The sequence below is a fragment of the Medicago sativa genome, chromosome 6 (genome assembly GCF_051527215.1).
Source record: "Medicago sativa cultivar Bolivia chromosome 6, Bolivia_mono, whole genome shotgun sequence".
Taxonomy (NCBI): Eukaryota; Viridiplantae; Streptophyta; class Magnoliopsida; order Fabales; family Fabaceae; genus Medicago; species Medicago sativa.
Genome location: NC_140754.1, coordinates 71,381,608 through 71,442,555, shown reverse-complemented (window position 1 = coordinate 71,442,555; position 60,948 = coordinate 71,381,608). Strand labels below are relative to the sequence as shown.

General features: G+C 36.0%; 2 protein-coding genes, 1 long non-coding RNA gene and 1 pseudogene across 4 annotated transcripts; 2 read left to right on the top strand and 2 right to left on the bottom strand.

Annotated features, from left to right (window-relative positions):
• Positions 1–1,956: 1,956 nt before the first annotated feature.
• On the bottom strand, positions 1,957–8,131 carry LOC146916635 (uncharacterized). Its single transcript, XR_015013994.1, has 3 exons — positions 7,825–8,131; positions 3,021–3,099; positions 1,957–2,154 (listed from the first exon to the last, which is right to left on the bottom strand). It is a non-coding gene; the product is annotated as an uncharacterized LOC146916635 (long non-coding RNA).
• Positions 8,132–10,476: 2,345 nt separating this feature from the next.
• Positions 10,477–11,215, top strand: LOC146916634 (uncharacterized; annotated as a pseudogene). Its single transcript, XR_015015180.1, has 2 exons — positions 10,477–10,655; positions 10,731–11,215. The product of XR_015015180.1 is annotated as an uncharacterized LOC146916634 (transcript).
• An 8,037-nt stretch (positions 11,216–19,252) lies between these two features.
• Positions 19,253–21,801, top strand: LOC146916633 (uncharacterized). Its single transcript, XM_085721686.1, has 2 exons — positions 19,253–20,590; positions 20,701–21,801. Exons 1-2 carry the CDS (start codon positions 19,253–19,255, stop codon positions 21,799–21,801), a joined length of 2,439 nt encoding a protein of 812 aa, XP_085577812.1.
• A 30,678-nt stretch (positions 21,802–52,479) lies between these two features.
• LOC146916632 (uncharacterized) lies at positions 52,480–53,690 on the bottom strand. Its single transcript, XM_085717072.1, has one exon. The coding sequence runs from the start codon at positions 53,688–53,690 to the stop codon at positions 52,512–52,514; it is 1,179 nt and encodes a 392-aa protein (XP_085573198.1). The 3' UTR covers positions 52,480–52,511.
• Positions 53,691–60,948: the final 7,258 nt, after the last annotated feature.

Genomic DNA, 60,948 nt, shown 5'->3' with positions numbered 1-60,948 from the left:
TTAATTTACTTATTTTAAGTAAGATTTTTTTATATATAGTGAATTTTAGGCAATTTTATTTTATTACTTTATGATTAATCAATTTGTTTAATTTCAACGAGTGTTTGATTTCTAAAAAATCAATGAAGAGTAGTCCAAAAACGCTTTTCTCTCAAAATTTGTAATATGCACAAATCCAAAAGAATAGGTCCATATTTATAGCAAACAAAAATTATAGTTAAGGCTAGCTTCAAATGAAAAAAAAAAAAAATTCATGTGAAAAAATTCATACAAACCTTCTGAAAATAACCATAATTTACATCGTAAATGAATAACAAATTGAATTACACCGTAAACAATATCAATATGCACTTATTGATAAAGGAAAAAGTCCTCAATGTTCATTAAGTAAAGTCCATACTATGCATCACTTTTCTAGTGAATGTTCTAGTGTATAATTTGACGTTATATAGAGTCAAGCTCCAACTTAACATGCAATGCTTCTCTATCAGAAAGAGAAATTGGATTGATCCATGGGATCCAGTTCCAAATATGAAGTTTTAGAAAATGGGAAAATAAAAATTTCTTTTGAAAGTTTTAGCAGACTTCTTATGCTTTGAGAAGTGAAGATGCTGTTAAAAACATTGCTTCAAATATAGGAATGCATGAAGAGTGTGCATTTGTTATAATACAGAAAGGTGTAGAGGTCCTGAACATTATGCCAAGCTACTAATCAAATTAATGTCTAAAAAATACATGCATCGAATACCAATGATGCATCTTTGTAAATCAGAAAATCGTTTATATTATTTATTTATCATGTAAATACCATTTACAGCCGTGCAATTTCGAAAGTATGGATACTAAACATATAAGACTCTGCGAGTATAAGACTAAATTGATCCTACGTGAAGGTGAGAAAAACACAAGAAAAGGGGGGTTCAATGTGTTGGCTTTTTCTAGTTCTTTTCCTAAGTGTTTATACTGGTCAGAGTCTCATGGGTTTAGAATTTGATTCAGAGTCTGAGTGCAACGGATAAAATAGAAAACAGAGATGAGAGAGAGAGAGAGAGAGAGAGAGAGAGAGAGAGAGAGAGAGAGAGAGAGAGAGAGAGAGAGAGAGAGAGAGAGAGAGAGAGAGAGAGAGAGAGAGAGAGAGAGAGAGAGAGAGAGAGAGAGAGAGAGGAAACAAGCAATTTATACTGGTTCCTCCCATAACACAAGAGCAATTCAGACCCCTTGCACTTCCAAGGGATTTCACTATAATCTCACTAGATTACAATTGCTCAAGGACTCTTCCAAGAGACATCCAAAAGCTCAAGCACATTTGCAAGAAATTTCCAAATGCTCAGGGTCACTATCAAGAGACTTTTAGGCTGTGTTTGGTTAGACATAGAAAGTGTAAGGAAAGAAGCAAAAAGGAAAGATAGTAAAAGGAAAGAGAGAGAGTAGAAAGAGAGATGATTGTTTTAGTTGTTTGGAATGAGAGAAAGTGAAAGGAAAGAAAGGGTAAAACTTTCTCTTCCCTTGCATGGTTCAATAGAAAGTTGAAAGGAAAGAAAAGTATATATTTATGAAATGACAAAAATATCCTCAAGTAAAAATTTAATTGTTATAAAGAATAAAATTAGAAAAGAAAATAGAGTAAGCTGGAACTTTGAACATAGAAGAATACTTATTAAAAAATAGTAAATTTATTAATGATTCATTTAACAAATAAATATCCACTTAAGCATTATTTTATGTTTAGTTTTTATTAAAGTTACGTAAGCTTATTATTACCTCAAAAAAAGTTACCTGAGATTTTTGAAGTTCTAATGTAACATTAGTTACTTTTATATTGAAATCTACTCATATAATGATCCTCTCTCAAAGAGAACCAAATGCTGATGCAAAAAAAAAAAAAAAAAAAACTGCAAATGATGGATGGAGTAATATTGAAGCAACTTCATTCTACTATAAATAGAGGTTGAGTCGCTGTCCAATGACATTACACTTCCTAGTGCAAATTCAACATAAGTTCAAAACCAAAGTTCTTTGACTAAACTACCACAAAGCTGCATATTTGTAGACAATGAACTTCTCTACATTTGTGTTGATAACACCAATCCTCAATATCCTTTAGTACTTTGTCATGGATCTACAATCATAGCCACTACCCAAGATTCAAAGCCCCTGCATGACACAATACATATGTATGAGCAAGTTATTTGTAATAATCTTCAGCACCAACTACTAAAAAGAACAAAAATAATAATGATCAATGTGAATGTATTTTTTTTTGAAATGGCGAATTTATTAATACACTCCACCTGAACAAGATGAAACTGGTAGAGGATTGGACTGATACCAATTGAAAAATACATTAAGAGGTCAAAAACAAGTCTGGCATAACACAGCCAAACCGAAAGGCACACCACATAAAACACTTGTAGTTGATGTTATCACCTAATACAATAAAAACTCCAAAAACAAAGCCTGTAGACAGAAAAAAAAAAAAAACACATAGCAGCCAGGTCCTAAAAGAACCCAAAACGCAGGAAACAAAACACCTGCTGCAGACAAGCTGCAAACAGCACCTAGCAGCTGTAGCCGCAACAACACCAAACCATCCCACATAGCTACTGTCAACTCCCCATTTTCAAGACTTTTTATCTCATAAGACACTCCCTCTGATTCCAGCACCATTCGTAATAAAGACACGAAGGCATCGGGAGGAAGAGCTAACAGACATAGTAGCCACAAAAGCCAAAAAGTCAGCCCTCCTAATACACCACATAACAAACTATTAAGACAAAAACCTCCACTTCCTCCACGCAAGCAGCTACACTAGTAACAGAAGCATAAAATGCCTCTTCACACACAATTAAGACCATATGAAAGATCAATTATTAGCAATTCAAATAGTAAGTTTATGAAATAAGTATTAGTTGCCAATTTTTTTTAGATCAATACTAGTTGTCAATTGATCATACATTCCACCATAATAGTAGCTCAATTAGCAAGCAAATGGCTTTCTTCAATTAGCAGAGATAACATACCATATTTATCATAGAGATGTACCCTTTGGAGTGCATACAACATTGAACCAAAGTGTGTAGAAACACATTGATATAATCACTGCAATTACAGAGCATATGATTGCATATATGAGGATAGTGTAATACCATAATTAGATAAATAAATAAATAAAAACAACTTAGGCTATTTATACATACCTCCAGCACCTCTGAGACACCAACATCTACCAATTTATCAGCATATAACATCATTAGTGCAGAACCAAAATGGGTAGCAGACTTCCAAGCATACTCAAAAGAAGCATAGTAGCAGGGCCACTAGTTACCATACATATTTAGCCATATATAACTAATAATTACTTTTTAGCTACTAGTCATATATTCTGATTTCCCAAAAAATTAGTGGTGATAGAGCATCGTAAACTACTAGGCCAGATGATGCCATAAATATATACAACACCAAAAAAAGAGAGCACATCCACAACCAATGCTCAATCACATTCCTTTAAAGCAACAGTCATGCACACATACATCCCAAAAAAGTCATCCATGATAGATAGATAAATATATATAATAGTACCCAAAAAAAAAGATCAGTACCACTGCTCTTAATCAATCAAACCAGCATCATTCATCATTTTATAGAGAGCTTCGGCTCTCATATGAAGAGGTACCCCAAAAATCTTACGTTTTTTGTGCTCATTATCACACAAATGATCATAAAACTTCATGCGATATTGATCAAACACTCTCAATTCATCTAAAAGTTCCCAGACATCAGATTCAGAATAATGACGAGGTCGAGTTTGTTGCATGACAGTAAGTTGTTTTTCAGCAATTTCAACTTGTTTCTCAATGACCGCAACTTGTCTTTCGGCAATTTCAACCTGACGCTCTGCAACTTGATGTATCTCTTTAGAAACTGCATTGCCCTCTTTCAAAGCTTCAGCTATGGTCATGATACCTTCATTCATGTGCTCATATTGATCTTCAACTAACTCAGCCATAGTTCTCTTTCGTTTCTTACCCTTTGAAGTATGTGTGCCAGCTGATGAATTTGTAGTACCATTTTGTGGACTAACATTCTCAAAGTTGGGGTTTGAAAATTGATGCTCATCAAACATACAAACATTTGACCCGTAGATTTCATCATCATCATAATCATTATTAAGGTCAATATTCTCCTTTTCCAATTGTTTTCGCCGTTCTTTGGCTGTCTTCGTTTGTTTTCCTGCTGCCCTATCAATTGCAAATAACTCTTCCAGGATGTCATAATTCTTAATTGGATGTTTTTTCCATTTTGCTGCATGTGGTTTTACCTACACAAAAATAATTGCACACATTAATTCATTTTAGTATTTAAATCAACATAAACAAATATTCAAGGAAAAGGTAAAAGTGATAATTACCCTAATCAAATCAGCCCAGACTTCATCCTCTGCCTGAAATTTCCGAGTGTTTGAGTTCCATGAAAATCCACTTAAGCCATGAAACATATCATGAGCTTCACCAAAATGTGCTTTCAAAGTTTTCAGTCTATTCTTTATATGATTCTTCGTGATATTCGGATCAATCACAGATTTTAAGACTTCAACCACATTATTGTATCCTTCTGCTGTCCAACCACCATCAAGCCTATTACCCTTATGATCCTCTTCACGCAAAGCATTCAACAACACTTGATCCATTTCATCATTCCATTGCAGAATATCTCTACCGGGGTTATCAGACTGTGATGCGGTACCTTTTCCCTTAGACATTGCAGTAGCCTACATACAAATTTTAAAAATAGTGACACAATATATATATATATATATATATATATATATATATATATATATATATTTGAAATTGATGTATGCACTGTCATCTAAAAGTTAGCATATGATAAATTAATTCACAACAATAATAACGTGAACAAACTATTAGAAATTACTAGCACACAACACTTAACTGTACATATGTTTACTGAAACATAATGGTGTTAACATGATTGTACAAAATGTAGAACCAAATATAACATAAGCTACACATACGCACTACAAATGCAGTCATACTATACAAAATCACGATATACTAGGAATGCGTTGTATTAATGATGTTATCATATTTCATAGACATTCCACATTCCGATAGCAACATTGTCTCTTATTAAAGTTCCTTGTCTATAGTCCTCATCACGTTGATGTGGGTGAGGTCTTTTGTTCTCATGTTGTGGTAGCTCACGATCTACTTCGGCAATTAAGGCTTCGTCAACATCAACACCCATTAGGAAGTTATGCAGTATACAACAAGCAAGTACAATGTCAGACATCACTTCAAACGAGTAAAACGGTTCTGCGCCACCAGATAAAATTGGAAATCTTTTCTTTAATACCCCAAAACATCTCTCTATAACATTTCTAAGTGAAGAATGACGGTGGTTGAACAACTCTTTCATATTTTGTGGGCCACGAGTAGAGTATTCCTTCAAGTGATAACGAACACCTCTATATGGTGTAATCACTCCCTTTTTTAGCATAAATCCCGCATCCCCAAGATAATATTTTCCTACAAAGGTTGTAATATACATTATAACTCTACTTGTTTACGAAGCTAACTAAAAATTGAAAGTTTTATTAGTCAAGGAAAAATAATATACTACTAACCTTCGGGAATTCTTAGTGAATCTTCCCTGCTTAAAGCATCTTTCAAAATTCTAGAGTCAGATGCCGTGCCTTCCCACCCCGTTAAAACATATGTAAATTTCATGTCGAAATTACATGCAGCCAAAACATTTTGTGTAGTATAGTCTTTTCTTCCACGAAATCGAGGGGCATCTGCTCTTGGGACTTTAACTCGAATATGTGTCCCATCTATAGCTCCAATACAATCCTTTTAATTATATAAGTTATTGTATTAGTGATTATTTAAATTAATCATAAATTTTAATACATTGAAAATGATATAATGGGATCAGTACCTTAAAAAAAGGATAGTATCTGCTATTGTGTAGTATTTGCGGAGGTACATCCCTACCAGAAGGTTGGACAAGAAATTCATCTTCTAATGAGATGATGGCTCGTAAAACATTGTGAAAGTGACGGCTGACAGTTTCACCGGAACGGTGGAAAAAGAATGACACAGTACGATTTTTCACATTATGACCAATGATGTGTAGAAATTTAGCAACTTGCTCTTCAACTGTAGATCGTATTGTATCCTTCACAATACCAGTTCCTCTCAATTTATGACACAACAACATAAATGCCTCAGGTCCCATTCGTATGATGTCTCGACATTTTTCAGTTTGTGCTAATTGTCTCATTAAATCAATACGCCTACGCTCCCTCTCATGACTTCCATCAGTAATAGGATTACGAGTCCAACGTGACATTATGTTAAGCATGTGTAATGCATGGACAATATAACACAATAGGACTACAGAATAAAGACGTTGCTGCCTTTCTAATCGATGTCGAAAATGACTTAAATTTAGCATGCCAAGATTAGTCGAAGGTTTTATTTTAGAATGTACTTCTTTTATACCATTAGATTCATCACCAGAGTGGAATCCATGTCACAGAGTGGAATGTTAACCTTCAATCAATGTAGCTTTGTTCAGACCCATATCAGAATATAAAATCACTTGATGAAACAAATAATTTGACATTAGAAACTCCCTATAAATAATTGCCTCACAAATCAAAAGATTTGGTGAGCTTAGAATTTAATTTGTAATATTTTGTAACAAACAATCATAAGTAGTGCAATTAATATTCCCAATAAAGAGGAAAAAAAAAAAGAATAAGGACACTGTTAATAGAATACTATAATTTCAAGTATGTTAATGGATAAATATTCCAAAAAATACTAAACGCTAACCCGTTTATGCTAATACAAAACAAAAATCCTCATTAAAAAACAAACAAACCATAATAATAACATAAATATGGAAACAAATCTTAAGAGATAGTCCAAGATAGTCTAAGATAAGAACTAATCCTATGAGATAGTTTACGGTTCTCTAAGATATAACAAGATATTTTAATATCTTATAACGCATTATCTTAAACTAAAGCTCACTAAGCTCTCAGCAGGATCCCTTTGAAAGAGAAAAGTAACCAAATAATATAGTTTGATGCTGAAGATTGTCAGGGCCAGGTACATTTGGAACAACAATTAAGACCAAATTGAAACTACAAAAAAAGCCAAGGCCAGACAAGAAATGTGAAAAAGAAAAGTGCCAAGCTGCAATTGAAACAAAACCAGTGAAAAAACTGACAAAAAACTGCAACAGAGAATGGTGCCAAACAGCTACCAAGATAAAACCGCAGCCAAGCCACAACTAAGATAAAACCGGTGTCAAACCCCAAATGAGACGATACCAGTATCAAACATCAACTGAATAATTTGTGTTATACTTTGATATTAAAATTAGAAATAAATTTTATCAAAACATTTGAGGTAAATGGGTGATAAGGACAGTAAATGGAAGAAATACAGATAACTCAGTGAAATATGTGAGCTCTTCACAAGCAGAATTGGCTCCAATAATTTGAATGTACTCACATAAAAAGTCAAACAAATAGATACCTAAATCATATTTCTTTTGAAACCCAAAACAAACAAATTATTTTTTCTCACTTCATCCAAAAAGCATTTCAAAGTATAATAAAATGAGGGGAGAAAACATAGAAGAAATAAGATTTCATCAAAACAAAATCAATTTCATGCATAGAAGATAATGAAAACAAACACACATAATTCAAAATCAGCTTTTTCAATGAATAAAGGAATACCGAAATGGAAGGGGAAAACACAAATGAAAGAGTTAGAAGAGTACCTTACAAAGCAAAGAGTTTACTGATTGATAGCAAAAGAAAATGGATCCGATTTGGTTTCAAGTAGATGGCAGAGAAACGAAAACAGTGAACCCTTGTATTGTCTCATGAGAGAAGAAGAAGCTGAAGTGCGGGTCTTTGTATTAAGGGCACTTTTGTGTTAAGGGCACTTTTGTCTTTTCAACGAAAATTTGGGTCTTTCTTTCCCGCTTCCGTTCAGTTGAGCGCGGAAAGTTTTTTTGGGTGGGCCCCATCCAAATCTTTCTTTCCTTAACCTTTCTATAGTTGTTCCAAACCATGGAAACTCAATCCTTCCATCATCTTTCCCTCCCTTCACTATCTTTCCTTCTTCTCTCCCTGGAACCAAACATAATGCTCAATCCCTACTGAAAGATACTTCCACTGCTAAGTGACAACTCCAAGAGACTTCCAATCCTAAAGAACAACTCCAAGAGACTTTTAATTCTTAAGCACGCAAACAAGAGACTTTCAATGCTCAATCACAACTAAAGTAGACTTCTGATGCTCAAGCTTCACAAGCAAGAGACTTCTTTTGTTTACAAATAAACAAATTTGCTCTTACACTTGATAAACAATTAGTAGTGTAAACTTAACAATGTTGAACATACTCTCAAGACTTTAGGATTTATAAGATACAAACTTTAATAAGAAATTCCAAAGTGTTTCTACGTTATTTGATATTGACAGAGTAATGAGATAGTAAAATAGCAGGTTCTTGTTAATTTTCTTCAGGTCTTCAGCACCTTATATAGGCAAGGATTTGAGAGACGTTGGAGAAGAGTGACAAGGCGTTAAAAGTTGTTGACAAGCTTCAAATCAAGGATGTTGGGCCATTGTCTGATATGGATAATTCTGTTTAATAGTCATTTGAAAATCCTTTGCTGAAACTGAAAGTATCTGTTCATTCTCTTTGTCCTTGAAGTTCTTTGTCTGTTTCTACAAGTGGTCAGAATAATACAAAACTATACTCATATCCTTGATAGAGACAGCTACAGAAGATGAGAAAACTGACGTGGAGTCTGGGTCCCTCAGGATCTGCTGAGTCTGAGGGTCTTCCAGGTCTGATGGGGTCTTCTGAATCTGATGAGGTCTTTTGAGTCTGATGATCTTCACAAAGTCTGATGAGGTTAATCTTCAACTTTTGAGACGCGTCCTTTTCTTCAAATCCAAGATGTTGAATTCTGGTAGACTTTTCTTTAGATCTTCTACCATATAGTCCTTTAAGCGTAGTGATTTTGATGCTCTTATACATGTTCAATATACTGATGGAATAAAAATTATCATATCCAATTGTTCTTCAATACTTTGTTATCATCACAACTTTAGAAGAATTGTACAAACCAATTTTGTTCCATCAATCTCCCCTATTTTGATGATAACAAACACACTTATTTGAAACAATTGTTGTTAATTTAATTAATAGGTAGACTTTAAGGTCTGAGGATCGTAATTAAACTCCCACTGGGTCTGACAATTTCAGGGTCTGAGGTTTGCAAGCTCTCCTCCTGAGGCTGTGATATTTCATTAAGGTGAAGTTTACAAGCTCCCCTTAAGTCCTATCTGATAGTTCCTAAGGTGAGGTTTTTATGCTCCCCCTAAGTCCAATCCCGATTAATTAAATTCATTTTTAATCATAATTAAACGCATCAGAGAACATAAATATGAACATATCAGAGCTTGTAAGCTTAATATTTGGAGATGCACATTATTTTAGGAATTTCTTTGAGTCATTATGCATGTGTTTTCTCATCTTGTAAGATGGTATCAGGTTGTTATGTTATCATTTTGGAAGTGGTGTTAAGTTGTTGACTTAGTAAGAGGTTTGTAATAGGTGCTTTGTGTTCTTTGTTGTTGCTGCTATATGTAAATTTAAATCTTCTTGTATCTTTTTTTTCCTGCACTTCTTGTGCCTGGGTTTGATTATCACTATAATATGTTGTTATTATGGTCATGATTCATAATACGTTGGTGGCTTGGTATTCTTTTATTGCTTTAGGACAAGGCTTACTCTTTGAAATAAATTGTTGAAGTTATGATTGCATTTTCTATATTGAGTTTCTAGACTGAAACTAATTTTAGACAAAAATAACTTAACCAAATAAGACAATGTAAACCCAAAATAAGTTGGGTAAAGATAAAGTTGCTGAGACAGAAATAAATTAACCAAATATCACATAACTTTATGTTATTCTAGTTTTCTCTAATGTATTCTAGAAATATCTAGAAATGTGCATCATATTTCAACAACTCTCGTAATAAGGTCTCTAGTATAACTTTTTTTGACAAAAGCTCCGTAGTATAACTGTGAGTTGCATATTCTATTAGAGTTTACTGGAGATCATAACCGTTTATCAAAATGATAATTTACATGTGAGCTACCTCTCTTTGTAACCTAAAATTGTATACTCCTAAATTTTTAAATGTTAACTCAATAGTTGGACAATCTTGGTTCTTGATAATGACTATTATGTCTATAAAACTATTTCTCCTTAGTTGACCCCTCAGTGGGTCAATAGGTTTTGATGACCTATTATCATCACAATAAGCCAAATTTTATATATATATATATATATATATATATATATATATATATATATATATATTTATAATTAATACATACTATCTAATCATCTTTTTTATATCTTGTTTGATTATCACTATAAATAGAGGCTGGTTGTATTCACATTTAACTGCAATATGCTCTTAGTAGAACAAAGAATGAAAACCAAGCCTTTTATCTTTGTGTTCTTTTCTTGTGCGCTAATTCTTGTCAATGTTGTGGGAATTGAATCATCCAGATATGGGAAACAATGTATGTATATAAATTAAACACAAAACTTCCTTCTTCATTTGTTATATCTAATAAAAAGTATATGTTGATTTGTAGTAGATTCAACGGAAGAAATCAATACAAAAATTGGGATACAGAATTGGAAATGGACCGCTTGGCAAAGCTGGCCGGGAGGATTAAAAAGGATTGGTAAAGAAGGCCAAAAAGGTGAACCGGGCTCAGGTGGATCAAGCTCAGGAGAAAATGGCGGTGAAGGAGTTGCGCAAGGAGGAGGTGGACAAAATCAGGGTGGAAAAGACAAAGAAAGTGCGACTGATGGAGGAAGAAGAGGAGAAAATAATAAAAAGGATTATGGAGGTTGGGACCATGATTTTATGTTATATTAGTTTTTCAACTCACTACATTAAAATGTTAATGAAAATGTTTGAGCTATTTTTTTTAAATGGAAAATAAATATATATCAAAATATAGAGTGCAAGGGTTTCTATAACTCATTATACAAGACATCAAGAACCAAAGTTAAAAGTTACTAGCTTATCATTGATAGCTAAAATAAATACAAGGCGTATGTTTACTATTAACTTTGTGTTTGTTTACCTAAGTGATAAAGTTTACGTTGAAAAAATGTCCTTCAATATAATTAGTCCTTCAATACATTGAGAGACACATTTTAAAATGCTTACCTAAGTGATAAAGTTTACGTTGAAAAAGGACATTTTAAAATATTGTGAGCAATGAGAGATTATTTTAACATTAGAGACTATTTTGACTAACAAAGTGCACAATTAGAGACTATTTTAAAATTTTGATACATTGAAGGATTATTGTGACTACTCATTACATATTCAGAGACCAAAAATGACTATTGTCCCAATAATATATATTGGATTTGGAAAATTTATTCAAAACCATCCTCTAATACAATTTTTTAGTTATCCAAAAATAGACGATTTTGTATTATGAAGAAAATTAATCCCCTCAAAGTCGTCCCCTTCCAAAGCTTTCCATTCTTTTCACTTCTTTCTTCCATTTTTTCCCTCTCCTTCAAACTCTCAAATAAAGCCTAAGATTCTTAGAGCCCAATGATGATGACAATTAACTTTGAAGGATTTTAAAATTACAAAGTTTGATATAGAGGGGCATGTGGCTAAAGTAGTAGAGTTACAAAATAAAGAGATATTGCTTGTGATCATAGCAATATTTGAACTCAAATTTGGATTTTTATCATAAATCTATGAATGTTCCTATAAAACCATTGATGATATTGATAATTTCCGAAGCAATGACCACTTTGCACTGAAGGATCCACTCTCTATTGTATATGTTTTGGATGTTCAAATTTTGGTTAGTGTTTTTACAAAATCCGAATTCCACAAAAATTTAAACTGGAATTTTATATTTTGATTGGGATAGAATTTTATTGAGGGGTTATTTTTGAGAATAAAGATAAGTAATTTTTGTTGGATAATAATTCATTCCTTTTGTGACAAAATAGTTATTTTCGATAATTATTAAAAAAAACGAGATTAGAAAGAGAGATACGGAGTTCCTGTGAGTTTAAGTCAGTTGGTAGCAACATTATAGAGGTCGGGTTCTCCAAACAGTTCACTTGTTCATCCAAACATATAACCCTCTTGTTGCTCTTTTCAGTTACACCTAATTTAACAGTCATTCGTTCCACAAATGAGCGGGTCTTGCAATTTGCGAAGAGAACTTCACGAAGTCAAAGTCAAATTCCCTAGGATGACATACATAATCAACCATAGTCACCTTAGAAGCTTCAGCAGACATAGCTAGTTGACAGAATCCATGCCATCCAACAATTTGTTAGTTACAATATATATACAAATTTGTATAAAGACAAACAAATAAATGTGGAGCTAATATATAAAAATTTGTTGGAAGTTTTTAAATAACGCAAAGCTGAGGAATGGCAGGTCCAGCAGAAGAAGCTGCAAAAGTTATGATTTGTGGAAGCTTTTGTTTCAATGGAGGCTCTATCTCTATTCTGCTCCTATCACTCTGATGAAGAAAAAGCCATTGCTGCAAATAAGAAATGGTAAACCAAGCACCAACTGTAAGATTGTAAAAATTTAGTAAATCCATCCATCCGTCTTTAAAATAGAAATCTCCATACTCTTTTTCAACTAAGATCTCAAACTGATTCCCATTTGGATCTTCCAACACAGCACTTCTAACAATTTGGTAACCGAAGTCACTTACAAATTGAGTTGGCAGTTTTCCTCTTGGCTATAAATAACAGTGTAGTAATCCAATCCAATCCAATATCATATGTGCGCAATGCAAACACATTTCTACGCAATCTCTGTGAAAACTCCTCAAAACCGAGTCCTGGAAGTGATAATAGAAGAAAGAAGAGTTAAGAATTAGGACAGAGTGGATCACAAAGTATTAAAAAATTAAAAACTCATAGGGTCAAGAAAACAAAGAGTGGATCACAAAGTGGATCACAAAGTATTAACAAAGCTGAACCTACAATGTAGCTGAAAAGAAAACAAACCATTTAGATGGAGCAATCATTTGAGGTAGTACTTTCCAACGATTCCAATTCTCTTGTACACTAGAATCTTTCTAACAGAGACAACAAAGAGGAACAACAGAACAAGAGTCAAGTTCACGCATATTGCTGCAAGTTCCAATACAGACAAACTCAGAATCGTGCTGGAAAGAATTTGCAATGATCCTGAAGATTTAGAAGTTGATAAAACTGAGATTTTTTCGAGAAATTGGGCAATACCCATTATTGAATACAGTGTAAAGATGAAGATGGAACGAATTCAAAATGTTGGGTCAGCGAGAAAAGCATTACAGAATTTGGGAAATGAAGATGAAGCAATAAAAATGAAATTTTGAAGGTAGAGAAAGTAACCCAATGGAGAAAAATGCAAAATTCACAAACTGGATTGTTGTGAAGATTTGTGAGGCAAGCTTGTTATGAATGGTGATGAAGTTGTTGTTCAACAAGCTTCACCTCTGAAATGGTGATTGCCAACGATGATGCTAAGCGTGTAGAATTCTAAAACAATCAAGAGAGAGAAAGAGAGAAAGAAGAAAATTTTGCTTCTTCTCCTCTGTTCTCTGTTATATAATCTGCACCTCTATGTCCCACACACACTTGCTCATATTTTATGTCATTTGCCAGAAGATATCGGTCAACACTCGAACCCATTGAAATGTGAAAAAACTAGCAATGCTAGAGTCTTTGAGAGTGATGGAACGATGTTTTTAGAGCTAGAGAAGAGTAAGGCATTGATTTCATAGTTTGTATTCATTCTTGAGAATACATATATCTCTTTGGAAGATGGTCGTCATTAAGTGTGTGAAAATTTCTAAGTTCATTTAAGTTAATTAAAACAACTTTATTTTGAACTGCCGAAGATTTAGGCGGGCTAGGGTTTGTATGCTGACCTAATTTGGTAGGGTTTGCTTGCTGTATTTTATTCTATTTGTATTAAGTAATTAAGTTAAGGTTCATTTGGAATAGAGTAATACATCCAAAGAGTTATTGAAACTCTCACTTTTCATAACAGAATCATTAATTTCATAAACATCAAAGTCATTTGATTTAATAACAATTTTCTCGATTAAACTTTGTTATCAATCATAAAATCCATGAAAATCATCTGACTACTCCTGCACAGAAATAAAGTGACCAGTTTTTTTTTTTTTTTCATTTCTAACTTATAAATGTTTTGATTTTATCTTAGGCACCTTTTAACTCACTCATTACCATTGCTTTAAACCAATTAAAGTAGCTAAATGGTACTATCAACAATAATTACTGCTATTCAAGAAATAATATTACAAATTCAACATTCATTCAATACTACAACAATAACATTCAATACAATAAGGATACATATTGATGAATTTATTTATAAATTAATCATCCATAAAAAAAGAAATAGTTCATCATGATAATTATTTTTCAAAGCTCTTGTCATAAACTCTCTCTTTCTAAGTTCTTCATTCTCCAACCACAATATACTGCGGTTAAAATTCCAACTACAATACCGGCAAAGACCTGATAAAATGATTGCTTAAGAACTTCTTGAGGAGGTGTGCTTTCAGACAGAGGATTTTCGGCAGGAAGAGTAATCAAAATTTCTTGAAGGATTGCAGCTTGGCGCTCTGCCGTAGCAATATCATTATATATAACAATTATGCCAAGAAGCAATATAATAGCGTAAGTGGGTCCTCCGAAGTCTTCTTGAAAACCAACTGCATAAGCAAGAGCAGATACAAGTGCTGCTTGAGAGGATGGCATTCCACCAAACCTAACCAGTTGCGACGAATCCCATCTTTTTTCTTTATATCTTACAAAGAAGAACTTGATTATTTGACAAAGTGCTAAGGCACCCCAGGCTGCAGTAAAGGGGTAATATCTTACAACGTCATTTGTCGCTTTCTCCATATTGATTAATGGTTTGACAAACTTTTTGATTGATTTTTTAGGAATGCAGTGCAATTGAAATAAAATTTATATATGAAACAATCAAAGTACAAGGGTGTTGAGCTGGCTTTATTTTTTTGATTGTTTTGCTGTCTGGTTTGTTATGTTTAGCTCTTTGTGCCTGGCTTTGTAAACAGGGCCAGTTTTTTGGTTTTGTTGTTTTGTTTTTTAGTATATGTTGATTTTAGTTTTGCCATTTTTTTTTTGTTCAAAAAAACAATATTCTAATGTTAGCATATAACCTTGAATGGCTATATTTGGAGATGCACACATGACACATTATTTTAGGTATTTCTTTTAGCAATCTGTTTCCAGCTTGTAAGGTTAAGCACATTATTTTGAGTCAATATGCACGTATTTTCTCATCTTTTAAGATGGTATCAGGTTATTATGTTATCATTTAGGAAGTTATGTTAATTTTTTTGACTTAGTAAGAGGTTTGTCATAGGTGCTTTGTCAAAGGTTTGTCATAGGTTTTTTTTGACTTGTATCTTTCTTTCCTGCACTTCTTGTACCTGGGTTTGATTTAATATTATATTTATTTTTCCTTAAAAAAAAAGGGTATTAAAGAGGAAATAATATATATTTTTTTGGAAGGGTGCACACATAATAAAAGAGGAATTAAAAATTAGAAACCCATAATTGAAAAGAGGAATTGTATGATTTTGTGGTGTGCGAAGCAATGAACGAATCATGAAGATTTCAATTATTTTTGAAGAAAGCTTTGTGATTTACGAAGTTTTTGTGTAGATTGTGTTTTTAGGGTTTTGGACAATATTAATTTGGTTTAATTTCATTTTTTCACTTTATTTAATGTGGGATTTAGAAGAAGGTGAAAGTAAAACAAAACATTTAGATTTATGTAATTTTTAGGAAGATGGGTGAATATGTATTTTATCGTTCTATAGGCGTGCAAAACTCGCATCTGATAAAAGAAGTTGTTTATGGTCAGACGGACGTTAAATGTGGTGAACTATTGTGCTTCGATGTTCGTTTGGCCTAGAATGACTTTCTTTTTAAATAGGAAGTTATAGTTAGCCATAAATTTGATCTGTGTGACCACAATTTTTCAGTTGCGTGACCATCATTTTTCTGGATTTTTGAATTTGTCCGTCTTTAGGCGTGTAAAACTCGCAACTTATAAAAGAAGTTGTTTATGGTCAGATGGACGTTAAATGTGGTGAACTAGTGTGTTTCGATGTTCGTTTGGCCTAAAATGTCATTCTTTTTAAATAGGAAGTTACAGTTAACCATAAATTTGGTCTGTGTGACCACAATTTTTCAGTTGCGTGACCATCATTTTTCCAAATTTTTTAATTTGTCTGTCTTTAGGCGTGCAAAACTCACAACTCATAAAAGAAGTTGTTTATGGTCAGACAGAGGTTAAATTGAGTCATGTATTTGTAAAATTGTGGTTATATGCGTATGTTATTTGGTTATCTAGAGTTATCATGTGAAACTATGGGCCCGTTTGTTTCAGATTTTTTTCAAAAAAATCTATTTTTTGCCTTAAAAAAATCACTTTTTTCATTTTTAAGTGTTTGTTTAGGATTTTTAGAAAAATCATTTTATCAAAAAATTTTATTTTGACCCTAAAATGAAAAGCTATTAGGATTAACTTTTCTCAAAATCTATTTTTTTTTTTTAACAACAAGGAGATAACACGTGCATGTTAGAACTCATTTTTTTTTAAAAAAATTAGATTTTTATGGATAGTAGGCAAACACAAATAACTTCAGATTTTTTTTTTAAAATCTCTAAAAAAAAATCTCTAGATTCTTTTGACACAAAATCTATTTTTTTTAAAAGCTGAAACAAACGCACCCTATATCATTTTGAGCCAACTTATTAGTGAAATACCAAAAGTGACCATTTATTATGTTTCTTGGACTCTAATTCCATTAATTTTCGGTTGTGAGGTCGGTAATCTTATAGATGAGTAATTTTGAACGTATGAATTGTTTTTGTGTGCTGCAAGTCTTGGAGTATATGAGACATGATGTGGTCCAATTCATTTGGCATTAACAAGCTAAGACCGTGAATTTGTTGTGTGCAACAAAATCACCTGATAGTATATGTGGTCCACAACGCACGTAACATTATGTAAATTGGTGTGCTTGTTTTCATATATTGTAAACCGCACCAAATAATCATGGACACTTCAATCATTGATCTGAAGAACAAACTAGCTGTAGCTTACTACAATAGAGGGAAACTCCATCTCTTTAGGGTCTGAAATGATGTCACGCTATCTAGGTTGAAGGATAAGCTAAATCAAATCAACTATCAACTCAACCACATAGACACCATGTGGGTGAACAATATTGAGTATCAACGTCCATCGACCGACTCAGCCTGAAGAATGCGATTCAGCAAGATGAAACTCAAGAACGACGACTATGTGAGAACCATGTTCTCGATATTTGTTCAGTATAGTACTAAAGGATCGATCGAGTTGGACGCTTCACTGGTCAAATATGTTGAAGAAATTTAGAAAAGTTTGATTCGGCCTAGGAACTACCAAGAGATTAGGGCTTTGCTGGAGGAACCAAACAAAGAATTTGGTTTGGTTGATCCGTGATCCATGATGAACCAAACAAAGAAGTTGGTTTGGTTGATCTGTGATCTATGATGTTTGGGTTTATTACGTGTTTTACTTTGTTGAATTATGTCTTTTGATGTATTTGAAATTGTTAAATTAAATGTTCATTGTAGAAATTAAATTTTCTTTTTCAAAAGTCAAGTTTTGTAGGGTGAAAGACATACTCAGATTATATAATCTAAACTTGTCAAGTACTGCTTTCTTTCTGTGGTGCACATTGCACCGAAAATTTCTATGGTCCATGATGCATATAAACTTCTATAAATGAGTGTGCTTGGTTCATTTGTTGTAAAATGCAACAATGAACTATATAAAGTTAACTGGTAGGTACGAACAGCAAGAGATTGCTAATAGCAAGACCTTGGTGACTTGGCAATAGAAATATGTGTTGGGTATTTGTGTTGGCTGCATTATTGCTAAAACAAATGTCATTGTTCTGTAAGTTGGAACCGATGTTCCAACATGTGGTTAGGCAATTTTGTAAGATGTTGGATACAATGTTCCAACATCCTGGCACGGTTCAGTGTGCCTGGGTTCTTGCCTAATTATACGCGCGCCCTTTATTGTTTAAGGAAACAATATTTCCTTTACTTATTGATCAAGCAACGCGAATATCATCTAAGAATCAGCTGTGGAATATTTCTAAAGTAGATATTTTATTTTAGGAAATATTTGTTATTATTTGGAACGCTCCTATAAATGTTCCGACATTTTAGGACTTTCCAGATTAGTTTCTGATTCTTGTTTTGCAGGTTAGCTGAACCGATCTGCAAGTTACTGAAGCCCAATGATATATTTAGCTCAAGATGCTTCAGTATAAAAAGAAGACTACAAGACCTAATTGCTCATTCAAGCCGTCATACTAAAAAGTTTAGATTTTTAGGGTTTGAGTCTTCATGTATTCTGCTCTTGTATCATTTGTGATGCAAGTTTAGAATCTCTTACTATGTGCCTTTCTGGTGTTGTCTGTGATACTTGTTTAGGACTGAGTGTGTGAGTTTGATACTCTTGTGCACTAGACCGAAGTTGTGAAACAAGGTTCTAGTTGATTGTGTTGGAAGGTAACTTCTACTTTTGTTTTGGTTGAGGTCTGATAAGGTCACTGGGAAAGTGACTGACCATTAGGATAGTGAGATAAGATCTCAGATCTACGAGTTTCTAGGTTGAAGTCTAGACGGGTAGGTCCTAGGTCGTATAGTGTATACGAGGAGTTTGCTGAGAGCTATTGAATAAGGACTACACTAGTGGATTTCCTTCCTGGCTTGGTAACCCCCTGACGTAGGTGTGTTGTGCCGAACTGGGTCAACAAACTCATTGTGTTGTTTGCTTTCTTATCATTTATTTTCTTGTTTTATTTCTGTTTTATCACGCGATGTTGGAACATTAAATGGAACACTACAAACGTTAAAACATCTGATAGAACATTTAAAACAAGTACGCTAGAATTTCAATTGGCATCTGAGCAGGCACCCTGCCTGTTTTAGGGTGAGCTCCATGGAGTTCTATTTTAGCATCATGGACTAGGAAGGTGGATTTGTAAACATGCCCCCTCTTTTGGATGACTCTAACTATGACTATTGGAAATCACGCATGAGTGCCTTTCTCAAATCTATTGACAGCAAAACATGGAAGGAAGTTCTGAAAGGTTGGGAACATCCAGTGACACTTGATGCTGATGGTAACATGACTGATGTGTTAAAACCAAAAGAAGAATGGACTGTTTTTGAAGATGAACTGGCTCTTGGAAACTCAAAGGCATTAAATGCTATGTTCAATGGTGTAGACAAGAATATGTTCAGATTGATCAAGCAATGTACTGTGGATAAGGATACTTGGGAGATTCTCAAAATGGCACATGAAGGTACTACTAAGGTAAAGATTGCTAAATTCCAACTCCTTACTACAAAGTTTGAGAATTTGAGAATGCTGGACGATGAAAGTATTCAAGATTATCATCTGAATATTCTTGATATTGCAAACTCTTTTAAGTCTCTTGGAGAGAAAATTTCTGATGAAAAACTGGTTAGTAAAATTCTCAGATCTCTACCTAAGAGGTTTGACATGAAAGTTACAGCTATTGAAGAGGCCCAGGACATCTCAAGCTTGAAGGTTGAAGAATTGATAGGGTCCTTGCAGAATTTTGAAATGATTGTCAACAACAAAACTGATAAGAAAGGCAAGGGGATTGCTTTTGCTTCGTGTGTAGAATCTGATGAGTCACAAGCAAATCAAGAAGAATATGAAGACATGGCAGAGTCTCTGGCACTTCTTGGGAGACAGTTCAAGAAGATTTTCAAAAGATTGGACAGAAGGTCCAAGCCAAATGGGCAGAACATCCGACCCAACATTGACAATCAACCTAGTAAAGAGAAGATGATAAGATTTGATAAAGTGGACTCTCACTACAAAGGAGTACAATGTCATGAATGTGAAGGGTATGGTCACATCAGAACTGAATGTGCCACTTTTCTAAAGAAACAGAAGAAAAGTTTGGTTATGTTTTGGTCAGATGGGGATGACTCAGATGATGAGGTGAAAGCTGAATCTGCTAATCATGTCTCTGCCCTAGCTGGTAGAATTATGTCTGACACTGAGTCCTGTGAGGAAGAAATTTCTTATGATGAGATTGCTATATCCTACTATGATCTTATGGCTAAAAATAGTGAATTAACCCAAAAGTTTGCGGAACAAGCAAGGAAGATTTCACATCTGGAGGATGAGAAGTTTGATAATCTGGCTCATATCTCAGAACTCAATGATGAATTGTCAAGGTTGAATCTTCAACTAAAACAGATGAAAGAACAGACTAGAATGAAGTCAGTAGAGTCAATGTTCAAATATCCAGAGGAACATCAGACCAAGAAAAAATCAAAGGTGTGGGTATGTGATCACTGTAAAGAGAAGGGACACATTAGACCATATTGCTCAAATCTGCAAGGAGAGTTCTTGCACTTTCAACAGAAACTGTCCAAGAATGGATGAAACCTCAGAAACACCAAGACTGGGTTAATTGCTCATACATCCCTAGAGCATCATCTAAAGAGGATTGGTATTTTGATAGTGGTTGTTCAAGACATATGACTGGGGTAGAAACCTATCTGGAAGATGTAAGACCTTATGTTACCAGCTATGTTACTTATGGTGATGGAGCTATAGGGAAGATTGTAGGAATTGGAAACCTGATTAAACATGGGTTGCCTAGACTTGATGATGTGCTGCTAGTTAGAGGATTAACTGCAAACCTAATTAGCATTAGTCAACTGTGTGATTTAAGACTGAGAGTAAACTTCACCAAACCAGAATGTCAGATCTCAGATGAGAAAGGAGATGTTCTTATGAGAGGCACAAGATCCAAATACAACTGCTATCTGTGGGTATCTCAGGAGGAATCATTCATCTCAATATGTCTTTTAAGCAAAAAGGAAGAGATCAAGATGTGGCATCAAAGGTTGGGACATTTGCATCTGAAAGGGATGAGGAAGGCCTTGTCATCAGAAGCTATTAGAGGTCTACCAGATCTGAAGATTGTTGAAGGAAGCATATGTGGTGAATGTCAGATTGGGAAACAAACAAGGATGTCTCATCCAAGGTTGGAACATCAAGCAACCTCTAAAGTTCTTGAACTTCTGCACATGGATCTGATGGGACCTATGCAAGTTGAAAGCATTGGTGGAAAAGGGTATGTTCTTATGATTGTTGATGATTTCTCTAGATTCACTTGGGTAAACTTTATTAGAGAAAAATCAGACACTTTTGATGTGTTTAAAGAGTTGTGTACACAACTGCAAAGAGAAAAGGGTTGTGGCATTGTTAGAATCAAGAGTGATCATGGAACTGAATTTGAAAACTCTAGATTTGATGAATTTTGTACAGAAGAGGGAATTAAACATGAATTCTCATCACCTGTAACTCCTCAGCAAAATGGTGTGGTTGAGAGAAAGAATAGGACTCTTCAAGAATCTGCAAGAGTCATGCTTCATGCCAAACACTTACCTTATTGTTTCTGGGCTGAAGCTATGAACATAGCTTGCCACATTCACAACAGGGTGACATTGAGAACTGGTACCAGAACAACTCTCTATGAGCTTTAGAAGGGAAGAAAACCTACTGTTAAATATTTCCATGTGTTTGGTAGCAAGTGTTATATCTTGTCTGATAGAGATTACAGAAGAAAGATGGATCCTAAGAGTGATGAGAGAATTTTTCTGGGGTACTTCACTAACAGCAGAGCCTACAGGGTTTTCAATTCCAAAACTGAAACTGTGATGAAGTCTATTAATGTAGTGATAGATGATGTTCCTAAAGAAAGGGTTCCTGATGTTGATGCTGATGTTGAAACACCTACTCAGGTTACAAATGCACCTACCCAGGTGAATGAATCTGAACCAGAGAAAGATGAAAATGAAGATATTGAGCCAGATCAGATGTCCACTACTAAAGGTCCTTCTACCAGGATACAGAAGAATCATCTTCAAGACCTAATCATTGGGAATCCTGATCAAGGAGTCACAACCAGAAGGTCAGTTGGAGTCATTACCGACTCTTGTTTTGTGTCCAAGATTGAACCTAAGAATATCAAAAAAGCCCTGACAGATGAATTCTGGATTAAAGCAATGCAAGAAGAGCTTAATCAATTCAAAAGGAGTGAAGTATGGGATCTAGTTCCAAGACCTGAAGGTGTAAATGTGATAGGTACCAAGTGGATCTTCAAAAATAAGTCTGATGAACATGCAACTGTGACCAGAAACAAAGCAAGACTAGTAGCTCAAGGTTACACTCAGATAGAGGGTCTGGACTTTGATGAGACCTTTGCACCTGTTGCTAGACTGGAGTCTATAAGATTACTGCTAGGTGTTGTAATGCCCATTTTAAGTATTTAATTATTTTAATGAGTTTTAGGATATATTATATGATTTATATGATTTTTATATGATTTAAAAGACGTACGTGATTTATGTGATTTTTTAGAGATGTTATGAGACGTTGTGACTTATTTTATTATTAAATAAAATAAGATTCAAAAATAAAATAGTTATTGAGATGTGGGGCTGTTTTATAAATTTAGAGAGTTTAGTGGTTTAAGAGGAAATAGGAAAGAATAGAAGATGGGTTATAAATAAGGAAGTCTAAGTTAGAAAACGTTTTTACATTAAAACGACTTTGGAGAAGAGGAGAACAAGAGAAGAGGAGAAGACATAGAGCAGCGATTTCTACTTCTTTAAGGTAAGGGTGGGACTATCTTTCACTAATATTAAGTCTGTGAATCATTAGATTGCATCTAACATGTTTTAGGTTGAGTTTGTGAGGATTTTAGAATTAGGTTAAAAGTGATGAATTGATGATTAAATGATGAGAAACCATAGAATTGATGTAGAAATATTTGTTTTAGAATTATGTTTTAGAATGGTAGAAATCGCACTTTTGAAAAGCTGTTTTTTTGACCTGGTACTGTAAAAAACGTGGCACGTTTTGGCAACCGTGGCACGATTTTGAAATGTCAAAAGTTGGGTTTTTCTGGTTGTAAAAACGTGGCACGTTTTCCAAAATCGTGACACGTTTTCTGCAAACTTTTTCCTTGATTGTTCACTATTTTTCACCCGTTTCTGTTTTGAATTAGCTTTCGGTGTAAACATGAAAGTTGTAGATAATTGAGTTAGCTTTCTAATGGCATTGGTTTGACTTGAAGATAATTTCTATATTTTGAGTTATGATGAAAATAGTCCAAGTAGGTCTTCAGAAAATTTTAAGAAAACTTAGCATAACTACTCCCAAGTTAGTTCAAAAACTTATGGTTGGTTTCCAAACTTCAAACTTAGGTATTAGGGATTTAGTTGACGTGTTTTATGAGTTGCATGTTTAAAAACCTTTGCTGCTTTCTATTGATTAAAGTTGCATGTGTCGGTCAAGATGTGAGATGTTGATCCAAAATATTGGAGTCATATAAGACGTTCATGTTGTCTAAGTTGTAAGATGTTGAGTCCATGCATACTGTAACATCCCGCTCATCAGCTAATGGAAATTTTACCTGCTAAATGTATCAGAGGAATGATGTTCATGGAAAGTAAGTTTATGGAAATATTTTATGATATGTCAGCTTATTACGAGTTAAGTGTCAGAGACGGATGTAGCACGTTTGAGGCAAGGGCAATTTGGTATTTTCACACAAAAGGATATTTATTTGATATTTGTCTCAAAATATCTCATTTTCCCCTTATTCTTTCTCTCTTTTGTTTGACCAACAATTTTGCTCTCCCCTCTCTCCTCTCCATCGGCCCTCTCCTTCTTTTCTCATCACACCAACTCCTCAAAGCTTCTTCCTCAAAGAATCAAGGTTAAGCTTTGGTTTCTCTACCACCCCTCAAGAGATTGGTAGCTTGAGATTGAGCTTGTTCCCAATTCTTCTTCTCTATAGAAGAGATTCAAGTCTAGGGTTTTGGTGAAAGCTTTGAGTTGAAGTATAACTTAAGGATTGATGAGCTAGCAAGGATTATGGTTCTTTTATGGCAAAGAATAGCAAGTTTGAATGGTTTAATCAAAGAAAGCAAGTTGATCATAAGCTAGGGTTTTGGTTGGAAGAAAGGTGGAAATGGAAGCTTAAGCTTGTTGTTGCTTTGAGGTGAGTTCCATAGATAGATTACCTACCTTTGGGTTTGTATAATCTTGTGAAGAAAACATGAATTATGTTAGTTTATAAAACTAGGGTTTTGGTACCCCTTTGTATAATTTATGATCAAATATTGTTAATTGATGCCATGCACATGATATAAGTTGTTTTTATGATGTTATGGATGATTAGAATGAATTAGAACACTTGAATTGAGGTTTTTATGCAAAATCACGTTTTCTGCAGAATTCTGGACTGCTACAGTTCGCCTGGCGGAATTTAGCTCGCCATGGCGAGCTGAGGATCAGTGCTCTCTGGAGTAGCTCGCCATTGAGCTCGCCATGACTTCGCCTGGTGAAAAATTTTTCCTGGCGGAGAGATATTTGGCCTAGCGAAATTGACTGCACAACATGTGTTGTCAATTCGTTTCGTGGCCATCAAGGGCTATCCGAGGCTTGATCTTGCAGTATCTTTTTAAACTATGAAACCCCTCAATTCCAAGTACCTAATGTACAATTCCAAACAAGGTTTTAAACAAAGGAAGGGCATGGTAAATCGTTAACAATGCTTGTTGATAAATGATACGCAAGAGTGATATGTTATGCAATATGCTCGGGTAGCTATGATTTAAGAAAGGGCATGAATGTAGAGCCTCGACATAGTTGTTGAGAACTAGCAAGATAGCATGAATCCCTAAGTATGTCAAGTATAGGAATATGAAAGCATATGTAAGTAAGACGCGAAGGATAATCTCTTCGCACATGAGCTAGAATGACTTAGCAAATATGTAAGTTGTGGATTGTTAGGTTAGACCCCTCCACCAGGTTAAGTATGAATAAGTATAAGTTACCGCTAATCGGATCGATCAAGGTTCCGAGATAAATAAGCAAGTATGTATATGATTAACTTATGTGTACGACAAGACTATGATTTAATAAGTGTAGGTGGCATGTCTCTTGTTATCCACGTCAGGGGGATACAAGGGGTTCTCATTATGAGAACGATTCAAGCCGTAAGGGACCCGCATGTCACTGAGTAACAAGACGTAGGTGCTCGTGTCTCTTGTTATCCACGCCAGGGGGATACGGGAGGTTCTCGACCTAAGGGGAACGGTTTAAGCCGCAAGGGACCCACACGACACCGAGGGAGTCCGATGTACGTACATCGGTCATGTATGGGATTGATCTCGGGGTTACTCCACCCGGGACTATCCGTAAAATGAATCAAGATAATAATTGTTTGTTACACGCTAACCTAATGAATGAACTTAACTACGATTATGTTTCTCATGATTATGCCCATGTTATGAAATGCAAGTATGATTTCCATGCACGTTTATGATTAAGAACAAGTGCACTAGGTGCTATAAGATAAGTACAAGTTATGTATAGTGCAAGTTATGAATATGATACCGACGACGATCCTAGGTTTCCCCTAATCGTCCGGTTTTAGAATCGTGCCATGATTATGTTATGTTTAGGCCTTGATACGTAAAGCGTATCTTTGGCAATGCGGTTTTAGGTTCCCCTCGACCGCCATGACACGTATAGGAAGTGAAGCTTATAACAAGTGAGATAATATTATGACGGCTCTAGTATGCACTACCGTCTAAGTATGCAAGTCCCCACACACGTATAATCAACCGTCAGGTTGTAATATAGACACGTGGTGACCGTAGGTTTCCCCTTGAGGTTGCCTATAGCCTAGGATTTAGGGGAACTCACTGAGACATTATGTCTCATCCCAATCTTTATTTGTTTCAGATAAGCAGGATGTTTATGCATGTTTGGAGCCGGATGGATATTACTTCAAGGGTTCGTTCGTAAAGATGTAGGACGTTATGGACATCAAGGATGTATTTTTATGTATGGATGAGTTGTGTTGTATTTTTATATATACGAACGTAACTTGATGTAAATATTATTCATTCGAAGTTTTTAATTGTTGTATATTTTAATGTATCCAGTACTAATATTAACGCATGTGCCAGACTTTCTAGATACGTCTGGTATGGGTGTTACAATTGGTATCAGAGCAGGTCGATTCAGACCGTGCCTTGGGTCATTAAGTTACAACAAAGGTAGTGGGACCATTGGGTTCCGGGTAAAAGTTCTAGTTGTTGATGTTAGTTGAGCCTGATCAACTCAATTTAATATTCGATGATTAGAATGGATGTCTGAGAGCTGAATAGGACCCAAGAGGAACGAAGTTTGTGATGAAGAAGTTTGATCGTGCCAAAAGGTGGCCGGTGAACTAATCAAGTAGAAGTGTGAATCCTCCGGGAATGTAAGGTATGTTAAGAAGGGACGTTCCAACAATGTCAGGCAAGATGCTAGAGATACTTCGTGTACTCGTAAGTGAAGAAGTTGGATATATATATATATATATAATCATGACCGAAAGATTTGGTAAGAGTTGTTGTTGGAACGGATTCATGATATTCTGAAATGTCAGAACAAGGCTACAAGGCAGTAAAAGGTCAGCATATGTTGACGGAGTTAGCAGGCTCTCAGGAATAGCAATATGTGAACGAAGTTAAGGACACGTACGTTCGGAAAGTTGCGTAAGTGGCAACGTAAGGAGTTAAGCTGTACTTAGCGGATGAAGTTAAGGTTTATGTGGAAATTTTATGTTAAGAGACATGATGAACAAGACATTAGTTTCTAACGTGCCTTGAATTGAACCGAATGATGTTGATGCTTGCCATGCAAAGGTTATAGAATTGTTTTAAGATGTTTGGAAGGGATGATATGCATTGGGATGCTTGAGGAAATAAGATTTTTATGTAAAATATGATTTTTGAAAAAAACTGAGTTGAAGAAACCACGCCAATAGCGAAAATTTTGCTAATAGCGAAATTACTTCAGAGGATTTCGCTAATAGCAAACCTGGAGCGAAAATTTTCAGTCTTTCCAAAAACTGTCATTTCGTCTCTAGGGCTTTAGTAGCTATTGGGGGTTGTTTTCACAATCTTTTATGTAACAAATACTCTCTAGAACTTCAAGTATCGAATGCACATCACATCCTATGATTTCTAAGGAAGAAAGTGCATGGGCAAGTATTAACGGAATCAATCCGGTTTAAGGTAGTTTTGGAAGCTAATGTGTCAAGAGTCAAGATCAAGAGTATAGAAGTTCCGGTATTTAGAAGGAAAGTCACCAATGTTTATGCGTGAGGTATGAAGTAAGAATTTAAAGCGGTGTAAAGTTATAAGAAATCACAAGGTTCTCGGATTATATGGAATTATGGCGTATCTCTCGAACCTATGTTTTGCTTAACGGACATGCTAGGGCTTGATATGATGTTGGATCATTAAGTTTAAATAATTTTAGAAAGATTTACGCGTATGGGTGATTGAAGTTGACATTTTGGAAATTCACGAGATTTTTTTTCTAGGAACCGGTTTGCTACGACACTCGTATAGCGAGCTAGACTCGTTTGAATCTAGAATTGATGACAAGTATGTGATATCAACTCGTTCTATGATTTCCAAAGCAATGACCGGGGCCTAAACTCAATATATTTATAAAGCAGAAAATCATCAACGTCAATTACTCGTGCGTTAGTTACGAAGTTTTCTTTAAATGAAAAAGCAACGAGCAAGCATTGGTGTGATTAAGCAAAATATAGTATGCGAGAATGCGAAGGTACGAGGATTAGATGTTCAAGAAAGTTATGTTCAAGTGCTAGATGGGTTGTTAAAGGAATTTGAGTTTACTCAGAAACAAGTTCAAGTATGTTATGTTTAACCTAGCAGGTAAATCCAACTAGTAAGAACGTAAGGTTTACCCCCAAGTCAAGTATTATGAGCATAAGATAGGTTATCATGAGTTTTGTTCTTACAAGGCGGTGGTAAAGACAAGTGTGAGGTTGTGACGTTGTTTGCAACATGGAAGATCTTGAGAATAGTTCAAGAAGTAAGTAATCAAGTGACAGGCATGAATTGAAGTCTCAATTGCTCTAACGGGTTAGAGTATTAGTTTGAACCAACCGGTGGGAATCAGAGTAGCGCCATGGAAGTTAATTGTTAATCACGAAACATGGAAAATTTGGTATGTATGAATTTTTGTGAAGAATGTTCGGTTGGTAATGCAAGTTTGATAGAAGCATCATAAGACAAGCGAGGAGTTCTCGATGTGATAAGTAAAATGAAAGGACAAGAATTGCCATTTATGAATTAGTCAGGATGCATGAATAAGGATGTTGGAAAACATGTGAGGTCCAAAGATTTTCCTACGGATATGTAAGCGGAATTGCGAGTATGTATATTGGTTAGACAAGGGAGGAATTTATCTTCGAACTCAAGCATGTTATCATGATAGAGAAGCAACTTTTGAGTGATGTGTTATGAGATTCATACTCTTGTATGCAAAACTTGTTGAGTGAAAACGATACTTGTTAAGACATGTCAAGCCATGGTTAGATAACTTTTAAAAGTTAAGATTGGTATTAAGGAACTTGGGAACGATGTTTATTTTAAAACTCATGGAATTATACATTTTCGAAACTGATGAGATACGTCGTAAGTAAACTCACTTAAGACGTACAAGCTTCAGGACCAACTTGTCGTGGACAAGTTTAGGGCGAGTTGTTAAAAAAAAAAAACTTTTTCAAAAATATGGAAACTCGTCCGGTGGTTATGTGATACCATTACACAATCAGTTTTGAAAATGATAAAATCTTTTTAGTCATGTACAAGTCCGTACCAAGGACCCGAATACCAAAGTTTAAGAAAAAAAAAATTTCTTCAAGAAAGATTTTAGAACACGTATCGTTATCATTTAACAAGAGACGTCACTTGAAAGTATGCACATGTTATTGGAACGATAATGTTCGTATGAAGCCAATATCCTACGGGATACATGGAAATGTGTTAAGAATGTTTGGTGTATGTGCAAGTAGATTTGCTAGAAAGTTTCAAGAGCATGTGAACCACGACGACGGTGATTAATTATCATATGAAGTGGTGAGTTGATTTCACTTTTTCATGTCAGGCAATATGAGTTATCCCTTAGTACGTGTGATAAGATGCAATAAGATTGCAATGAGATCGAAGATTTCTTAAGACTCGGAAAGAGGTTCGTGGAATCGTCTATATGAGTAATGTATGTAAGAGGCATAAGTCGCAACGCGCGATAAGAAAGATTATATAGGCATGAGGAGATGTTTTAAAGTTACAAGTAAGCACTGCGGGGCAAACCTGGTATCCAATAGGATTCCAGTTAAAAGGCAAATCCTGAGTGTTCATGTTTATGATAAGACACCGTTACGAATGAATTATGTTAAGCGGGTAAGATACGAGTCCGAGACAATACGTCTATGTGTGGCAAGGTAAGTTCTGAATCATGATATACTAAGAAAACTCTAAGTTTGACTGATATTAGGATCAAAAAGGTTATGTTCAGTTGCATGTGGGCTAAGAAACAAGATGAGGACATGATACGAAGAACTCTATGAATAAGTATGAATAGAATATGTATGGTTTAGACCATAGATGGTAAGATTTGTCATGATGATTGGTAGTCGATCTCTAAATTTCGAGGACGAAATTTCTTTAAGGGGGGTAGAGTGTAACATCCCGCTCGTCAGCTAATGGCAATTTTACCTGCTAAATGTATCAGAGGAATGATGTTCATGGAAAGTAAGTTTATGGAAATATTTTATGATATGTCAGCTTATTACGAGTTAAGTATCAGAGACGGATGTAGCACGTTTGAGGCAAGGGCAATTTGGTATTTTCACACAAAAGGATATTTATTTGATATTTGTCTCAAAATATCTCATTTTCCCCTTATTCTTTCTCTCTTTTGTTTGACCAACAATTTTGCTCTCCCCTCTCTCCTCTCCATCGGCCCTCTCCTTCTTTTCTCATCACACCAACTCCTCAAAGCTTCTTCCTCAAAGAATCAAGGTTAAGCTTTGGTTTCTCTACCACCCCTCAAGAGATTGGTAGCTTGGGATTGAGCTTGTTCCCAATTCTTCTTCTCTATAGAAGAGATTCAAGTCTAGGGTTTTGGTGAAAGCTTTGAGTTGAAGTATAACTTAAGGATTGATGAGCTAGCAAGGATTATGGTTCTTTTATGGCAAAGAATAGCAAGTTTGAATGGTTTAATCAAAGAAAGCAAGTTGATCATAAGCTAGGGTTTAGGTTGGAAGAAAGGTGGAAATGGAAGCTTAAGCTTGTTGTTGCTTTGAGGTGAGTTCCATAGATAGATTACCTACCTTTGGGTTTGTATAATCTTGTGAAGAAAACATGAATTATGTTAGTTTATAAAACTAGGGTTTTGGTACCCCTTTGTATAATTTATGATCAAATATTGTTAATTGATGCCATGCACATGATATAAGTTGTTTTTATGATGTTATGGATGATTAGAATGAATTAGAACACTTGAATTGAGGTTTTTATGCAAAATCACGTTTTCTGCAGAATTCTGGACTGCTACAGTTCGCCTGGCGGAATTTAGCTCGCCATGGCGAGCTGAGGATCAGTGCTCTCTGGAGTAGCTCGCCATTGAGCTCGCCATGACTTCGCCTGGCGAAAAATTTCGCCTGGCGGAGAGATATTTGGCCTGGCGAAATTGACTGCACAGCATGTGTTGTCAATTCGTTTCGTGGCCATCAAGGGCTATCCGAGGCTTGATCTTGCAGTATCTTTTTAAACTATGAAACCCCTCAATTCCAAGTACCTAATGTACAATTCCAAACAAGGTTTTAAACAAAGGAAGGGCATGGTAAATCGTTAACAATGCTTGTTGATAAATGATACGCAAGAGTGATATGTTATGCAATATGCTCGGGTAGCTATGATTTAAGAAAGGGCATGAATGTAGAGCCTCGACATAGTTTTTGAGAACTAGCAAGATAGCATGAATCCCTAAGTATGTCAAGTATAGGAATATGAAAGCATATGTAAGTAAGACGCGAAGGATAATCTCTTCGCACATGAGCTAGAATGACTTAGCAAATATGTAAGTTGTGGATTGTTAGGTTAGACCCCTCCACCAGGTTAAGTATGAATAAGTATAAGTTACCGCTAATCGGATCGATCAAGGTTCCGAGATAAATAAGCAAGTATGTATATGATTAACTTATGTGTACGACAAGACTATGATTTAATAAGTGTAGGTGGCATGTCTCTTGTTATCCACGTCAGGGGGATACAAGGGGTTCTCATTATGAGAACGATTCAAGCCGTAAGGGACCCGCATGTCACTGAGTAACAAGACATAGGTGCTCGTGTCTCTTGTTATCCACGCCAGGGGGATACGGGAGGTTCTCGACCTAAGGGGAACGGTTTAAGCCGCAAGGGACCCACACGACACCGAGGGAGTCCGATGTACGTACATCGGTCATGTATGGGATTGATCTCGGGGTTACTCCACCCGGGACTATCCGTAAAATGAATCAAGATAATAATTGTTTGTTACACGCTAACCTAATGAATGAACTTAACTACGATTATGTTTCTCATGATTATGCCCATGTTATGAAATGCAAGTATGATTTCCATGCACGTTTATGATTAAGAACAAGTGCACTAGGTGCTATAAGATAAGTACAAGTTATGTATAGTGCAAGTTATGAATATGATACCGACGACGATCCTAGGTTTCCCCTAATCGTCCGGTTTTAGAATCGTGCCATGATTATGTTATGTTTAGGCCTTGATACGTAAAGCGTATCTTTGGCAATGCGGTTTTAGGTTCCCCTCGACCGCCATGACACGTATAGGAAGTGAAGCTTATAACAAGTGAGATAAGATTATGACGGCTCTAGTATGCACTACCGTCTAAGTATGCAAGTCCCCACACACGTATAATCAACCGTCAGGTTGTAATATAGACACGTGGTGACCGTAGGTTTCCCCTTGAGGTTGCCTATAGCCTAGGATTTAGGGGAACTCACTGAGACATTATGTCTCATCCCAATCTTTATTTGTTTCAGATAAGCAGGATGTTTATGCATGTTTGGAGCCGGATGGATATTACTTCAAGGGTTCGTTCGTAAAGATGTAGGACGTTATGGACATCAAGGATGTATTTTTATGTATGGATGAGTTGTGTTGTATTTTTATATATACGAACGTAACTTGATGTAAATATTATTCATTCGAAGTTTTTAATTGTTGTATATTTTAATGTATCCAGTACTAATATTAACGCATGTGCCAGACTTTCTAGATACGTCTGGTATGGGTGTTACACATACTCATTTAAAGACGAGGGCTCATGCCCTAGGAGCTTATGCTCAACAGAGACGAGGGCTCATGCCCTAGGAGCTTTTGCTCAATTGCGACGAGGGCTCATGCCCTAGGAGTATATTTATGCTCATAAGTGACGAGGGCTTATGCCCTAGAATGGTACCACATGCATTTGCATTGTCAAGATGATATAAGATGATAAGAGTTGCATAGTCGAGTTTAGATGCATTGTCGAGTTAAGTTTTTAAGTTGTGATGTTTTAACGAAGTATCTAGTGATGAAATATTTGTATGATGTTATGTGACGGTGATTATGACAGTTATATGATGATATATATGTATTTAAATATAATTGTTGAATTATATGATGTTTATGTTGTTAAATGTAACTGATGAGTTATATACTTGATATTATTGTTTGAGAAATCTCACCCCTTCTGCGTGAAAATGTTGCTCTTCGTATGAGTAACTTGCAGGTAATCAAGATTAGGCGTGGTCATGAGTGGACTCCTCACAAGTGTGTCTTTAGGTGCTCTGATACGTAATGGGATGAGAGTTTTGACATTATTTTCTATTCCTTACGTATTGTTTTATGAGAATTATATTGAAGTTGTTGGATTGAACTAGTTATTATGTTTTAGACTATTTATGAGACTTTTATGATGAGGCCTTAGTGTCAAGGACTACCTTTAGAAGTTGTTAAATTCCGCTGCGAGATATTAAGTAATTTATTGGTTGAATTTCGAAGGATAAATATTTATTTATTCCATTTATGATTTTTATGATATGTGACATTCCGTTTACGATGAATTACTCTGATATTATTAAGAAATTTTTATGTTGGGAAAACGGGGTGTTACAATTGGTACCAGAGCAGGTCGGTCCGTCCGGCCAAGTAGTTGAGTCGAGTCGTGTCACTTAACAGTTGGAATACCATTATTATGTTATTCTGATTGTTTTGTGTTGTGCAGAGAACTAAGATGGCTGGAAGAAATGATGTTGCGATTGCTGCTGTGTTGGAAGCCGTGCCTCAAGCTGTGGGGCAACAACCTAATGTGAAAGCTGGTGCGAATGTTGAGGTTAGGATGTTGGAGATGTTTTTGAGGAATCATCCCCCTACTTTCAAAGGAAGGTATGACCCTGATGGAGCTCAGACGTGGCTGAAAGAGATTGAGAGAGTCTTCCGTGTTATGCAATGTACGGAGGATCAGAAGGTGCGCTTTGGTACGCACATGCTGGCTGAGGAAGCTGATGACTGGTGGGTGAGTCTTCTACCTGTTTTAGAGCAAGATGGTGCGGTTGTTACTTGGGCTATGTTTAGGAGAGACAGAGGATGTTCGCGGGAAGAAAGAGATCAAGTTGCTTGAGCTGAAACAAGGAAACATGTCAGTGACTGATTACGCTGCTAAGTTTGTGGAGTTAGCTAAATTTTATCCACACTATACTGCTGAGACTGCTGAGTTTTCTAAGTGCATCAAATTTAACAATGGTCTGCGTGCGGATATTAAGAGAGCAATTGGCTACCAGAAGATCCGTAACTTTTCTAAGCTGGTGAGCAGTTGCAGGATTTATGAAGAGGATACTAAGGCTCATTACAAGATTGTTAATGAGAGGAAATGTAAAGGTCAGCAGAGTCGTCCTAAGCCTTATAATGCCCCTGCTGATAAGGGCAAGCAAAGAGTTAATGGTGAGAGGAGACCAAAGAAGAAAGAAGTTCCTGTTGAGATTGCCTGCTATAATTATGGTGAGAAAGGCCACAAGAGTAATGCTTGTACTTGAGATGTGAAACGGTGTTTCAGTTGTGGTAAGAAGGGGCATACTAGTACTGAATGCAAGTTTGATGATGTTGTGTGTTTTAACTGCAATGAAGAAGGACACATTGGTTCGCAATGCAAGAAGCCTAAGAAGGCTCAGACTACTGGAAGGGTTTTTGCTTTGGCTGGTACCCAGACAGAGAACGAGGATCATTGATCAGAGGTACTTGTTATATTGATAGTAAACCTTTAGTTGCTATTACTGATACTGGTGCTACGAATTGTTTTATTGCTATTGATTGTGCTTCTAAGTTGGGTCTTGCTATGTCGAATATGAATGAAGAGATGGTTGTTGAAACTCCAGCTAAGGGTTCAGTGACTACTTTTCTCGTGTGTTTAAGATGTCCTTTGTCTATGTTTGGTTGAAATTTTGGAATCGATTTAGTTTGTCTACCTTTGAGCGGAATGGATGTAATTCTTGGTATGAACTGGTTAGAGTACCACCATGTTCACATTAATTGTTTTAGTAAGTTAGTGTACTTCTCTTCTGCTGAAGAGGAAAGTGGAGCAGAGTTCTTGTCTACTAAGCAGCTGAAACAGTTAGAACGTGATGGAATTTTGATGTTTTCTTTGATGGAATCCTTGTCCATTGAGAATCAAGCAGTGATTGATAAGATACAAGTGGTATGCGAGTTTCCTGAAGTTTTTCCAGATGAAATTCCTGATGTACCTCCAGAAAGAGAAGTGGAATTTACCATTGATCTTATTCCGGGAACGAAACCTGTGTCTATGACACCTTACCGTATGTCAGCGTCTGAGTTAGCTGAGTTGTGTTATACCCTAATTTTGGACCTAAAAATACTTGTTCAAAATTTCCTTTCATCTTTGATATCTGGCTATTATTCTTGAATAATTGCCAATGTGTTATTGTTTACACTAACATCTTACTCTGCTTTATCTCTCAGCTTAGCTTTACAAATCTTTTCAACTGTGTATTTGTCCATGTTTTCTTGCATTTCAAGTCATCCAAAACATCTTTCTTGCATTCTAAGTCATTTGAATTTGTCTCTGATTAATTGCATTTTTTTCTGCATATTATTTCAATGTTATTTGCAAAATTCATGAAAAAGGGTATTTTAGTCATTTCCTGTATCCAAACTCATTTTAGTCCTTTAAAAAGTTGTTTGAGTCTTTTCAAATTGGTTTAAATAAGTCTTGCTTCAATCTCATGTCAAAACCCATTTTAAAAATTGCATTTGAAGTCATTTTAAGTCAGTTTAGCCCCTAGGGGCATTTTAGTCTTTTCATATGTTAAAACTCTATGTAAATTCTAAAAATTGTCTCTGAGTCTTTTAATTTCGCTTGTATAAACTCTTGCTTTAATTCCATGTCAAAAAACCATTTTAAAATTGCATTTGAGTCTTTTTGAGTCGTTTTAGTCCCTAGGGGCATTTTGGTCTTTTCACACGAAATTTCGGCAGAGAGAGATTACTTTAAAGTACCTCATTTAAGTAATTGGTTCATTTTAGTCCGTTTTGTCATTTTTAATCGTCTCACTTTACGTTATTTTTCAATTTACGTTTTTTACCAATTTTAGTTAATTTTTTTTACATTTTTAGTTCTTTTAGTCTTGGTATTTGCATTTAGGTCCTTTGATTGTTCATTCTGCAGATTTTTATTTTATTTTTTTTTGTCCAAAAGTTAGTTATGCCACGTGGCATCTTGTTATTGGTCCAGCATTCACATGTGTCAGCTATAAATAGCCCAGTCACAGGCCAAGTCACAGAGATCCATTCATTGTTGTACAACTCATCACAAACACTATTACTCTTTCTCTTTCCACTTTTCACAGATCAAACACCACAAAAATCGCAGAAAATTTGATGAATCTTCAAGAACATTCTTGAACATTCATCATCTTCAACCTCCAGAGATAAACAAATCCGTTCAGATTCATCACAAAAACCATCGCAACCGTTCATCACAAACCTCAAGAACTCATCAGTTCATCGTTCTCATCGTTCATACACGAATCCAGCAATAAAAACATCAAAATTCATCGGTTCAAGCCGTTCGTGACAGTGACAAACGCGTGAACCAAGTGAAACAGAGGGATATGAAACAAAACCGAATCATCATTAAGAACGAGCGTTCAACAAACTCCCAAAATCAAGTTCGAATTGTGAATCGAACAAAAGGAAGAGAAGCTGTTGCAGATCGAAGCAAGAAGTGCTCAAATCGAAACGACGACGTAAAGGAAAAGCATATCAAGAGAGGTAATCTTATCTTCCTTTCTTTCCCTTCATTTTCGTCTCTTTCATATATATATATATATATATATATATATATAGTAAACCTTAGATCTACACTTCTCCGATCCTTATTTTCAAAAACGAAGCTCGGATTTGGTATTAGAAGTGGAAAACGGTTTTAAAATCATAAAAAGATTTGAAATCCGAGCTGTTGTGGTTTTCCGGCGACGGCGACGGCACCGGAAGGTGACCGGCCGCCGCGCCGGAGAAGAAAGGAAGAACCGGAGAAAAAAGCCTAGTTGCAGACTCTCTCTCTCTAAAACATCTTAGAGAGAGAGTCACTTTAGTGTTTTGTGAGTTTGTTCCTTCATATCTTGCTTATATACCATGCCTTACGCGTGCACTGCTTCCCATGCTCCCTATGTGCCTTTGACCCTTGGATCTAGGGTTTGAGAGGAACTGGATCAATCTGACGGCTGTAAGGCAGTTGGATTATCCAGATCCAACTCAGACACTGGGCTTGGGCCTCTGGTTGTTTTTTTCGTTTTTCTTGCAGTTTTATTGCTATTTTACACACTGCTTTCACTTGTTACACCTCTGCATGCTTCAAAGCTTTGTCAAAAATTCTAAAAAAATTGCTATTAATTTTCTTGCATTTTTTGATCAATCTTGGCATATTGCGTGTAAATTTTGATCAGAGAAATTTTAGAAAATTATTTTGCATTGCTTACTTGTTTTCTTCTAATTTTTGTTGGAAAAATCTTGTTAAAAAACTTGTAAAATTTGGTGAGTCCTCATAGTAGTTTTGTTAAATGATTTAGGATTGTTTCTTGCTAATTTTGCATGCTGAAAATTGTTAGAGGAAATATGCATGTGGATTTGCTTGAATTTTTGCATTGGTTTGTCCAATTTTATGGAATTCTTTACATGTTTTGGTTCTATTGCTTTGGTGCATAATAATTGTGGCTTGTTGAATGATCTTGGAGTATTGTTTGTTGCATAACATGTAGTGTTTGGTGCTGTTTTGAATGTGTGATAATTGGTTGCTTAGTTAGCAAGTTACTTGTTATTTTTGATGTGTAATTAGTGCAAAAATAGGCTTAATTTCATACCATGATTCCTTGGCTTATGATTCTCTTGTGACTTTCACATTGGGGCTGAACCTAAAAACCCTTTGAAATGCCCAAATGTGAGAGTTATGGATCTCTTGCTTGCTTAGGAATTTTGGTGTTATTAAGTGCATTTTTGCCACTCTTTGTTGTTTTTTTTTACCATTGTTGACATGCTTCATTTCCTTGCCATTTCTTTTTTTTTTTTCTACTATTTCAATGCCTATTATTACTAACCCTTTGTTCATTGTTTCATAAGCATCTCACATCATATTTTCATCTTTTATTCCTTGCACTTAAATTTCTTGCATATTAATGTTTATCAAGGCTTAGAATGTAAAGACTTAGGAACTTTGTATTTTACTTCATGCAATTTTAAATTCTTGCAAGACCATAGAATGTATCTAGGCCAATGATGTAAAGGACAATGGACTCTAATGATGTACACCGACACAAGCACCGACACATGCACACACCTCACTTTAGATGTATGGCTAGGATATGCATGTTTAGATGTATGTTTAGGATTGTATGTCTAGATGAATGCCTAGGGTTTACACTTAGAAAAATCATTTTCCAAAAAATATGAACAAGATCACTCGAATCTTTTTCCTAATAAACTTTGGGGATCCAAGCCCCATTGATTTTCTCTTTTATTTTCTTAATCAAAATTTCAATGAATTTTAATCATACTTGACCCTTTTTCCAAAATAACTAATCAAACCTCACCTTTTCTTAAAGTCTCATGCCTTTAAGGCCTCTCAATCTCCATTCTTCAAAATTCCAATTTTCAAACTTAAAATCAACCAACAAAAACAAAAACATTTTTGGAAGAGAACTACGGTGGATTTGATCCCTTAAACGGGTACGTAGGCAAGGAATCAAAATTCCTTCAATTCAACTAAAATAAAAATTCAAACACATTCTTCTCCCTCCAATTTTTCACTTATAAAACTCTTAGGTGAAAATATCATTTTCAAATAGCATTTAAAAATAAAGCGCGCGCGTAGAAAGTAAAGACGGTTCCTATAGGATACTATAGTTGTTATGGGTGCCTAACACCTTCCCGTAGCGAAAACAACTCCCAGACCTCGATTCTCAAGGGTTTTGCTTTTTTTTTCCCTTCCCAAGAAAAAATGAGATATCAAAGGTTAAAAAGGTTCAAACGTAATCAATGTTTGACACCCGAAAACCAAGATAAAACAAGTTGAAGAAACAGTTGGAGGTTTTGCTTGATAAGAAGTTTATAAGACCGAGTGTTTCACCTTGGGGAGCGCCGGTATTGTTGGTTAAGAAGAAAGACGGTAGCATGAGGTTATGCATTGATTATCGCCAGTTGAATAAAGTAACGATAAAGAATAGGTATCCACTTCCAAGAATTGACGACTTGATGGATCAGTTAGTGGGTGCACGGGTGTTTAGCAAGATTGACTTGAGATCGGGTTATCACTAGATTAAAGTGAAGGATGAAGATATGCAGAAGACAGCTTTTAGAACGCGATATGGACATTATGAATATAAGATGATGCCTTTCAGTGTTAGTAATGCACCTGGTGTGTTTATGGAGTGTATGAATTGCATCTTCCATGCATTTTTGGATCGGTTCGTGGTTGTGTTCATCAACGATATTTTGATATACTCTAAGACTGAAGAAGAACATGTTGAGCATTTGAAGATTGTTTTGCAAGTGCTGAAAGAGAAGAAGCTTTATGTTAAGTTGTCTAAGTGTGAATTCTGGTTGAAGGAGGTAAGTTTTCTTGGCCATGTTATTTCTGGTAGTGGTATTGCAGTTGATCCGTCTAAAGTTGATGTAGTATCACAATGGGAGACTCCTAAGTCGGTTACCGAGATTAGAAGCTTTTTGGGATTGGCTGGTTATTACAGAAGATTTATAGAAGGGTTTTCTAAGTTGGCACTTCCGTTAACGCAGTTGACTTGTAAAGGAAAAGCCTTTGTGTGGGATGTTCAGTGTGAGAACAGTTTCAATGAATTGAAGAAGCGTTTGACGACGGCTCCAGTTTTGATTTTGCCAAGGTCGGATGAACCTTTTGTGGTGTATTGTGATGCGTCCAAGTTGGGCTTAGGCGGTGTGCTTATGCAAGATGGTAAAGTGGTTGCTTATGCATTAAGACAACTGAGAATTCATGAACGAAATTATCCTACTCATGATCTTGAACTAGCTGCAGTTGTGTTTGTGCTTAAGATTTGGAGATATTACTTGTATGGTTTGAGATTTGAGGTGTTTAGTGATCACAAGAGCTTGAAGTATTTGTTTGATCAGAAGGAATTGAATATGAGACAGCAAAGGTGGCTTGAATTGTTGAAGGATTATGACTTTGGTTTGAATTATCATCCGGGTAAAGCTAATGTTGTTGCAGATGCCTTAAGTAGGAAGACTTTACATATGTCTGCTATGATGGTTAAATAGTTTGAGTTGCTGGAACAGTTTAGAGATTTGCGCTTAGTCTGTGAGATATCGTCTCAACGTGTTAAACTAGGAATGCTGAAGATTGATAGCGACTTCTTGAAAAGTATTAAAGAGGCGCAGAAAGTTGATGTTAAGTTTGTGGACTTGTTGGTTGCTGATAATCAGACTGAAGATAATGACTTTAAGGTCGATGATCAAGGCGTGTTGAGGTTTCGAGGTAGGATTTGTATTCCAGACAATGATGAGATAAAGAAGATGATTCTTGAAAAGAGTCATAGAAGTAGCTTGAGTATTCATCCAGGAGCTATAAAGATGTATCATGATTTGAAGAAGTTGTTTTGGTGGTCTGGACTGAAACGTGATGTGGCACAGTTTGTGTATTCCTGTTTGATTTGTTAGAAGTCGAAAGTTTAGCATCAGAAACCTGCTGGATTGATGACACCATTAGATATGCCAGAGTGGAAATGGGATAGTATATCCATGGATTTTGTGACGAGTTTGCCCAATACTCCTAAAGGGAATGATGATATTTGGGTGACTGTTGATTGATTGACGAAGTCGGCTCACTTTATTCCGATTAATATTAGTTTTCCTGTAGCTCAGTTGGCGGAGATTTATATTCGAGATATAGTGAAGCTGCGTGGTGTTCCTTTGAGCATTGTGTCAGATAGAGATCCAAGGTTTACTTCTAGATTTTGGAAGAGTTTGCAAGATGCTTTAGGTTCTAAGTTGAGGTTGAGTTCGGCGTATCATCCACAGACAGATGGTCAGTCGGAAAGAATGATTCAGTCATTGGAAGATTTGTTGAGAGTCTGTGTTCTTGAGCAAGGTGGAACTTGGGATAGTCATCTACCGTTGATAGAGTTCACGTACAATAACAGTTACCATTCTAGTATTGGAATGGCACCATTCGAGGCTTTGTATGGTCGGAGGTGTAGAATTCTGTTGTGTTGGTTTGAGTCAGGCGAGTGTGTGGTTTTAGGACCAGAAATTGTTCAACAGACTACTGAAAAGGTAAAGATGATCCAAGAAAAGATGAAAGCGTCGCAGAGTCGACAAAAGAGTTATCATGATAAGCGTAGGAAAGACCTTGAGTTTCAAGAGGGAGATCATGTGTTCTTAAGAGTTACTCCCATAACCGGTGTGGGTCGTGCATTGAAGTCAAAGAAGTTGAATCCGAGGTTTATTGGTTCGTATCAGATATCGGAGAGGATTGGAACAGTGGCTTACCGGGTGGGTTTACCACCGCATCTTTCGAATTTGCATGACGTGTTTCATGTGTCGCAACTTTGGAAGTATGTTCCGGATCCATCTCATGTGATCCAAAGTGATGATGTGCAAGTTAGAGACAACCTTACGGTGGAGACCTTACCATTGAGGATTGAAGGTCGTGAAGTGAAGAAGTTAAGAGGCAAAGAAATACCTCTTGTGAAAGTCGTTTAGGATGGAGCGACTGGTGAAAGCTTGACGTGGGAGCTTGAGAGTAAGATGCTGGAGTCTTATCCTGAGTTCTTTGCTTGAGGTATATTTTCGAGGACGAAAATTCTTAAAGTCGGGGAGAGTTGTAACGCCCATTTTAATTATTTAATTATTTTAATGAGTTTTAGGATATATTATATGATTTATATGATTTTTATATGATTTATAAGATGTACGTGATTTATGTGATTTTTTAGAGATGTTATGAGACGTTGTGACTTATTTTATGATTAAATAAAATAAGATTCGAAAATAAAATAGTTATTGAGATGTGGGGCTGTTTTATAAATTTAGAGATTTTAGTGGTTTAAGAGGAATTAGGAAAGAATAGAAGAGGGGTTATAAATAAGGAAGTCTAAGTTAGAAAACATTTTTACGTTAAAACGACTTTGGAGAAGAGGAGAACAAGAGAAGAGGAGAAGACATAAAGCTGCGATTTCTACTTCTTTAAGGTAAGGGTGGGACTATCTTTCACTAATATTAAGTCTGTGAATCATTAGATTGCATCTAACATGTTTTAGGTTGAGTTTGTGAGGATTTGAGAATTAGGTTAAAAGTGGTGAATTGATGATTAGATGATGAGAAACCATAGAATTGATGTAGAAAAACGTTTACAGATCATAGGGTAACCATAATACATCGTTTCAGTCAATTTAGGGTCGATTATGAACCTAAGAAGGGCTTAGAATGGTAGAAATCGCACTTTTGAAAAGCTGTTTTTTTGACCTGGTACTGTCAAAAACGTGGCACGTTTTGGCAACCGTGGCACGATTTTGAAATGTCGAAAGTTGTGTTTTTCTGGTCGTAAAAACGTGGCACGTTTTCTGCAAACTTTTTACTCGATTGTTCACTATTTTTCACCCATTTCTGTTTTGAATTAGCTTTCGGTGTAAACATGAAAGATGTAGATAATTGAGTTAGCTTTCTAACGGCATTGGTTTGACTTGAAGATGATTTGTAGATTTTGAGTTATGATGAAAATAGTCCAAGTAGGTCTTCAGAAAATTTTAAGAAAACTTAGCATAACTAATCCCAAGTTAGTCCAAAAACTTATGGTTGGTTTCCAAACTTCAAACTTAGGTATTAGGGATTTAGTTGAGATGTTTTATGAGTATTTGGCATATGTCTTATTTAATCAAACTTGATTTGCTTTTGAAGAATGTTTTGGACTTAGATATGAATATGAATGTATATGTTGATAGTTATGTTATTCTTTCAATGATCTGTGAAATTGTCAGAAGATGCTTGAATGTTGTTACTAATGATATATAATCGTATATGCATTATGTGAATTATAAGTGATGTTTTGAGGCGATGATTATATTTAATATTGTTGTATTATGAGATTATTAATTGTTGCCATGTTGCTGCTTACTATTGATTAAAGTTGCATGTGTCGGTCAAGATGTGAGATGTTGATCCAAAATATTGGAGTCATATAAGACGTTCATGTTGTCTAAGTTGTAAGATGTTGAGTCCATGCATACTGTAACATCCCGCTCGTCAGCTAATGGAAATTTTACCTGCTAAATGTATCAGAGGAATGATGTTCATGGAAAGTAAGTTTATGGAAATATTTTATGATATGTCAGCTTATTACGAGTTAAGTATCAGAGACGGATGTAGCACGTTTGAGGCAAGGGCAATTTGGTATTTTCACACAAAAGGATATTTATTTGATATTTGTCTCAAAATATCTCATTTTCCCCTTATTCTTTCTCTCTTTTGTTTGACCAACAATTTTGCTCTCCCCTCTCTCCTCTCCATCGGCCCTCTCCTTCTTTTCTCATCACACCAACTCCTCAAAGCTTCTTCCTCAAAGAATCAAGGTTAAGCTTTGGTTTCTCTACCACCCCTCAAGAGATTGGTAGCTTGAGATTGAGCTTGTTCCCAATTCTTCTTCTCTATAGAAGAGATTCAAGTCTAGGGTTTTGGTGAAAGCTTTGAGTTGAAGTATAACTTAAGGATTGATGAGCTAGCAAGGATTATGGTTCTTTTATGGCAAAGAATAGCAAGTTTGAATGGTTTAATCAAAGAAAGCAAGTTGATCATAAGCTAGGGTTTTGGTTGGAAGAAAGGTGGAAATGGAAGCTTAAGCTTGTTGTTGCTTTGAGGTGAGTTCCATAGATAGATTACCTACCTTTGGGTTTGTATAATCTTGTGAAGAAAACATGAATTATGTTAGTTTATAAAACTAGGGTTTTGGTACCCCTTTGTATAATTTATGATCAAATATTGTTAATTGATGCCATGCACATGATATAAGTTGTTTTTATGATGTTATGGATGATTAGAATGAATTAGAACACTTGAATTGAGGTTTTTATGCAAAATCACGTTTTCTGCAGAATTCTGGACTGCTACAGTTCGCCTGGCGGAATTTAGCTCGCCATGGCGAGCTGAGGATCAGTGCTCTCTGGAGTAGCTCGCCATTGAGCTCGCCATGACTTCGCCTGGCGAAAAATTTCGCCTGGCGGAGAGATATTTGGCCTAGCGAAATTGACTGCACAACATGTGTTGTCAATTCGTTTCGTGGCCATCAAGGGCTATCCGAGGCTTGATCCTGCAGTATCTTTTTAAACTATGAAACCCCTCAATTCCAAGTACCTAATGTACAATTCCAAACAAGGTTTTAAACAAAGGAAGGGCATGGTAAATCGTTAACAATGCTTGTTGATAAATGATACGCAAGAGTGATATGTTATGCAATATGCTCGGGTAGCTATGATTTAAGAAAGGGCATGAATGTAGAGCCTCGACATAGTTGTTGAGAACTAGCAAGATAGCATGAATCCCTAAGTATGTCAAGTATAGGAATATGAAAGCATATGTAAGTAAGACGCGAAGGATAATCTCTTCGCACATGAGCTAGAATGACTTAGCAAATATGTAAGTTGTGGATTGTTAGGTTAGACCCCTCCACCAGGTTAAGTATGAATAAGTATAAGTTACCGCTAATCGGATCGATCAAGGTTCCGAGATAAATAAGCAAGTATGTATATGATTAACTTATGTGTACGACAAGACTATGATTTAATAAGTGTAGGTGGCATGTCTCTTGTTATCCACGTCAGGGGGATACAAGGGGTTCTCATTATGAGAACGATTCAAGCCGTAAGGGACCCGCATGTCACTGAGTAACAAGACGTAGTTGCTCGTGTCTCTTGTTATCCACGCCAGGGGGATACGGGAGGTTCTCGACCTAAGGGGAACGGTTTAAGCCGCAAGGGACCCACACGACACCGAGGGAGTCCGATGTACGTACATCGGTCATGTATGGGATTGATCTCGGGGTTACTCCACCCGGGACTATCCGTAAAATGAATCAAGATAATAATTGTTTGTTACACGCTAACCTAATGAATGAACTTAACTACGATTATGTTTCTCATGATTATGCCCATGTTATGAAATGCAAGTATGATTTCCATGCACGTTTATGATTAAGAACAAGTGCACTAGGTGCTATAAGATAAGTACAAGTTATGTATAGTGCAAGTTATGAATATGATACCGACGACGATCCTAGGTTTCCCCTAATCGTCCGGTTTTAGAATCGTGCCATGATTATGTTATGTTTAGGCCTTGATACGTAAAGCGTATCTTTGGCAATGCGGTTTTAGGTTCCCCTCGACCGCCATGACACGTATAGGAAGTGAAGCTTATAACAAGTGAGATAAGATTATGACGGCTCTAGTATGCACTACCGTCTAAGTATGCAAGTCCCCACACACGTATAATCAACCGTCAGGTTGTAATATAGACACGTGGTGACCGTAGGTTTCCCCTTGAGGTTGCCTATAGCCTAGGATTTAGGGGAACTCACTGAGACATTATGTCTCATCCCAATCTTTATTTGTTTCAGATAAGCAGGATGTTTATGCATGTTTGGATCCGGATGGATATTACTTCAAGGGTTCGTTCGTAAAGATGTAGGACGTTATGGATACTCATTTAAAGACGAGGGCTCATGCCCTAGGTGCTTATGCTCAACAGAGACGAGGGCTCATGCCGTAGGAGCTTTTGCTCAATAGCGACGAGGGCTCATGCCCTAGGAGTATATTTATGCTCATAAGCGACGAGGGCTTATGCCCTAGAATGGTACCACATGCATTTGCATTGTCAAGAGGATATAAGATGATAAGAGTTGCATAGTCGAGTTTAAATGCATTGTCGAGTCAAGTTGTTAAGTTGTGATGTTTTAATGAAGTATCTAGTGATGAAATATTTGTATGATGTTATGTGACGATGATTATGATTGTTATATGATGATATCTATGTATTTAAATATAATTGTTGAATTATATGATGTTTATGTTGTTAAATGTAATTGATGAGTTATATACTTGATATTATTGTTTGAGAAATCTCACCCCTTCTGCTTGAAAATATTGCTCTTCGTATGAGTAACTTGCAGGTAATCAAGATTAGGCGTGGTCATGAGTGGACTCCTCACAAGTGTGACTTTAGGTGCTCTGATACGTAACAGGATGGAAGTTTTGACATTATTTTCTATTCCTTATGTATTGTTTTATGAGAATTATAATGAAGTTGTTGGATTGAACTAGTTATTATGTTTTAGACTATTTATGAGACTTATATGATGAGGCATTGGTGCCAAGGACTACTTTTAGAAGTTGTTAAATTCCGCTGCGAGATATTAAGTAATTTATTGGTTGAATTTCGAAGGATAAATATTTATTTAATCCATTTATGATTTTTATGAAATGTGACATTCCGTTTACGATGAATTACTCTGATTTTATTAAGAAATTTTTATGTTGGGAAAACGGGGTGTTACAGGTGTATCATGAATCCTCAAGTTTAAGCTATTTCAAATGGATGTAAAAAGTGCCTTTCTGAATGGGTACTTGAATGAGGAATCTATGTTGAACAACCAAAAGGGCTTATTGATCTCAGCTTTCCAAATCATGTGTACAGATTGAAGAAAGCTCTATATGGTTTAAAGCAGGCACCTAGGGCTTGGTATGAAAGACTCACTTAATTTCTTGTTGGTCAAGGGTACAGGAAAGGTGGTACAGACAAAACCTTGTTTGTGAAAGATGACAATGGAAGACTGATGATTGCCCAGATATATGTTGATGACATTGTTTTTGGTGGAATGTCGAGCAAGATGGTTCAACATTTCATTCAGCAGATGCAGTCTGAGTTTGAAATGAGCTTAGTTGGTGAATTGACTTATTTTCTTGGACTTTAGGTTAAACAAATGGAGGACACAATCTTCATTTCTCAGAGTAAGTATGCCAAGAACATTGTGAAGAAATTTGGCTTGGATAATGGTGGTCACAAAAGAACTCCAGCTGCCACTCACTTTGAAATTCTAGCGTACTTGTTTTATTAGGTTCTGTCAGATGTTTAAACGTTTGCGATGTTTCGATTAATGTTTCAACATCATGCGATAAACAGAAAATAAAACAAGAAAAATAAAGAACACAAGAAGTTTGTTGACCCAGTTCAGCACAACACGCTTACATCTGGGGGCTACCAAGCCAGGAAGGAAATCCACTAGTGTAGTCCTTATTCAATAGCTCTCAGCAAACTCCTCGTTTACACTATATGACCTAGGACCTACCCGTCTAGACTTCAACCTAGGAACTCCTAGATCTGAGATCCCATCTCACTATCCTAATGGTCAGTCACTGCCCCAGTGACCTATCAGACCTCAAACACAAAAGATAGAAGTTACCTTCCCACACAAACAACCAAACCTTGTTTCACAACTTCGGTTTGATGCACAAGAGTATCAATACTCACAAAACTAGTCCTAAACAAGTATCTAAACACGACACTAGCAAAAACACAGTAAAGATCCTAAACCTGCATCACACTCGATACAAGAGTAGAATACATGAAGACTCAAACCCTAAAAATCTAAATTTTTTAGCGTGACGGCTTAAATGAGCAATTAGGTCTTCAAGTCTTCCTTTTATACTGAAGCAGCTTGGGCTAAATAATCATTGGGCTTCAGTAAACTTGCAGATCGGTTCAGCAAACCTGCAAAACAGAATCAGAAACAATTATGGAAAGTCCTAATATGTCGGAACCTATTTGGAAACATTCCAAATCGTAACAAATATTTTCCTAAAGTAAATTATCTATTTTAGTAATATTCCACAGCTGATTCTAATAAGATATGCGTGTTACTTGGTCAGTAAGTAAAGGAAATATGGTTTCTTTAATGGATAAACTACGTACGTACAAATAAGGCAGAACCCAGGCACACTGAACCATGCCAGGATGTTGGAACATTGTATCCAACATCTCACAGAGCAGCCTAACCACATGCTGGAACATTGGTTCCAACTTACAAAACAAGGATATTTGTTTTAGCAATAATGCAGCCAATACAAATACCCAACAATCTTCCCCTTTGGCAAATTTTTGGCTAAAACAAATTAAGCCCAATTCTTATGAACCTGAGGGATACATAAAAATACCATTCCTCCAAAAGCATGAGCACACACCTATGAAGAAACAGCTAGCACACAAAATCCAAAGAGACACCATAGATACACTTCCTCAAGTCATCACAAACACATATTCAAGAAGAAGAAGTAACAGGTAGTATCACTCTAGAGAAAGCAAAAGTGTGCAAACATAGAATACCTCACAGATCTTCAATCATAGCTTAAGCTGGCAGAGGTATTACACTGGATCAGAGACATGCAGCAGAGGATCAGATCAGTAGCATAGTCTCAAGAGCTAAGGAAAAAATAAATTCCTGAGCTACACCTAGGGAACCTAAGTTCTTGTACAAATGATGAAGAGAGAACCAATTTCTCTCAAGAGCAGAGGAAAAATAAATTCCAAAGCTACAGTCAAGGAAGATAACCTCCAACACAGAAGTGGAGAGAAGCAAGATCTCTCAAGAGCAGAGGAAAAAACAAGTTCCAATGCTACAGACATAGGATGTTCCAACATCCTTTAGCACATCAGACAGGAGAACCTGCCACACATAGAGGCAAGGGAAAAAATAAATTTCCCATACCTACAGAGTACTGTCACCCACCAACCATAGAAGCACAAAAACCTAAATTCCTATACTTACATGTGACAGACTAGGATGTCTTCAGATACATATCACCAACAACAACAGAAGTCAGGAAACACAAGTTCCCAAACTTACAAGTGATAGATGTAGATGTTTAAACCTTTGACTCAACATCCTTCAACCAGCTTGGACTTAGCACAAGCACACATAGAAGTAGCACTCCCCCTGAATATAAGATCTCATGAGTGACTACTTACAGGAATATTCCAATATTTCCCCTGAATACATGCATACTGAAAATCTGAACAGATAAACTCCTAATGCATAGACATAAAAGATTCAGGATCTGGACACAAATATTCAAGGAATATTCACAAACTAGCAACTTTATCAGCAGATACATGCTAGTAGACCTATCAAAGGTCACACATAAAGAATGAGGCTTTAAGAGGTCATCCAGACAGGTTCCATAATATAAGCCAGAGGTAGGAAACCTGTACACTAAGAATCCTAAAATAAACTCTCAGGATTACACCAAGATGTTGCAGCTTGAGTGCCAACATCTCCACAGTGTCTTAAAGACATATTCCAACCTAGGATAGGGCATTTGCAGGGAATATGTACAGCATCTGAGAAAGCCAGAGTTCTCAGAAGCATAGAGATGCTTTAGCACAAGTGCTAACATCTACATCAGTCTTCACAGACATGTTCCAACATATCAGAGAATGTCAGCAAGGAACATGTACAAACAAAAATGACTGAGAACAGATTCTCAGAATAACATGAAGACCTATCAAACCATCAAGATGTTGCAACATGAAAGCCAACATCTACACATAACCTGAAATAATTGCAACAGAAATGCAACAACATAGAGCAGCAACAACAGAAGTCATAATCAAAAACAGGCATATATAGATACATGCAGAGCATCACATATACAGAAAGGAAGTATAAGCAAAGAAACATCAATGTCAATTTTTCTTCCTCTTTTTAGTCACAAAATATGCCAAACAGAGATAAATATCACCAGAGGGATAGACCAGAAGAATGATTTCAGAATTGCAGAGTACTAGTAGAATACCAAAAAATAGGCACACATAGGTGCACAAAAGTTCAGGGCATAGGCCACAAAATAAAAACATCATTCAGCAGTTCTAGAACTGCTATCAGAACCCCCCTTACTGTCCTCATTATCATTTTCTGCTTTATCTACTCCTTCTCCGTCCAAGGAGTGAATCCTCAGTTCAAACTGAGCTTTTCTTTTATCCATCAAGTCATAAGTGTCTTTAAGTGCCGCTGTAATCTCTTGCTTTGTCATAGTAGGTGTACTTCCAGATGTTCCAACAAGGTCTGAAACATGATCAGTACCGACACATTTAGGGTGCAAGGTAAGAGGTTGTTCCCTCTTTTCTGGAACATCAGCAGCAGTTATAAGTCCTGGATGTTGTTTTAACATAACGCCACACAGCAAAGTAGGAAAAGCAATGAGACACCGTACAACATCAGTTTTAGCATGCTTGACAGTTTGTTCAAAGATGTACTGTCCAAAGTTCATTTTAGTCTTAGTGCCTACACAAAAGATAAATTTTCCCAAACTTATAGCAATATCAGAGGTAAGATTTGTTGGAACCCAGTTGGATGCAGCTATTTGATTGAGAATAACATATTTAACTGACAGCTTTCCAGAGGAAATTTTTCCCTTTTTAGGCCAAATTCTTATATGATCTGCAGCGATTTCTCTACACATCTGGTTATCAGTTACTTTCAGCTCAGCATCATTAACCTCTTCTATCCCCAGAAATCTGTTGATGATATCAGGAGAGAAGTTGACACATTCACCCCTAACATACACCTTCTGATACTCCTGACTCAGAAAATTATCACAGTCTCTAGGCATATTTACCAAGAATTCTCTTACTAGTTTTTCATAGCAATTACCAATATTGCACACAGTTTTCAGGAGCCCTGCTTCTTTGATCATACTAATTACTTGTTCCATTTCCACAGCTTCCTTGCCTAGTTCTCTCTCCACAGCCAACCTTCTGTGAAATATGTATTTCCATTTTAGTGCATTTTCAGGAAAGTGAAATGATACCTTATCAATAGGTACATTTGAAACAGTCTTCACAACTTTCCTCTCAGCAACCATATTTGAAGTAGATACGTTAATGTTTGACACATCTTCTTCAACATAGTAGTCAGACTCATCTGAAGAACCCACCTTTTTCCTCCTTGTTCTTCTGTCAGTAGATTTCACTTTTACCTTGCTCCAACTTTTCTTGGGACCGATGCCAACAGTCTTGTTCTTTGATTTTGGAGTTTCACCCTCATGGTAGACTACCTTCCTTTTGTTACTCCTAAGTTTTTTGCCTATACATTCAACTTCTCTCTCTGGATTTGAAATGTCACCAGATACTTTGTTATGAATGCTCACCAGGTCCTTTTTGACCTTATTTGCACAGATATCTTTTTTTGGACCAACTTCAATCCTGATATGTTTCTTTTTCTCAAGAGAAGTTTTGTTAACAGGAAGTTCAGAAGGAATTCTCTTGTCTGAGTTAGTCTCTTGATTTGACTCATTATTATCAAGGCCTCCATTAGTCTTACACCCAGATTCTACATTTCCTTTAGAGTGGACAATAACAATCACCCTATCAGAATTCTCTTTCTCTGCTGAAGTGGTCTCAGAAGCAGAATTATTATTTTCAACGGTGATAGTAGTAGACTCATGGTTATCAAATTTACTCAAGGATGTTTCATCATTTCCCTCAACATTCATGTCTCCATGTTCTTGTGCAGGAACATTAAAGTTTGTCACCTTACCATCATTAGACGGATCCATGTCTATGAACACAGTTCTATTTAAAGCACACAAGTTCTCCAAAACTGACTTTTCACTAGATACAGATATATCAGAAATCAGAGAGGCATTAGAGTTACCTTCATCATTCTCAGAAGAGGAAGTAGTTTTGAGGAATCCTTTAGCATCAATACTGTTAGCATCCTTCACACAAGTCTCAACATTGGGTTTGACAGCAGTAGTAACACATGGAGTTGCTTGGTCAACCATACATAAGGTTGTCACAGGTGTTCCCACATCAGATTTATCACGTTTCTTCTTCTTTGGACTGGAGTTAGTGGGTGATTTCCTTTTAACCTTTCTGGGCAGAACAGTAGTGATTGGTTCGACCATCAAAGGAACTAAATTGTTGGTTTCTTGGTGTTCAGTGGCCATGGCTTGTTTGAGAACAGGGTCTGAGTTTTTGCTGGTCTGAAACTGTTGGTTCTGATTGGTGAGAATGTAAGGATGAGCTGTTTGAAAAGGTTAAGGTACAAAAGGTTGTATGTGTTTGAACTTGGGAGGATTGAGAGAAAAGGTAGAAATAGGGAAGGAGTTTCTGTGTGTTGTTGGCGTGTTTATGTGGGTTTGAGGCTGAAGAACCAGATTAGTGTGTCCTAATGAATGTGGAACCATGTGAACAAAGTTGTTCAAATCCTTAAGTGGATAGATTTCAGGTTTATCATTCAAATCAACAGGTAGCCTGTCTTTCAAGTTTTTAGCTACAATACTACTTGATTTTTCCTTATGAGTGCAGAAGAACTAATTAAACTTATTATCATACATTTCATCAGGATGTGACCTATTATATTTATTGAAGGTAATTAGATGTTCCAACATCATGTTTGACATACCAGTTAAGTTACCTGTCAGACCTATTTCTTGTGGTGCCCTCAAACAGTTATTTCCCTCAGAGTTTACACCCCTTGGTGATATACCTTTTTCAATATGAGGCAACACACATTCACCAACAGTTGGAGTTGTTTTACCAGTTTCCCTTTTTACCTGATTCATAGCTTGACTAAGATGTGAGTTCAACAGAGTTACCTTGTGATTTAATTTTGAAATTTTGGCTTGATGACTGATCCTATCATTCTCCAATGTACTGGTGATATTTTTCTACTCTTCAAGTTGTCTGCATGCGTTGTAGTTTCTTTCAGCAAGACATTTGTAGGATGCAATGAGTTCAACAACACCCAAGTCTTCTACACATGAGTCAACATCAGGAACAATCTTGCTAGTCAAGGCTGCTATGTGCTTAGCAGATTCTCTTTCTCCATCTTCTTCAGATTCATCATCATCAGACCAGGAGGCAGTCAAGCTCTTCTTCTGCTTCTTCAGAAATGTGGCACATTCTGTTTTGATATGTCCATACCCTCTACACTCATAACATTGAACTCCTTTGTAGTGAGAGTCTACTCCTCCATCAGGTCTTGCCACCTTCTCTTTGCTAGACTGATCGTCAATGTTGGGGCGGATGTTCTGATCATTTGGCCTGGACCTTCTATCAATTCTTCTTAAAATCTTCTTGAACTGTTTCCCAAGAAGTGCCAGTGAATCTGCCATGTCTTCATCATCTTCTTGCTTTGCTTGTGACTCATCAGATTCTACACAAGAAGCAAAAGCGATACCTTTGCCCTTTTTGTCAGTTTTGCTGTTGACAGTTATTTCAAAGTTTTGCAGAGACCCTATCAACTCATCAACCTTTAAACTAGATATGTCCTGAGCCTCCTCAATAGCAGTGACCTTCATGTCAAATCTCTTAGGTAGAGATCTGAGAATTTTCCTCACAAGCTTTTCTTCAGAGACTTTCTCTCCAAGGGACTCAAAAGAGTTTGCAATGTCTAGGATATTTATATGATAATCCTGAATGCTCTCATCTTCTAACATTTTCAGATTCTCAAATTTAGTGGTAAGAAGTTGGATTTTAGCACTTTTTACCTTAGTTGTGCCTTCATGTGCAGTTTTGAGAATCTCCCAAGCATCCTTAGCCACAGTGCATTGCTTGATTAATCTGAACATATTTGTGTCCACACCATTAAACAGAGCATTCAAAGCCTTTGAGTTTCCAAGAGCCAATTCATCTTCATCAGCACTCCATTCTTCTTCTGGTTTCAACACATCAGTCCTGTTGCCATCAGCATCAAGTTGTACAGGATGTTCCCAATCTCTCAGAACTGCCTTCCATGTTTTGATGTCAATGGATTTGAGAAAAGCACACATACGTGATTTCCAATAGTCATAGTTAGATCCATCCAACAGAGGGGGTCTGTTTACAAATCCACCTTCCTTGTCCATAGTGCTAGAATAAAACTCCCTGGAGCTCACCCTAAAACAGGCAGGGTGCCTGCTCTGATACCAATTGAAATTCTAGCGTACTTGTTTTATTAGGTTCTGTCAGATGTTTAAACGTTTGCGATGTTTCGATTAATGTTTCAACATCATGCGATAAACAGAAAATAAAATAAGAAAATAAAGTGCAGAAAAATAAAGAACACAGGAAGTTTGTTGACCCAGTTCAGCACAACACGCTTACATCTGGGGGCTACCAAGCCAGGAAGGAAATCCACTAGTGTAGTCCTTATTCAATAGCTCTCAGCAAACTTCTCGTTTACACTATATGACCTAGGACCTACCCGTCTAGACTTCAACCTAGGGAACTCCTAGATCTGAGATCCCATCTCACTATCCTAATGGTCAGTCACTGCCCTAGTGACCTATCAGACCTCAAACACAAAAGATAGAAGTTACCTTCCAACACAAACAACCAAACCTTGTGTCACAACTTCGGTTTGATGCACAAGAGTATCAATACTCACAAAACTAGTCCTAAACAAGTATCTAAACACGACACTAGCAAGAACACAGTAAAGATCCTAAACCTGCATCACACTCGATACAATAGTAGAATACATGAAGACTCAAACCCTAAAAATCTAAACTTTTTAGCGTGACGGCTTGAATGAGCAATAAGGTCTTCAAGTCTTCCTTTTATACTGAAGCATCTTAGGCTAAATAATCATCGGACTTCAGTAAACTTGCAGATCGTTTCAGCAAACCTGCAAAACAGAATCAGAAACAATTCTGGAAAGTCCTAATATGTCGGAACCTATTAGGAAACATTCCAAATCGTAACAAAAATTTTCCTAAAATAAATTATCTATTTTAGTAATATTCCACAGCTGATTCTAATAAGATATGCGCGTTACTTGGTCAGTAAGTATAGGAAATATGGTTTCCTTAATGGATAAACTACGCGCGTACAAATAAGGCAGAACCCAGGCACACTGAACCATGCCAGGATGTTGGAACATTGTATCCAACATCTCACAGAGTTGCCTAACCACATGCTGGAACATTAGTTCCAACTTACAGAACAAGGATATTTGTTTTAGCAATAATGCAGCCAATACAAATACCCAACACACTTGAAACTGACAAAGGATGAAAGTGGTATATCTATTGATCAAAGCATGTACAGAAGCATGATTGGGAGTTTACTATATCTTACTGCAAGCAGGCCATATATTACTTTTACTGTAGGTGTGTGTGCAAGGTATCAAGCTGAACCAAAGATGAGTCATCTTACTCAAGTGAAGAGGATACGGAAGTATATCAATAGTACCCGTGACTATGGAATCTTATACTCATCTTGTGAAAACTCTAAGCTGATAGGCTACTGTGATGTTGACTGGGCAGGGAGTTCTAATGACAGAAAAAGTACTCTGGAGGATGTTTCTTTGTAGGAAATAATCTGATTTCCTGGTTTAGCAAGAAACAGAACTGTGTGTCTCTATCTACTGCTGATGCTGAATAAATAGCAGCTGGAAGTAGTTGTTCCCAACTTGTCTGGATGAAACAGATGCTGAAGGAGTATAATGTGGAACAAGATGTTCTAACCTTATACTGTGACAATCTAAGCGCTATCAACATTTCCAAGAATCCTATTCAACATAGCAGAACTAAGCACGTTGATATTCGACATCATTTCATCGGAGATCTTGTTGAAGAAAAGGTTATGACACTTGAGCATGTAGACATAGAAGAGCAACTGGTAGATATTTTCACCAAGGCTTTAGATGCTAAACAATTTGAAAATCTATGAGGCAAGTTGGGAATTTGCCTACATGAGGAGGCCTGATCATCTGTGGTGTGAGGCATGCTGTCAAATCTCTACTTCTGCACGTCTTTGTAATGTGGGGTATACAAGCAATGATGTACTCCTGATGCTCTCCATTTTTTTTGGCACATTTTATGGCTAAAAAGGGGGAGAAAAATTAATGTATCTTTGTCTATACCCCCTTTCTGTATATGTGCTCTTCTGCATGTATCTTGTCTGCATTAAATCCCTAACTTTGCAGCGTTGTGTATACCTGAATGATATAACTGCTATTCATGTTGTTGCATTTATTTTGCAACTATGTCAGGTTTTGTGTAGATGTTGGCACTCATGTTGCAACATCTTGATGGTATGATGCTCTTCATTATAATCTGAGAATCTGTTCTCATTAGTTTATTTTATGTACATGTTCTTTGCTGATGTTCTCTGGAATGTTGGAACGTGTCTTTAGAAGACTGGTGTAGATATTAACACTTGTGCTATAACATCTCTATGATGTTTACGAGAATCTATTTCTCAGATGATGTACATGTTCCCTATAACTGCTCTACAAAAAGTTGGAACATGTCTGTGAGACTCTGTGCAGATGTTGTCACTGAAGCTACAACATCTTGATGTAATTCTGAAAATTTACTTTTTTCTTAGAATTCTAAGTGTACATGTTCCTTGCTACTTCTTTATTTTATGGAACATGTCTGGATAACTTTTTAAAGTCTCAGTGTATGTGTGACCTTTGATAGGTCTGCTAGCATGTATCTGCTGATAGGTTTGCTAGTTTGGGAATATTCCCTGAATGTCTTATTCCCAGATCTTGAAGTTTTTATGTCTATGCATTAGGAGCTTGTTAAGGGTTCAGATTTTCTGTATGCATGTATTCAGGGGAAGTAATGGAATATTCCTGTAAGTAGTCACTCATAAATTCATATATTCCGGGGGAGTGATACTTTTATGTGTGCTTGTGCTAAGTCCAAGCTGGGTGAAGGATGTTGAGTTAGAAGTTCAGACATCTGTGTCTGTCACTTGTAAGTATGGGAATTCATTTTTCCCTTACTTCTTTATACTGTTGATTACAGTTTTCTGAAGGCATCCGAGTCTGGCACATGTAAGTGTAGGAAGTTAGTTTTCTGTGCTTTTATGGTTGGTTGGTGACAGCACTCTGTAGGTATGGGAAATTTATTTTTTTCCCTTGCCTCTACGTGTGGCAGGTACTCCTGTCTGACGTTCTGAAGGATGTTGGAACATCCTATATCTGTAGCACTGGAACTCAGTTTTCCTCTGCTCTTGAGAGAACTTGCTTATCAATACTTCTGTGTGGGAATCTGTTTTCCATGAATGTAGCATAGGAATTTATTTTTCCTCTGCTCTAGTGGTGAAGGATGTTGAAACATCCTCTATACAGGAACTTATGTTCCCTAGTTGTAGCTTAGGAATTTAATTTTCCCTTGCTCTTGAGACTATGCTATTATCTGATCCACTGTTGCATGTCTCTGATCCAATGTAATACCTCTTCCTGCTGAAGCTGTGATTGAAGATTTGTGAGGTATTCTATGAATGCACACTCCTGCTATCTCTAGAGTGATACTACCTGCTACTTCTTCTTTGAATATGTGTTCGTGAAGACTTGAGGAAGTGTGTCTATGGTATCTCTTTGGATTCTGTGTGCTAGCTGTTTCTTCATAGGTATGGGTTCATGCTCTTGGAGAAATGATCTTCTGTATCCCTCTGTTTCATAAGTATTGACCTTAATTTGTTTTAGCCAAAAATTTGTCAAAGGGGGAGATTGTTGGGTATTTGTGTTGGCTGCATTATTGCTAAAAAAAATATCCTTGTTCTGTAAGTTGGAACCAACGTTCCAACATGTGGTTAGGCAACTTTGTAAGATGTTGGATACAATGTTCCAACATCCTGGCACGGTTCAGTGTGCCTGGGTTCTTGCCTAATTGTACGCGCGCCCTTTATTGTTTAAGGAAACAATATTTCCTTTACTTATTGATCAAGCAACGCACATATCATCTAAGAATCAGCTGTGGAATATTTCTAAAATAGATATTTTATTTTAGGTAATATTTGTTATTATTTGGAACGCTCCTATAAATGCTCCTATAAATGTTATTATTTGGAACGCTCCTAGCTGTGGAATATTTCCAGATTAGTTTCTGATTCTTGTTTTGCAGGTTAGCTGAACCGATCTGCAAGTTACTGAAGCCCAATGATATATTTAGCCCAAGCTGCTTCAGTATAAAAAGAAGACTTCAAGACATAATTGGTCATTCAAGCCGTCATACTAAAAAGTTTAGATTTTTAGGGTTTGAGTCTTCATGTATTCTGCTCTTGTATCGTTTGTGATGCAAGTTTAGAATCTCTTACTGTGTGCCTTTCTGGTGTCGTCTGTGATACTTGTTTTGGCAAGAGATTGTTAAAACCTTTTTCATCATTATTGTGGGAATTTGAACACGGAGAGGTTTTTATGAACTTGTTCTAGTTGACCCACCGATAGAAATATGTCAACTTGTAGTCTAGCTATATCAAGTATGAAGACATCACTTGGAACACATTCCCTTTCATCACCACTTTTGTTACTATATTGTCGTCGAATTATGTATTGTACTATTTTTTCCTACGTTAGTCACCATGAAAACATCCAAAGACCAAGCTTAATTCGAATTATATAATCCAAAATGTTACTGAGATTTTCGGCATATATAATTCAAATCATCCCAAACTGTGGACGATGGCGTTACACCAAAGTTTTGGACTATTGTGGTTTGTTTAATGTTTTTTTCATCGGTTTATGCATTGTAAACGCTTCCTTTGACTGTAGTTGCAGTCTAGGATAGGCTTATGGCTATAAATAGCCTTGCATGTTTCAACATACTCATTCATTCTTCACTTCTCATCCTTTCTTACATTTTCTTTCTCATTATTTAGTTAGGAGTGTTTATGATATCATGGTTACTATCGACCGCTCATACGATCCCTGAAATTGCTTTATAGTTTATGCGGGGATCGTACGGTGGTCTGCAAAGACCTTTAATATCAATTACGTCCAATTTTCTTTATTTTCTAATATTTTGGGTTATAGAATCCAAAAATCCCTATAAGTGGTTCGTATTATGAAATCCGAACAAAGGATATTTTGAAGAAAAAAAATAGGACATGAGAGTAATGGTGGGGAAAGTAATAGTCCAATAATAGTTGGATACAATAAGTCAAGGCCCAAGCCCATAGTTGATCACTAACCCTAAATTGTGAGCATTCTCTTATCGCTCATTATATAAAGAGGCGCCGTTGTATTTCATTTTATGTTTTATTGTTCTTCTTTATATTTTGATTTCATTTTATTTATCTCCCCTTTTTCGTATTCTTTGTATTATATTTCTGTTGTTATTGGGTATTCTTTGTTGTTCGACAATATTTTACGTTTTCTTTGTGATTCAGGAGATAAACTCATGAGAAACTGAGTATCTGTGTTTCACCAGTTTAATTTATTTTACATCCGATAAAGCTGAAGGTGAAAATGACGGTGTAGATGAAGATATTCTTATAAGCAAATCACCAATCTTACAAACTAAATCGACGAACTACCAAAGGTATACCATCAATTTTAAATCTTAGTTTATTTTTTCTTTAATCTGAATGGAATTTGAACATTCAATTTTATAAAAGACATAAATTCTTCATTTCATAAATATATATTCAATGTTCTTATTTCGATCTCTACTTTATTTAACTCATATTTTTCAGTTCTTCCTGTTACATTTTCAACAACAAAGAATAACCCTTTTGGAGGGTTTAATAATTTATGTCAGTAACGTTGAAAAAAAAAATTATGGGGCACATTACATGTGTTTCCTTATATTTCAAAAACATCCAAATGAGATTTTAAAAACTATCTTAAAATTGTTTCAAATGAATAGTCAATTGAACATTTTCTCTAGAATTTTCTTTTGTGGGTTGTTTTAAAAGAATTGATTTTATCGCGGTAAAAAAAAGAAAATACCTTATTCCTTTTTTTAAATACTTAAAATTAATCATTTAAATTTTTAATATCAATTTTTTTTTTTTACAATTTGTAATAAACATACCAAATGTTTCTCTAATTTTTGCATACCTCATTATGAAGATTCATGTCATCAGCCATAAAAAAATGTTATATTTCATTTGGTTGAAATCAGCCGTATTGATGGAATTAGCATTGTTATATTGTTTCTCATTTTCCACAACTTTTGCCTATAATTTATGGAGAGAAAATTGTCCAGTCTCATAAACATTTACTTCATTAACCAATCTTGCATTAAATTCACTTCCACTCACACCTCTAACCTCTGAAATTTAGTCCAACCCAAAGCCTCCATGAACTAAACCAAACATTTCATTCATGCAATCTATTATTGATTTGGTTTGATTCGTGGAGACTTTTGGTTGGACTCGATTTCAGAGGTTAGAGGTGTGAGTGGAAGTGAATTTAATGTAAAATTGGTTAATGAAGTATGTGTTTATGAGACTGGAGAATTTTCTCTCCATAAATGAAAGGCAAATGTTGTGGAAAATGAGGAACAATATCATGGTGCTAATTCCATCAATACGGCTGATTTCAACCAAATGAAATATAACTTTTTTGATTTTTTGATGGCTGATGACGTGAATCTTCAAAATGGGGTATGCAAAAGTTAGAGAACTTTTGGTATATTTATTACAAATAAAAAAAAAATTGATGTTAAAAATTTAAACGATTAATTTTTATGGATTTTCAAAAAAAAAAAGAAAAAAGGAATAAGGTATTTTTATGTTTGTTTACCGTGGTAAAATCAATTCTTTTAAACAACCCACAAAATGATTTTCTAGGGAAAATGTTCAAACAGCTGTTCATATGAAACAATTTTAAGATATTTTTTAAAATCTGATTTCGATGTTTTTGAAATATATGGAAACACATGTAATGTGCACCATAAATTTTTTTCAATGTTACTGACATAATTTTTGTTTAGAATCAGATGAATCAGAGGGGTAATTGCCTATTTACTCTTTCTTTCAAGATGTGCAACCCTTTGAGCAGGTAATGTTGTGTAAGGTCATTTTAGGCGTAACTTTTGTATGGTAAACTGAATTTTGAAAACATCATAATTCTAGAAATCTCCAGTTTTTGTTTTAGATATTCTCTTTGATTTTTATTTCATGGTATCACACATCACAAAAGAGATTTATTAATGGTATCAAACATCACAAAATTTGAGGATACCGGTCACAAAAGAGATTTATTTCTTTCGTAATAGAAGGGAAAAAAGAAACAAAAAAAGAAAATAAATTCACTGCATAGAAGCAAGATGTGAGGAGAAGAAACACATTAATAGAACAACCACCACATAATCCTCTAAACTATCTAGTGATCAAGTCTCACTTGATTTCCTGCTATGAGTTTGATACAACACAAATGTC

What these genes read in the sequence shown, in the direction of transcription:
- LOC146916632 (XM_085717072.1), bottom strand. Translation starts at nt 53,690, where the DNA reads ATGGACAAGGAAGGTGGATTTGTAAACAGACCCCCTCTGTTGGATGGA.
- LOC146916633 (XM_085721686.1), top strand. Translation starts at nt 19,253, where the DNA reads ATGCCCCCTCTTTTGGATGACTCTAACTATGACTATTGGAAATCACGC. An exon ending in AGAAAAAATCAAAGGTGTGG is followed by an intron (nt 20,591 to 20,700) that starts GTATGTGATCAC and finishes ATGAAACCTCAG; the next exon opens with AAACACCAAGACTGGGTTAA.